Below are 72,089 nucleotides of genomic sequence, written 5' to 3'. Positions count from 1 at the left end.
GGATACAACCTTTCCAAGATCAACTAACTCCCCAAGTTAGTTGGGTTGGCTGTAGCAAGGGTTCCGATGTTTGGTTCTACGCGCATTAATCCGTGTGGACCCTGGTCTAATCATAGGAATTTTTGACACATTAAGCATTTCTTATCTTATCTGTTTTTAGGGTTGTTACATTATCCCCCCACCTAATTTAGGAACATTCGTCCCTGAATGACACTACTCTTTACTAACAATAAGTAAGTCATCTATAGAACGAACGCATGCATAGGTAATCCAATACTCACCATTGGTGAATATCTGATTCACATATTAACATGATAGTGAACATCCTTGAAACCTTCTAGTAGTTTCACATTAATAGACTAAGGAACTCTTTCCTAAACTAGTCTCATCAAAGCATACAACATAAGTAAACATATAAATCATACAAATCAGCAACCAACTTGATGACTCAAACATATTAACCTTAGAGTAGTGCATACACACCATACACATTCAAATACATGAATGAATGAGGACACCCTCAAATAATGCACATAATGAAACGAATGATACCAAAGGTGTTAGGATAGGATAATCAAGAGGTGAGTTATATTCAAGTAATGACATTAGGTCATTCTTGGTCATTGCACAACGAACCCGATGAAAATCTTAAACTACATCCTAGGTATAGCTGGTGTTTACACAGGCCCATGAATTAAATGAAATTAAGTACGTATCAATGAATAAAGCAGACTCTGTGTTTGCTAAAGAAAACTCCCTAGTTGAGGTTCCATATGTTGAGCCCTCATTTTTGGGAAGTATTAATGTCAAGTCCATGATTCCAAGGTCTCATTGCATACTAATGAACGATATGAACATCGTTATGTGTTATATGAATTATTATATGTGCTATGTGTACGCTATTGTGTGTTATGTGCAAAATGTTAAGTATGATGATGTATGTTAATCTCATAGAATAACTTTCCTAATCCAAATTTTGAAAGCTCATAAACTTTCCTAATTCAAATTTGGAAAGTTCGCTCACTTTCCTAATCTCAATTTGGCAAGTCCCCTGACTTGACCTACTATAATCATGTTGCTAGGAAAAAGCTATTCTTACACATGCATGTCCTTGGTTTGTTGTTGCATATACCAATACTTAGTACAAGTGTGTACTAACCCTATACAACTTTAAACTTATAGGCGCAGGCACAGGTGGATGCTACAGCTACAGGATCAACGCAGCAAGTATCCGGACGTCAAGCATTCATGAGGACTTGGTAGACTCTCATGATTTATAGGATGCTTGCCCATTTACAATCTAGCTTAGTTTTAGGATTTAGATAGTGGAGTATGTTCCACTAGCGTTTTTTTCTGGTTTTTGTTCAGACATTGTATTGGTGCAATTTTGGCAAGTAAATCTTCATCGTTATAATACACTGCTTCTTTCATTTGATGATCTTAATATTAGATGGTTGATGGTGAACAATTATATATGTAATACAATGTTTAGAAAGAATAATAGGAACCAACAAGTTTCAAATTTTTCGCTAAAATTAATCTAGATGAAGTAAAAAATACGTATGTAGGCTTGTCTGCGACCTCTTAGAGGTCAACGACGCCGTCCTCGTCTTGGGTCTAGAATCCAGTCATGAAAATTCTAACAACCCTAATTAATTAATTAATTAATATGGTTAAGGGGCAATTTGGGTAGAGGTGGCCGAAATTGACCCTTTAAGCAAAATCTTACTCAACCCAGGTTCGAGCCTTGGTGCAAGCAATGATTTAATTAATTTATTTTATTTAGTGAATTAGTTAAATTAATTAATATTTAATTTTCTAATTTAATTAAAGTAAAATCAGATTTTTAATAAAATAATAATAATAATATTCTAATCCTCTCATTCTCACGTCTCTCACTCTCTTTCTCACGTTTTTCATCAGCAAAAGAACTAAAAATAATAGTTCTTCACTCTTGAAGATCTTACATACAAATACTTAAAACGAAAGCTAAGCTAAAAATGAAAATCAACAACATTCTTCTCGGGGGATTGGGTTTTGCATTTTGATGGTGAGGCAGTGGTGTCATGGCAATAGGAAGCATTAAAACAAGTGTTGAACGACATTAAGGTATGGGTTTTCTTCTCTCTTGGTCCCTTTCCCAAGAGACCCCTAAGTTCAGTTTTAATTCCAATCGAGAAACTAAGGTTGTCCCCGTTGCATGCCCCTGTCATTAGATCCTTTTAAAGATTCAAAGTATGCATTGGTATGTCTTCTGGTAGATAATTTTAGGTCTGGTTGTGATTATGTGTTGAATGTGTATTTGGAAATTATGTAAGGAATGAAAGATGTATTTTGGAAAAGTGTATTATGTTAATTGTTTTAGCATGTATGTGCGCTAAATTAACTATGTTGCTGCCTGAAACTCGCATGTTAAAATGTTGTGTTTTTGTGTATGTAAATGTTAAACGTGTGATGTTCATACAAGGGTAATGTTTCTGACAAAATATCACCTGAATTACTTCAAGAATCAACATAAACACTTGAGAGAAAGATGTTTTGAAAGAGACCAAATTTCTAGCTTGCTTAAAATGTTGGTCTGTGCCAAAAATTTGAAAATTTATCTATGTTTCAAAAAAATTAATAATTATGAGGCCATTGGGAATTGAACCCAAGACCTCACCAAATACAAATTACATAAAAAGTTCATGAGAAAAAACGAAAAGAAAATTAAATGTGGTGAGTGGGGATTGAACCCACAAACTCTTGAATAGATGAGAGAGTTGGGATAAAAATTAAGGAGAAAAATAAAATGTGGTGAGTGAGGATTGAACGCACAACCTCTTGAATACAGGAGAAAATTAGGAGAAAAAATGGAAGAAAATAAATGAGGTGACTGGGGATCGAACCCACAACCTCTTGAATAGATGATTTTCCTAAGGAGAAATATAAAAGAGAAAAATAAAATGAGGTGAGTGGGGATTGAACCCACAACCTCTTGGATATAGTTAAGAGAAAAATTAGGAGAAAAAGAACGAGTTTGTGAGGTATTGATCCCACAATCTCTTTGCCTTAAACGAGAAAGAGAAAATGGAAAAGAAAGAAAATATTATGGGGGTGATGGGGATCGACCTAGGGTCCCCCAAATCTTAAAAATGCATGTACCAAGTTCAATATAATACTAAGTGTTGATCAAGGGATTTGAAATCGGGTTCCCTTGCCCAATTTTGTATTGACACATAAGTTGTAAGTGAACAAATATTTAATGCATGCTGCCTCTAAGAGTTGAAATCAAGATCATGCATACTAACAAGATATATAAGTCTTGTACCACATAATCTTGGGTAAGTATGAGTCACTTAGACGAATTATGAATGAAGCCTCACGGATTGTACATATGGATCCATAAGTCTAGCATACATTTAAAAATAAGCGAACCTAAAATGGATGTGAAATGATGTGAACCTAGGTGGTTTATGTAAGAGTGTGAAACATACTAAAAGGCCAAGTGCATTCGCATATGACAAAATGAACATTCACGTAAAGGTAGTGTAGAATGATGTAAAGTCAAATCTCAAGCATACTCCAAAAAAAAGTGTTAAAAATGAATTCATAGTTAATATGTAAAGAAAAGAGTGACTACACTCTGGATTCATCACAATATACCACAAAACCCTTCGTACCCTCCGGTAAAGTCAACACCGCGGAGGAGGTAAGTCTATCCTTCAAAATTTGGAAGCTTCTTTCACATGCCTCTGAACACCCAAATTTCACATGTTTTTGGGTCAAGGTAGTCAAAGGAGAAGAAATAGAAGCAAAACTATCCACAAACCTCCTGTAGTACCCTGCTAAACCCAAGAAAATTCTAATGTCGGTTGCAATCAATGGTCTAGGCCAATTATTAATCGACCCGGTTTTCTTTGGATCAACCTCAATACCCTCACTAGATATAATATGACCAAGAAACACGACCGATCTCAACCAAAACTCAAACTTGTTACACTTGGCAATAAGTTGGTTTCATTTAGGACTTGTAATATTACTCTCAAATGATCCATAGGATCAGCCTCATTCTTCGAATATACCAAGATATCGTTAATGAAGACCATCAAGGATAAATCTAGGTAATTTTGGAACTCTCTATTCATTAGATCCATAAAAGCATCTGAGGCATTTGTGAGGCCAAACGACATTACTAGGAACTCATAGTGAGCATACCTAGTTCGAAAAGTCGTTTAGGTATATCTTAACCTCTCACCCTAAGTTGGTGACACCCTGATCTCAAGCCAATATTATAAAGGTAGCTTGCCCCTTGGAGTTGACCAAATAAGTCGCCAATCTGAGGGAGAGGATCTTTTTCATAACGGTGACGTTATTGATTTGGCGATAATCAATGCACATCATAAGGGACCCATCTTTCTACTTAGAAAATAACATCGGAGCTCCCTATGGTGAAATACTATGTTGTTTAAACCCCTTATCAAACAAGTCTTTGAGTTGAAATTTTAACTCTTTCAATTCCACCCGGATCCATCCGGTAAAGATGGATTGAAATGGGATTCGTATCCGGTAGTAAGTCAACAGCATAGTTAATTTCCCGTTCGAGATAAATTTCAGGCAAGTCATCGAGAAATACTTCCGTAAAGTCTTTCACTAAGGGGACCGAATCAATAGGAGGGATGTCGAGCTCAAGATCTTTGACTCTTACAATATGGAAAAGACACCATTTAGATATCAATTTTCAAGCTTTTAAACAAAAGATGATACCCCCTCTAGGAATCGAATTACCACCTTCCATTCTATTAGGAAAATTGAAATTAATTACTCTTGTTCGATAATCAATGGAAGAAAAAACAAGCATGCAAAAAATCCATTCCAAAAATAACATCAAAATTTACCATATCAAGTTCTACCAAGTCAACCGAAGCAACTCTATTGGGCAATGATATAGGACAACTCCTAAGGACTCTTCTAGCCATAACGGAGTCACCCCCAAGGGTTGTGACCGAAAATGGTTCCATTAGGACATTGGGTAACACATTAAAATCTCTATCTACTAAAGGAGTTACAAATGATAAAGTAGCACTCGGATCTAGTAAAGCATAAACATTAATAAAAAACTATTGTAACATACTGGTGATGACATCGGGTGACTCCTCTTGTTCACCTTTAGAGCGAAGACCATAGAAGTGATTCTTCTTAGGAGCATCGGGATTGGGAGCACTTGCATGTGCCTTAGTATTTTCTCTCCCTTGATCCTTCATCATAGGAAAATCCCTCTTCATGTGACCACTCTTTCCATAACCATAGCAATTTTCTGTACCAACTAGACACTTGTCTTCATGTTTTCCACCATATTTTGCACAAGTAGACCTCTCAACATAAGGACCACCACCTTTCTCCTCCTTAGGGTTGGTTGTAAATCCTTTACCTTTGTTGACCCTTGGAATGGTAGAAGGACTTTGATTGGGAAACCTTTTCTTGAACCTTGGCTTATCTTCCACCTCAAATCTAGTTTTAGAAGAATTTCCTTCTTCGGCCCTTGTCCTCTTCAATTCTCTACAACTTGCTTAAGATTTTGTTTCTCAATTAGTTCGTCATGAACCATAAGACGAGTGATGTCCATGCTAGGAATCAACGTAGCCGACCTAATTTCATTCAACACAAGGTCGGATACCCTCATAACAAATTTGTTCATCTTGGCTCTAGAATCTGCCATACTAGTAAGAGCATACTTGGATAGTTGAGTGAACTTGAGACTATATTGTTTCATACTCATACCCCCTAGGCGTAAGTTGATGAATTCTTGCATTTTCCTCTCCCTTAGGTCCAAGAGAAAGAACTTATAAAATATGGCCGTCTTGAAAGCTCCCCAAGTAATGACCCTCTCATATTTCCATTGCTCATACCAAACTTGAGCTACATCTTTGAGTTGGTAGGTGGCTAGTTTTGCTTTTTCTTTGTAAGAAACCCCCATAGGATCAAGTACCTTGAACACTTCATCAATGAATCCTTGTGGGTCTTCCTCCACCTTGGAGCCAAAGAAAGTAGGCGGATTCATCCTTGTGAAATCCCTTATCCTTGATACGGTGGAGCTAGTATTAGGGTTCACTTGGACTCTAGCCACCCTAGCAACTTGAGAAGCCAACACTTGGGTCAAGCTATGAATGGACACCCTGATCTCAACATTAGACATAGATCCTTCTTCAATAGGACCTTGAGGGTTTCGAGGAGCCAGAGGAGGAACCACCTCATTCCCATTCTTCCCTTCGACCATTCAAGCGTTGTTCCTTATTGTATTCATTGCCTATAAGAAAGATTAAGATATTAGAAAATAAAGATAGGTAGAGTTGAGACTCTAGAGGCACGACTTCAAGAATACCAATAAAGTGAGACTTTCCTAAGGAGAAATATAAAAGAGAAAAATAAAATGAGGTGAGTGGGGATTGAACCCACAAACTCTTGAATATAGTTAAGAGAAAAATTAGGAGAAAATGAACGAGTTTGTGAGGTATTGATCCCTCAATCCCTTTGCCTTAAACGAGAAAGAGAAAAGGGAAAAGAAAGAAAATATTATGGGGGTGATGGGGATCGACCTAGGGTCCCCCAAATCTTAAAAATTCAAGTACCAAGTTTAATATAATACTATGTGTTGCTCAAGGGATTTGAAATCGGGTTCCCTTGGCCAATTTTGTTTTGACACATAAGTCGTAAGTGAACAAATATTTAATGCATGCTGCCTCTAAGAGTTGAAATCAAGATCATGCATACCAACAAGATATATAAGTCTTGTACCACATAATCTTGGGTAAGTATGAGTCACTTAGACGAATTATGAATGAAGCCTCACGGATTGTACATATGGATCCATAAGTCTAGCATACGTTTAAAAATAAGCGAACCTAAAAAAGATGTAATGAAATGATGTGAACCTAGGTGGTTTATGTAAGAGTTTGAAACATACTAAAAGGCCAAGTGCATTGGCATATGAAAAAATGCACATTCACGTAAAGGTAGTGTGGAATGATGTAAAGCCAAATCTCAAGCATACTAAAAAAAAAGTGTTAAAAATGAATTCATAGTTAATATGAAAAGAAAAGAGTGACAACACTCAGGATGCATCACAATATACCACAAAACCCTTCGTACCCTCCGGTAAAGTCAACACCGCGGAGGAGGTAAGTCTATCCTTCAAAATTTGGAAGCCTCTTTCACATGCCTCTGACCACTCAAATTTCACATGTTTTTGGGTCAAGGTAGTCAAAGGAGAAGAAATAGAAGCAAAACCATCCATAAACCTTCTGTAGTACCCGGCTAAACCCAAGAAAATTCTAATGTCGGGTGAAATCAATGGTGTAGGCCAATTATTAATCGACCCGGTTTTCTTTGGATCAACCTCAATACCCTCACTAGATATGATATGACCAAGAAACACGACCGATCTAAACAAAAACTCAACTTGTTACACTTGTCAATAAGTTGGTTTCATTTAGGACTTGTAATACTACTCTAAAATGACCCATAGGATCAGCCTCATTCTTCGAATATACCAAGATATCGTTAATGAAGACGATCAAGGATAAATCTAGGTAATTTAAGAACTCTCTATTCATTAGATCCATAAAAGCATCCGAGGCATTTGTGAGGCCAAACGACATTACTAGGAACTCATAGTGAGCATACCTAGTTCGAAAAGTCGTTTAGGTATATCTTAACCTCTCACCCTAAGTTGGTGACACCCTGATCTCAAGCCAATCTTATAAAGGTAGCTTGCCCCTTGGAGTTGACCAAATAAGTCGCCAATCTGAGGGAGAGGATCTTTTTCATAACGGTGACGTAATTGATTTGGCGAAAATCAATGCACATCATAAGGGACCCATCTTTCTACTTAGAAAATAACATCGGAGCTCTCTATGGTGAAATACTATGTTGTTTAAACCCCTTATCTAACAAGTCTTTGAGTGGAAATTTTAACTCTTTCAATTCCACCCGGATCCATCCGGTAAGGATGGATGGAAATGGGATTCGTATCCGGTAGTAAGTCAACAGCAAAGTTAATTTCCCGTTCGAGATAAATTTCAGGCAATTCATCGAGAAAGACTTTCGTAAAGTCTTTCACTAAGGGGACCGAATCAATAGGAGGGATGTCGAGCTCAAGATCTTTGACTCTTACAATATGGAAAAGACACCATTTAGATATCATTTTTCAAGCTTTAAAACAAAAGATGATACCACCTCTAGGAATTGAATTACCCCCTTCCATTCTATTAGGAAAATTGAAATTAATTACTCTTGTTCGATAATCAGTTGAAGAAAAAACAAGCATGCAAAAACTCCATTCCCAAAATAACATCAAAATATACCATATCAAGTTCTTACAAGTCAACCGAAGCAACTCTATTGGGCAATGATATAGGATAACTCCTAAGGACTCTTCTGGCCATAACGGAGTCACCCCCAAGGGTTGTGACCGAAAATGGTTCCATTAGGACATTGGGTAACACATTAAACTCTCTATCTACTAAAGGAGTTACAAATGATAAAGTATCACCCGGATCTAGTAAAGCATAAACATTAATAGAAAACAATTGTAACATGCTGGTGATGACATCGGGAGACTCCTCTTGTTCATCTTTAGAGCGAAGACCATAGAAGTGATTCTTCTTAGGAGCATCGGGATTGGGAGCACTTGCATGTGCTTGAGTATTTTCTCTCCCTTGATCCTTCATCATAGGAAAATCCATCTTCATGTGACCACTCTTTCCACAACCATAGCAATTTTCTGTACTAACTAGACACTTGTCTTCATGTTTTCCACCATATTTTGCACAAGTAGACCTCTCAACATAAGGACCACCACCTTTCTCCTCCTTAGGCTTGGTTTTAAATCCTTTACCTTTGTTTACCCTTGGAATGGTAGAAGGACTTCGATTGGGAAACCTTTTCTTGAACCTTGTCTTATCTTCCACCTCAAATCTAGTTTTAGAAGAATTTCCTTCTTCGGCCCTTGTCCTCTTCAATTCTCTACAACTTGCTTAAGATTTTGTTTCTCAATTAGTTCGTCATGAACCATAAGACGAGTGATGTCCATGCTAGGAATCAACATAGCCGACCTAATTTCATTCAACACAAGGTCGGATACCCTCGTAACAAATTTGTTCATCTTGGCTCTAGAATCTGCCATAATAGTAGGAGCATACTTGGATAGTTGAGTGAACTTGAGACTATATTGTTTCATACTAATACCCCCTTGGCGTAAGTTGATGAATTCTTGCATTTTCCTCTCCCTTAGGTCCAAGAGAAAGAACTTATAAAGTATGGCCGTCTTGAAAGCTCCCCAAGTAATGACCCTCTCATATTTCCATTGCTCATACCAAACTTGAGCCACATCTTTGAGTTGTAGGCGGCTAGTTTTGCTTTTTCATTATAAGAAACCCCCATAGGATCAAGTACCTTGAACACTTCATCAATGAATCCTTGTGGGTCTTCCTCCACCTTGGAGCCAAAGAAAGTAGGCGGATTCATCCTTGTGAAATCCCTTATCCTTGATATGGTGGAGCTAGTATTAGGGTTCACTTGGACTCTAGCGACCCTAGCAACTTGAGAAGCCAACACTTGGGTCATGCTATGAATGGCCACCCTGATCTCAACATTAGACATAGATCGTTCTTCAATAGGACCTTGAGGGTTTCGAGGAGCCAGAGGAGGAACCACCTCATTCCCATTCTTCCCTTTGACCATTCGAGCGTTGTTCCTTCTTGTATTCATTGCCTATAAGAAAGATTAAGATATTAGAAAATAAAGATATGTAGGGTTGAGACTCTAGAGGCACGACTTCAAGAATACCAATAAAGTGAGACTTTCCTAAGCATCATATAGCCTCTCATTCATAATTGGGGAGTGCTTCACAATTATGAAAAAGACTCCTCTTCACTTAGTTTAGTGAGACATCAATCCTAAGATTATTTAAAATCATTCTCTAATACCAAGTTTGTCACGATCGAAAGGCACAACCTAGATGTAACCAATATCGTCGTCCTCTTAATGGACTAAGACTAGCCTCTTAGCGTTCATCATTACATATCATAGGTCAAAATGCAGAAAAAATTTAAAATTTATATATGTTGAGGTATACATATACCTCTCATTTACTTTGATATATACATATGGAGTTTACTTAGACTCCTTTCATGGAAATCTCACATAGACTTCTCGTTTAGTCAAAAAAATCAACATAAAAAGAGTTAGTCTAATAATATTCTCTCACCTTAAACCAGCTAAACGAAGTACATTATTTGGGCATAGCCCCTACACAAGTACGTATTGGCACATAGGGCTTACAACAAATGTGTTGAACAATAAGGAATAAACGAATGTATTTTTAGACTATATCAATACTACCAGGGTAGATTAAAGGCTCCATCCTCGAACTCTGAGGACCCACTAACTACTTGGATGAAGAAGTCCAAGCATCCTTGCAAAGTGGGCTAGAAGCTCTTTAATGGAACGAACCTACAATGTTGGGTAAAAAAAGAAGAAATATGGGTTAGTACAAAACACATGTATTAAGTATGGTTCCTATGCATAAAATCATTAATGAATAATAAAAGGCACAATTTAGCAAAAACCATGCTTAATGTTCAATAACACGCCATATACATGTATAGAACATCGAAAGTCAACCCAACATGATATTAACTCAATACATAAGCAACATAAGGCAATATTTGTGCGATGCCAAGAATAGAACCCCATAACCCCATCCAAAGCTAAGCATCACATTAAGTCACTTACCACATGCATACACATAATCTCATACTTGATCATAACATGCTTGATTCATAATATGATATAAATCTTAACTTACATAGCATGTAACCAGCTTGACCATACAACCCACTACTAGAATCATACCTTAGGATCCCACCGGTGCAATGAGTAAGAGAAGTCTCATACCCTCCATCACCCTATGTAGTAACCTTTAAGACAACCCTAATAATTCTTTACATAATTTGACTTATTCATTAACCTTATTACATTAGGGAAAATAGTGCAATAACTGACGTGAGACCATGTGAGCTACATGGAATCCGGTGTTCTCCACCCACACCGAAAAGAGAGGGTTAACACATGCCTAAGGTGTAACCAATGAACATAGATATCTAGGTAGATCTACTAAGCTATAGTTATATGTGGGCACACAGTTAAGGCTCATGGAGATTGTTGCGGAAACCTCAACCTACTAATGTGGAGGTTTCTATCTCATGAGACACATATCTTGAGAATCCGGACATACTAAATGTGAGACCTCCATCACATTTACATACCCTTACGGTACTATATATTCCCTTTTGTAGTCACCATACCTTTAATACTATATCATAAGTGAGAACTATCCTTTTACTTCAGAAGACCACATACAAGTGAGTAAACCTTTTACTCAACACTTTATCATAATCATGAGAAGTTACTTTCAATCATATAACAATAACATATTGTCATACTTTTATACTTCATAGACAATTCAATAGTCTAGGGTCAAGTATGAGGAATAATGTTTATCAACATCACAACCAAACATTAGACATAGAAGCATTATAATCCAAAATAACTCATAATTCATAATTGAATTCAAGAAGAATCAATCTTCATACCCTATTCTCTTTTCATTGCCTTTATACTTCAATTACAAAGAATTTCATAGAAAATCCATAAACAAGGTAAATTCAAGAAGTAATGCATAGCAATTACTATTCTACACATTATATAATCATCATCTTTCACAGTTACTATAGAATTACAAGGCATATTGAGTATAGGAAATAACAAGGGTTCAAAGGGGCAATCTTGATTTACTAACAATTATTGACAATTAATACTTAGTTAAACAATGATAAAAGACTTTAATCCATCACAACTGATCAACAATTTTGTTTTGAAAAGAGAACCCATGTCCAATTGAAACCCTAGTTTTGGGTAAGATGAAAATTATCTTTGGAAGGGCCTCTTGGGGAAAGGAATACCAAGAGTGAAAAAAACCATACCTTAATGATGATCTTGCCACGAATTTGTGATGAAAACCTTGGTGAATTAGTCCTTGAATTAGAGCTCTAGTATTCTTATGGAGGTTGAAGTTTGGGGAAGAGACAGACAACAGAGAAGTTAGAGAGTTATGGGTTTGGGAATTTTGGGTGTTGGGTGAGTTAAATAAGGGTTATGTCAGATATAATACCTTGAATAACATAATTAACCTTCCCCTAACCCCTAATTAACCACCTAAGAAACTAATAATTGATTGACTTACTTAAAATTGGAAAGCCTAAGCCAGACCTGACCTACGAGACCCCGACCTACTGTTTGTAGGTCAGTCGATGTCTTCTTATGCCCACTGTACTGCACGTTCGTCGATAAGTTCAAAGACATGATTTTTGGCCATTTTTGGAAAATGTGTAAGTGTTGGATGACGGAGACATCAACGCCCTGTCCACCAGGCAATGCCCCATTGTTTGGCTTATCAATAGCTACTGTCAATTGACACCATTTGGTCATTTTGGAAGGGTCCTCCTCAAGGAACCCTAGGGTGGTCCTTGGGGAGTCATACCTAGATGTTTTGACCCTAAACATATTCTAATACATGTTTAGCACCTTCTTACAAAATTTCATTGAATTCCAACTCTTAAAATCCCCATGAAACATGGCAAGGCACACTAACCTCTATCTCACAATTCATCGGACGTCATGGATGTGCCTTGATGTTTCGACTCTAAAACTTCCTAAATAATATATATATATATACATAATTTTTGGCCTTAAAATAGTGTTAATCCGCTTTGTTCAACATGTGATGCTATAGATTAGGTCTAAGACTTCAAGAGTGTTATAGTTATAGGCATTTTTTAACCTTAATGTATAATGTGTTCAAAATATATTTTCAAAACCACAAAGTTAAAAAAGTTAAAAATATTTTCAAACTCGAGCCTTGTGAATGCACAATGTGTTATTAAGAAAAGATTTCTCCTCAAATACTCGAGGATGTGGATGGTATTCTCCCATTAGAGAAAGATCTTACTCACCCATATATTGATACCTTAAACCGTGGTATCAACGAACTACTCAACGGGAGTAAGGTATACTTTAACTTATTGATACAGAATAAGAAGAGGTTCTGGAAATCCGCTATTCAAATAATGAGATGAAACCCTCTACTTATATACAACAAATGATAGTATGAACATGTGCTTATTGTGACTTATGAGAAAGGTCACAATCCTTTGAAAAATTCACAACTTTTTAGAAAAGTCACAACCTTTTCGAAAAGTCGCAACTCTTCCTAAAAGTTAGAACCTATCAATTAAGTCACAACTCTTTGAAAAGATACAATTCTTTTATTTTCCATTCACAACTTTTAAAACTCAAAAGTAATCTCACAATGTTATACTTTTATGCCTATTAAAAACTAAATTTAATTCTTCATTAATGGAAAAAAATGATAAGTTAGACTTTGATATCTTGAAATAATGAAAAAACTTATTATGATGGATTTCAAGATCTTTACATTTTGCACAGTTTAAGTCCTAAATTCTCAATCACATGTACATATATCATATTTAGAGATTTTATAATTTAATTTAATCAATTATATCCTTTATTATGTGTTAAGCATGTGGATTTTTCTTCTGATATATCTGGTGGTGAAATTTGAACGCATGACCTTTTCCTGTCATAATCTCATCTTAAAGCTTAACAAATTAGAGAGAATATACAAGTATTTAGGGAAAATGCACAAGTACCTCCTCATACTATACTAAGGTCCTAGTACTCCCCTGAACTTATTTTATAAGTAATTTTCTACCCCTTTTCGGCCTACGTGGCACTAGCTTAAAAAAAGTCAACCAGCATTGGGCCCACAAGATAGTGTCACGTAGGCCAAAAAGGGGTAGAAAATTATTAATAAAATAAGTTCAAGGGGGTAATAGGACCTTAGTATAGTATAAGTGAGTCTCTGAGATGTCGAACATAGGTTGAGAAGGAACTTGTGCATTATCCCCAAGTATTTACTTAATTATATTTTCAATAGTCAGTGATGAAAATCCAATCCTTCAGACTAACTAAATAAAATAGGAAACTGAAGACAAAAACCTATGATTGGAATATTATTGATCAAAATTGAATACAAACATTGTATGACATTATAACCAAGAAAGATCTAGAATTTCAATTAGATGAGTTTGGTCTATAAATTTCTTAGTGTTTAACTCATTACACTTCAAAATTGTGTGTTCAGATCAAATTTTGTTGACATTTTGATAGACTTGTACACACCACACATACATATATATAGTCCGGATGAACACATTGCCGATGGCTTCTTCCACCACTAATTTCAAGTACATTGGTGCAAGATCTAGGGGATGGCCTTTTTGGATTTGAGGTTTAAGAGAATGTCAAAGGTTGGGAGGTGATATGTTACTGTAAAAATTAATTTGTGACTATATTTGTCATTTTGTTTTTCTTTTGTTTCTACGTTGTGGAACATAAAATTGAAGGAAAATTGCGGCTCTTTGAGATTTTTGACTATATGAATGTTGTTGAATTTGTTGATACCATTTGCCTGAACTATACATCTGACCTTTTAGAAAAGGTATTCCATTTTTCCTCTTTTCGGTTGATAGATCAACCATAATAGTTTTAGATTATTATAAAATTCATGAGTTATAGGCGCGCTATAAGAACATATTCCATATGGATATAAAATATCACCAGCTTTCTCCATAATTGTTGCCCAAAATATAGCAAAATTTTCCCCTATACATATTTCTTAGATCTCATGTTGATAAAGAATGGTGAAAGACCATCTAACTTGGTTGGATATTCCCGCTTAGTCAATCTTCCCAGTCATAGGATATAATGATGTATTATGGTTAGCTACCTTGGAGTCATACTTACCTTAAAATGATGTGCTAAAGTCTTTTAAGCCAATGCATTATGTCCAATCATTTGTCGGAGTTGCAAAACTATGTGTGGATCTTTTTATATTTGGTGGGGGTGATGGTGGTGCTCTTGGAGCAAGAAGCTTGTAGTGAAACACAGGAACACCCGGAATAGTCATTGTTCCTTTATGCTACTCTTTCTAGGGTCTTAAGTTGCTCATATTGATGTTATGTTTCTCTTGTGAAGTTGTATAATATAGAATAATTGATAACAAGTAGATTCCACGTTTCCCTTTGAATACGAAAATGATTCTTTAACTTGTGCTACTTGGAAGGACAAAATTTTTTCAATTAGCAGTGGAAATGTGATTGACTAAATGGTTATTGAACTAACCAGACTAGGGGAACGGGATACAAAGGTACTAGAAGAGATTCTTCCGAAAAAGTTGATGAATCATATTCTAGAAAATATTCATCCCCAAAGAATGAAGCAGTGGTCGATTAACCTTGTTGAATGATAAAGAGCACAAGGGGAAGCTTATTAATTAAATTTGCTTGGCACTATATCAGACATGAGGAAGATGAAATAAACATTTACGTGGACAAAGGGTGTATCTTTTGAAATACATGTTGATGATAGAATGAGAAGGTGAGGTGTAGAGGGCCCATCCAAATGTTGGTGTTGTGAAAGACCTCAACAAGAGAATACACTAGCTCATGTGTTTCTAAAATCTTATTTATCTAACAAGACTTGGTCCAACTTCAGCTCTTTTGCAAGTCTAAACATTGATGGACTTCAATTAAGAGAAGTTATAATGTAGTGGTGGGGGACATATGTTGGAAGAATATGAGACATTTTTACGAAGCTCTACCAAACTTTTTAATATGAGAATTATGGATAAAAAGAACAAAATAAAGCATGAAAGGAATAAGACATCAGTAACACAAATCGTTTGCAATGTCACTAGGAACATGTATATGTTGGTAAGACTAAGGCAGCCTCATAGGTCTTGTCTTATTAATTGGTCTGATATGCTGATAGAATAGACAAGTTATAGAAATAAAATGAAGGTGAAGAGAGTCTTATGGAAATCCCCACCGTATGGGTGGGTGAAATATAATACAGATGAAGCATCTCGAGGAAATTCGGGTATCAGTTCTTATGCTTTTTGCTTAAGGAATGATAAGGGAGATATTAAATAGGCGGAAGGAGCAAGAATAGAGAAAACTACTAATACAGTTGCAGAAACTAAAGCCATACTAGAGGTATGCAAGCATTGAAAACATTTTACAACATAGAAAAATTATAATTTAGACTGACTCAATGCAAATGTACAAGGTATTATCTAGAATGGAAGTAAGCATGTCCATGGATAATTGGATCAATAGTAACGGAAATACAAGCATGTTTATAGGAGAAACAATTTATTTTTCAACACATTCTAAGAGAAGGAAATAAATTAGCAGATCATATGGCAAACATAACTATTGACAATGGAAGTTGCAAATTCACAAGTTTTAATGGCATGGAGACTAACAGGAGGAGAATCAATAACAACGACAAACTACAATGCCCGTACTTAAGAGTATCACCTTTAAAAGGATAGGAGGCAAGGATAGGATACAACATAAAGTTTTTTAAAAGAAGAATATTTACAAAGGTCTTGGAGGCAACAAAATAGGGGAATTGATATCTAGCATATACTATTTAAGCCAGTAAAAAGGACTCGACAAAATAGGGTATCTGGAATAAGAAATTAAACAATTGAACCTGGAGAAAGCCATCAACACTAGTAAAGGGCGGCAGAGTAGAGCTTCCCATGCACTTTGTCATATGACCACCTGCAGAAAGATAGTGAGAGGACACCAGAGGAAAAGGATATGGAGGAAAATAAGTGACAAGACTTACCAAGTGAAGATGATTTCCTACTTTAGACAAGATCTGACAGTGAAAAAAATAACAAGCACAACCTATGGTACTTGAGAATGCAATTGGAAAAAAACTATGAAGTTAGTAGCAAACAAGGAGGACATACTCAGGAACCACGATACTCACTCTTGTAGTTAGTTCTTCAACAATCAGGAAGAACATCAGCATCATGTTGATATTCCATAGCAAGAGAAAGCAGAGAGATGGATTAGTCCAAGGAGGCAACATTCGCATGTGAAGAAATTAAATCAAAGGAAGAGAGGAGAAAGTGGCAAAGGGATAGGATTTATGAAGGGGGTCTCATTATGAAACCCAACTATAGAATAGATATACTTCACTATCTTGTTTGGGTTGGGCCTGGGTATATTTCTTTCCTTTTTTATTATTTGTTTTGATTTTCAGTGATGGGCTAGTTAGGTTTCGGATTTTCCCGTGGAGGTGTAACTTTGTTTTTTGTTTTCTCCAAAGGCATGAATAAAATACCAAATTTTTCTAACAAATATTCCTTTTATAAACTAAATTTAATTCTCAATAAAATGATCAAATGCCCCTTCAATCTGTCACTGGATTTTCAACTACACGCTTAAGCTTCACAGGAGTCCTATCCCCCTGAAGAGTTTTAAAATGGAATAAATAAATCATTAATGTTGAGTTGGCTGAGAAAGATGAAAATAGAGTAAATAGGATGCTTTTATGTTTATTTCATATTTTTATTTTTCTTTCTCTTATTCTAACTAAATTAAAACAATCTCTCCACTCCACCCCACAATTATTCTTAACACTCACCCTATACTCTTCACATATTAATCGTTTCCTATCATAATCAAACAACCTTTAAATAGATTTAGTTATTACTCCCAAATCAAAGTAATAACATAAAGAACTTAAAATTCAAAAAATATTTACCGGAACCCATTTCAAGAAAACACAAAATTCAATATCCAACACGTTCACAAACTCTTCGCTCAAACAATAATTCTAATTTCACATTCTTGAATGTAACCACAAATCGGGGTATTTTTTAATTGAGGCATAAAAATTCAATTGAGTCATAATTTTTTTGTTAGATTGCTTTCAATGTTTTAATTTGGTTTGCTACTTTCATCAACATTAAGAAAAGAAAGAAATTGAACTAAAAATTTACGGCATGCTAATATACTACTTTGGTAAATCCCTTCATAAGCCCTAATATGAGTAAAATGTGAAGCAATTAACTTTGAATGAAATTGTGATGAATAGGATGAAGATATTGGTCATAAAAACTTTTACTCATCCAGAAAAATAATTACCGTCTTTTCTCTTGCCGAAATGTCAATGAATGGGAAGTGGGTTTGATAATGATGATGTTCTTAATGATAATGAATGTTTCTAATGGGGAATATAAATAAAGTAGGAAAAATAATTCATTTACTATATTTATTAGGTGGCATTGACATGGTGTTGACATGACATGTGTGTGTCACACCACAATACACATGAGTGTATGAGTGTGTAGTTGAAAATCTGACCATAGATGTGGGGGATTTTGATTATTTTCTCTTTAATTCTTCATCAATAGTAAAAAAAAATAATCATAAACAATAAAGCTTGACTTTGTTATGTTGTAAAATTAAAATAACTTGATATGATGTATTACAAGATCTTCACATTTTAAACAATTTAACTCCTAAATTCTTAATTACAATTCACATGTACGTATATCGTACATAGAGAGCGTACAATTTTATTCACTTCATTACATTTTGAATATGTCCCACATGTGTGGAGTACTAATTCTTTTTTATGCGTCAAGAACGTGATTTTCTATATTACTAGCAATGAAACTCAAATACAGACTTCTGTGCGTGGTCATTTCATCTAAAATCTTAAAGTGTTAGAGAGAATATAGAATATTTACATAATTATGTTTTCATCCTTTAGCGGTAGTAAGTCGATCCATTGGACTAATTAATCCAAATAAAAAATTGAAGATGTTTCTTTTATTAAAGCCTATGATTGGACTTGCTGATTGTAACATCTTGTAAATCGAGATAGCCAGGAAGAAGTTTAGAAGTTGAAATAGTAAATTTTGCGAAGAATTAAAATCTGGAAATTTTCTTAAGTTAGGAAAAAGTGAGTTTTTGGTCAACTTCAAACGGTCATAACTTCTAGCTCAAGATGAGTTAGAGGTAGTTCTTAATATGGTTGAAAATCCCTTGGAGAGATCTTTCCAACATCGCCGAGTTTGCGCGATTTTAATTTCGTATGAGTAAGGTATATCTTTTAGAAGTTGGGTTATTGGAATAAGGATAGTCCAATGCGGATTTGGGAAGGTCAAAGTTGTTTTTTCCTTACCCAATTATTTTATTTCAGTTTTTGGATAATTAATTGGGGTCTAAATTGATTTTATTCAGTTCACTCTATTAGAAAGCAAGTTAGGGTTTTTAGAGAGAAGAGAGAAGAAGAGGAGAAAAGAGGAGAAAGGAGAAAGGAGAAAAGAAAATAAGAACGTTCAAGATCGTCGAAGTTCGGCTTGTGGAATTTGTTAGGGTTGATCCCTAAAAAGGAATGTGAGATCTTTCTGTGTTTGGTTCGTTCAATCACACACCAACAAGTTTAATTCAGCGAGTTTTAAATAGATTGGTTGATGAATATTTAAGTTGTTGATGAACAATCATTGAATTCTTGTTGGTTGAGTTGTAGCATGTTCTACTTGATTGGATTCGTGTTTGCGGGTTGTTCTTTTCGGTCTAATCTATTGTGTATTGAGTTTATTAGTGATTGGTTGATATTCATGGAAGTTTAGAAGGTTTAGAGGTGAAAATGAAGAAGAAAAGTATAAACACTAGTCCGTAGGGCCTTAGGGCGCCGCGCCTCTCATAGCCTCATAGGACAGTCTCTCTCCGTACGGCCTTGCATCGGCGCGCCAGCCAAAGCGCCCCAACTTGGCCGCTGAAGTTTGGGGCCTGGATTCCCACACCTCTCAGAGCGCCAAGGACGCTAGTTCACCCCATTCATTCCCCATCTTTTCGTACTAGTTCCTAAGTGATGTACCCACATTTCCTAGTTGATTTTAGCACTCTAAAGTACGTCTAAATATCATGAAATCATCTATAAACATGATATCATGAACCTTGAATCCATAATCCAATTCAAGAAAAGTTAAGATCAAAGTCAAAGAAGTAAAGAGTCAAGTCTAAAAGTTAAGAACCAAGTCAAAGTTAGTTCTTAAAGTCTTCAAGAATCTTAAACAAACATTCTAACTTTGTTTTAAGGATCAAGCCACAAGTTGTGAAAAAAGTAAAGAGTTGAGTTCAATTCTTACAAGTTATTAGGGAACTAGGTATTCTCTAAGAGTTAAGATTCAAGTTAAGTAAAGATTAAAGAGTTGAAGTTCATCCTTTAAAGAAATACAAGGGAACTACGTATTTTCCGAAGAGTCATTTCAAAACTCAAGTTTCAAGATAAGTAAAGAGTAAAGAGTTAAGTTGAAATTCTTTTCTTCAAAAGTATAGAGGGACCAAATATCCCCCAAAGAGATTTTGAAATGTTTTCACATTTAAACAAGGAAGCTAAGTTTTCCAAAGAGACTTCGGTCTAGTTTTCATAAAAGAGTTATAGCTTTATAAAATGAAGCAAGCAGGGGAACTATGATTTCCAAGATAGCTTTTAATGTTAAGTTTTGAGCACTAATCTCAAACCACAAAATCAATATGTTTTAAAAACATAAGTAGTATTGAGCACTGATGTGGGGATGCGAGTTTCACTTCAACTCAGTCTCAATGAAAACCATGTAGCTATTATGGGTAGAAAAAGGGTCATACTTTTTAGATGAATCATTTTCACAGTTTACTAGTGGATCCATTAGGCAGTTCAGGTCTTATACTCCAGCAGGTTTAGGATGGTCCTTGGCGGTGTGAGGTAAAATGTTGTATCATCACTATAACTATTAAATGATGGTTGTCGGTTAGAGAAACTCCACAACAGTAATTGCATGTTTCCTTAAGAGGTTCTGCTTAGTATGAATGGGGGTATGGGACTTCATCCATGGCACGATCGGAGTGTAGACCCCATACGAGACCGGCATCGTTAACCTCTCAGACGTTGCAGACAAGCCTACATGCGTTATTCATACTTCACCTACGTTAATTTTAGCGCAAAATTAAAAACTTTTTGTTCTTTAACATACTTGCTAAAAATTCTTATCATTTAATAATCGTTCATAATCAACCATCTAACATTAAGAGATAAACAACTGAGAGAAATAGTTCAATAACTATTAATTGTATAATTGCCAAAATGGCACCAATACAAAGTCTGAATCAAACAGGAAAGAAACGCTAGTAGAACATGCTCCACTAGCTCAACTCTAAAACTAAGCTGGAATGTAAAAGAGTAGCATCCTCGAAAGCATGAGGACCTACCAAACTCCAGAAGAATGCTGACGTTCGGATAGCTGCAACAATGATCCTGTAGCTCTATTGCCCACCTGTGCCTGCACATAAAATAGTATAGATGTATAGGGTTGGTACACACTTGTACTAAGTATGGGTATACGCAAGCACACACCAAGGACATGCATGAGAAAGGATAGCTCTTTCCTAATGACATGATTTTTGGAGGTCAAGTCAGTAGACTTGCCAAATCGAGATTAGGAAACTTAGTGAACTTTCCAAATTTTATTAGGAAGGTCGTGCCATGAGAGTAACATGCATCATTAAAAATATCATATTGCACACACCACGTAACATCTACATATAGTACATACCATAGCACATAACATATAACACATAGCTTCTTTCATATCATTCATTCATATTCCATGAGACCTTAGAATCATGGACTTGACATTAAGACTTTCCAAAATGAGGGCTCAACATATGGGGCCTAAACTAGGGAGTCTTCATTAGAAAACACAAAGTCTTTTTCATTTATTCATACGTACTTCATTTTATTTCATTCATAGGCCAGTGTGAACACCAGCTATACCTAGGGTGTAGTTTAAGACTTTCATCCGGTTTGATGCGCAATGATCAGGAATAACCTAATGTCATTACCTGAGTCTAGCTCACTCTTGATTATCCAATCCTAACACCCTTGGTATTATTCATTTCATTATGTGCTATATTTGAGGTTGGCCTCATTCATTCATCAGGAACTTTAACTTTAACTGACATAGATCATGTGAGCATCATGAAATTCAGTGTCTCCCCCACACCGAAAAGAGATGGAATCACCAGACAAAGTGACCCAAAACATGCTAGCGTACAGGGGAATTGAACCCCGTTAGATCCTTATATTGACAGTATAGGTTTAAAGACTAGGATTATAAGGAGACCCATACCCGGTATACCGGACAGTCTCATCTAATGAGAGTTACGTGAACCTCCGCCCTTCTCAAAAGAAGGCATCACCTCTCATAGCTAGCCTATTGGTGCTCAGTATAAAGTTCCATTACATTCATCTCATACGTCATGGAAGATGGACTAAGTGTGTTAAGCTCAATACTTTCTTTAGAGTGTTCATAGAGACTGATCTCTTCATTATTTTATACTCTCATTGGTGAGTACGTATTGGTGACATTTACTTAGGCTCATTTGAGATTGCTCTCATCATTTACATTACCCTCATGTCATGTTGTCACCACATTCTTCATCATTAGCACCTTTACTTTTCATTGTTATCACCTCTTATTGCGTGAATGTTTATTACATCATTTCATAGTTCGTCTCATCATATGCTAATGCACTTGGCCACTTACTGTATCTTATACTCATACTTAACCCTTATAGGGTTCATCATTTCAGTACATACATCTTAGGTTCACTTACTTTTGAACGTATGTAAGACTTATGTGTCTATACACACAAACCATGGGGCTTCATTCATAGTTCGTTAAGTGATTCTTACTTTCCTAAGATTATGTAGTACAAGACTTATGTATCTTGTATATATGACTAGATCTTGATTTTGATCTAACTAGGTGGCATTATTCTTGGATATTTTATTCACGTATGACTTATGTATCAATACGAAACATTGGGCAAGGAAATCCATGTTTGAGTCACTTGGATATCATTTTTATTTTTCATTGATTTTTTTCCTAATATTCATAACATTATAACTCTAAATTAAATCTCAACATTAACATCGAAGGATTAATTGTCTACTTACTTTTGTTTTTAGGTTGGCCGAATGGTTGTAATTTCGAACCCCCACAACCCCTTTTTAATTTTCATTAGCCTCATGTTGCCCATTCTCTCCTAAACAAAAAGGTTGTGGGATTAAACCCCCACAGCCTCTTGTGTTTTTGTTTTAATTTCGCTTGCATAGGGAGGTTGTGGGTTCGAACCCCCACAACCTCCTTATTTAAATTTTAATTTCACAGAGGCTGTGAGGTGGTGGGATTGAACCCGCACAGCCTCTCTAACTTTATTTTAATTAAATTGGGCGTGTGGCAGTGAAGTTGTGGGATCGAACCCCCAGAACCTCCTTATTTTATTCTTAGTTAATTTCGCCTCTTCTTTTCAGTCTTGAGGTTGTGGGTTAGATTCACACGCCTTCCTTTGCCTTTTCTTTAAATCTTTTACCTTCACTCGCTGCCTGGAGGTCGTGGGTTCGAATCCCACGCCTCCCGCTTATGTGTTTGATTTATTTTTCTCCTCCTTCTTCCCCCAGCTCGCGAGTTCTATTTCCCCCAGGCTCGCGAAATCAATAGCTAAGGGGTTTGATTCCCCTTGGCCCCTTCACGTCTTTTTCTTTCTTTTTCAGCCTTCTGAACATGTGAGGTCTTGGGTTCAATTCCAATTGACCTCACTTATTTTATTTTCCCCTTTAAAACCCAGATTTTAGCCTCATTGTAGAGTGCAAAAATCTGGAAAATTTTTGTCATTCTTCAACTCATCTTTAGTCACATCTTTCATATGTTTATTTGGATAAAAGATTGTTGTTCAACCAACCATATTTCATTACAATGAGCATCACATTGTATACACATTTCACACATAAAATACTCAAGAAATACATGTCTTAAACGACCCGAAAACAGTGGCCAAGCACACTTCCAACGTGCCTACACACACAAACTTTTTTTTATCACACTTTGATTATCATCTTTGTAATTTCCCTTACATAAACATATTCACATTTAATATAATCACATCATTCATGCCTAAATCTACCAGCACAACATACCCATCCTACGAATTCTTTTAGGAGCTAGGGACAAGGACATACAAGGGGAACAACCTTAGTTTCGAAGTGAATAGTTTGAATCGTAAGGGGCCTCTTGGGAAAGGGACCAGGAGAGAAGAAACCCATTCCTTTTGACGTTGTTCAAGCTTGAAGTTTCTTCCCAAAATTGTCTACAAAACCACGCCCAATTCACCTAAAGTTCCACCACCAACTCGACGAAAATCTCCCTTCGATTAACTTGCTTTCGTACACTTTTTAGTGAGTTCTTCAAGTGTGAAGAATTTTTTTTTCAAAGTTTCTGTTTCTTCACGTTAATTGGCAGAGAGAACAAGAGAGTTTTTTTTATTTTTTGAATGTGGAGAGGTGATAAACGTGATATGGAGAGTTTTAGCAAGGTTTAGGAGTCTTAATTCAAGACATAGTCAAAATAGGATTTAATTAAATTACTACAAATCTGCTTTATTTCAACTCATACGTGAAAGGATCATTTTACCCTTAATGAATCAGATTTTAATTGATGATTAAATCATCAATTCATTGCTTCTAGTGGGGCTCGAACCCGAGTGGCACCCTATTTGCGAAAGGGTCACTTCGAGTCGCCCCAACCCGAATTAATCTTTTAATTAAATTCATTAATTAATTTATTAATTCATCAGGATAATTACAATATTACCCTTGGCTTGGAAAATACCATTTTACCCCTGGACCCTCAAAACTTAAAATTTCTTCTTTTAAGTCCGGTAAAGACTCTTTAGATTAAATCTTTGTTTTCGAGAGCCTCATATGGTTGTTTCCAACCTTTCCAAGCTCAACTAACTCCCCAAGTTAGTTGACTTGGTCGTAGTAAGGGTTTTGAGGTCTGGTTCTACGCGTATCAATCCATGTGAACCTTGGTCTAATCGCAAGCATTCTTGACACCTTAAGTATTTATCCTATTCATTTTTAGGGTTGTTACAATCCATGCATTGCACGAGTAGACTTTGAGAGGAAGCATGATATGTTTACTTTATTATTAAAATTATGCGTTTACATCAGATTATTTTGTATTTTTACATATATCTCAGAGCCAATTGTATTTTTGCATACACAGAGTTGAAAACCATGTTTTAAACAACTTTCTTCATATTGCTCATGTTTTAAACTATTATATAATGAAACGAGTTAGTTTTAATGAGTTAGTTATTCATGAGTTGAGTAGAGCTAAGGTAACTGTTCCTTTTTGCTCCTTTTCAAGCTTAAGTTGTTGTTTAGCATTCCAACTCGCATAATTGTACTTTCAATATAGTGATGCCAGTTGTCCTGCATCGTAACATGATGCAGACGCAGGTAACTAGGATCGACATTTGGCGCATCGTTGATCCAGTGAGCAAATCAGAGTTAGTTAGTAAGTCTCCTTTCATTCCGAAAGACATTTTTACCGTTCAGTTATTTTCTTTCAGTTTTCAGTTGTTAGAATGATTGGGGTTCTATCCCAACATTCATCTTTAAATTAGAGACCTTATAGACAGAGAGAGTTAGTTTATTTAGTCTTTTCATATCTCTTGTAAACGATAAGACTTAAGTTGTCATTTTAGCTAAGAATTATTTAAAGGTATTGTCTTTGAGTTATATCTCTAGTGTTTAAATCTTCCACTGAGTTAAGAAAGTCAGGTCAAGGATTCGCTTGGGGCCAGCAATGGTCTTCGAGTGTCGGCCATATCCAGGGTGTAGGCTTGGGGTGTGACCAGTAATCCGATTTGAGACTTAACATAGTTTGACACTACAAGTAGAGGCAGATCTAAAATTCAAATTTGATGAGTTTGATCTTTAAACTTTTTGGATTTGTGCTCATTCTATTTACAATTATGTGATCAATTAATATAATATATGTTGTGACATTTGGATGGATCTGTATATAAGGAACACACAAACAAATGCACATGCACGCATGCGCCCGCACACACATGAACACGTGTTGCACATTGATCTCTAATTTTTACTTAAAGTTTGTATTATAAAATAGTGAATCGAAAAAATGTTTTAGTCGAAAATTATTATCACTTGAGAAAATATTTGTCATTACCAAAACAAAGAAAGTTTATCACCTGTTTCTTCTAAGTAATTTTGAATTAGTTTCATTAGTTAAATTTAGTTTATTTATCATGTTGAGTGAATTTTCTACTTTATAATTAATAATAAACTAATTGCATGTAAATAGATTTAATAATTATTAACCAAATGTAAAAGAATATATATATAAAGAAAGAGTTAGAGAGGGAGAAAATTCAAATAAATATATTATGAAAAAATTACAATAGGTATTTCCCCAAACATAGGCATGGTGGTCACATCAAAGTTCCTAAGTTTCCATAGCCAGGGTGTATTATAGTTCAAACAATAATATATTACGATTGAGCACATAAAAAATTATTCTTGTAAACCATTTCTAACAAAATTTAAAAAGGCTTATGCACGTACTTTAAAGTTCACTCTCTCATTTGAATATACACAATATATAATACTCTTAATAAACCTTAAACCACATGCACATTTCAATTAATATTGATGTGTATGATTAAATTATATGATTTTATGTGAATTCATAATGGGTGCTTGAGAACACGTAAAACAAATTTCAAACTCTTAAATAGAAATACCTAGTAGAAACACTTTTTAAGCATCTATCGTTGGTGTATTAAACCTTTAGTTTATTCATTTAATTTCTAGAGAGATTATGTATACATAGTTTTAATTTCCTTTTGCATGACAATATTGACATTTATCTCATAATTTAGATTACTAATGTTCTCTTTCATTGTTTGTTTACTTTTATTTTAAGGTGAGTCTTCGGGTCTATGAACCTAAAATTAAAAGGGTAGCTTGTGCAAATTACATGTCACCTATTAATTTTTTTAATTGAATTATATTATTATATAATTTGTAAGGTTAGCGATAAATGTTTATTATAGAGAATTTTTTATTATCACATTATAAGCAATGTGATCATTTTATTATCACGTCATAAGTAATGTGATCATGTAAAATAATTTTACACCGTCTATCTATAATGTTTGCACCTTTTCTCCATAAGATGATCTCGATTTGATTCCTTTTACAGATAGATGTTATAAGTACTCAATGTAAAAAGGAGGTTGATTGGTTAAGTTATATGCATTAATGCAGATTTTTTAAGTTTAGTGGTAAATGTTCATTACAATGAATAACTTATTATAACATTATAAGCAATGTGATCGTGTAAATTTATTTACACGGTCTATTTTTTTTGTCCCAATATATTTTGATACTTTCTTTATAAAATCTCATATCTCAAAATGAAGAAAATCCTAGTTTTTAGAAACAGGTGCGAGTAGCAACGAAACCACCCATGAACCGTAGTGGGACCACAGACCGTCGGTGAGTTTCTGTCGTTAATGCCCAACTCCTTATAGTATCCGATCCCACCCATGATCTCCATTAAGGTCTGTGGTTAGACCTACGGACCGTAGGTGAGGGTCAGCAGCCACTTAGAGGATAATTGTTGTTGGGACCACTTTAAATGGTCATAACCCTCAGCACAAAAGGAATTAGGTATTCCATAACCTACCGAATGATAGATAATTTAATCCACTTTCCAATGCTACCAATTATGCTCATTTTAGTGAAGCCATGTCGGAGAGACTTGACCAACGACCCCACCTACGATTGATCTAATGACAGTAGGTCCCTACGTTGGTGGACTTCACAAATTTAAAGTTAGGGTCATTTAGGTTTTTTCCATGCGTTGGGCACTTAAACATCGTCGTTTATGCCTAAACTACATAGTTTTAGTCAGTCTAAGCCTACTAAATTTACCAGAATTTATCCAAAGAGATTAATTCACCAAAAATTCATCAAACTTAAAGCAAAAAAAGAGAAAAGAGGTGATCCAAACCCTTCCAGGAATGCAACAAATTTTCTTCAATTCCAGCCCCAAAATTGAAGGATTTCTCCATTTGTTTCATAAATAGGTATGTGGGATTTCACTAAATGGTTTTTTTCATCCACTAGGCCCCTGGTTTAGAATTCAGTGGGATTCTTGATTCTCGATATCATGTTTAGACCTAGGATTTCTCAAACCTTGCAGAATTTTTGTGAATTAGTTGTTATAGTACTCCTAATCTTATTATCATGTATTTTTGAAACCGTTGCTTAGTACTTTGCATGAATTTCTAAACTCTAGTAGTATAGATTATTTTAGTTCATGATTTACACTTGCTAGGTCAGTTTCAACAGATATACATTCTCCAGTTAAGAATGTTTCATTATTAGTATTTAAATGTTTCATTCTTAGAGTTTCATGTCAGAATATTGGGCTATCTAGTATTTTAATTTTGTTGTGTCATGCACATTCCAGTAAGGAGTAGGCTTAGACCAAGTTGGACTAGGGTTCGGCGTACCCTCATAGTCCTAGAACTACGTGTCTTAGTAGGCTTATTGGTCTCCAATGTTGGGCATCAACTTTAATGATAACGATAGTCATGACTTTATATATACTTCTAACAAGGTATATTGGGTCATCTCGATGGGGCGTATACATCGAATAGTCATACCTTTATACCCTTCACAAGGTATATTGGGTCCTTTCGATGGTGCATATACATCGGACTACACGTTATGCTCACGTGGTTGTATGTCAGTTATTAGTAGCTCTCACAGTCAGACTTCAGTCCATTTAACAAGGTTTTTAGTTATATTTCAACATGTAGTCTCAAAATGTCATGTTTAGAGTTAGTACTTAGTCATTGCATTTAGTTCAATCTTCATTATATTACATCATTTACATTGAGTTCTGATTATGTTATTGCTTACTATTCTTTATTTTGTTATGTATTTATTCAGTTATAAGATATATCTTGTATGCTTAGTACATTCCAAGTATTGAAACATACTTTGTGTTACATCCTTTCATGATGTAGGTTCAGGTACTCAGCATCCAGATGATGCATAGATTTGTTCCCGATCTCCAATTCGGCAACTTCAATGGTGAGTTCTCATACTTTAAGAACAACATATATGTTTTATACTTTAGTCTTCTTATTTAGTTTCCAATTTTGCTAGAGTTAGTTGGGGGCATATCCCAACAACTTTAGTCAGATAGGGTTTTTTTTTCAAGGCATAGTAGTAGATTAAGTGTTAGTTTTGAGTTTGATCCTCCAGTTGTTATAAAACTTAAAGTTTTTTTGTATATTTAGATTAATATTAGGTATTCCCCACTTTTAGTTATCATTGTTTAAAGCTTTCGTATAGTATAGTTTATTCAATAATACTCAAGTATGCTTATGATATGCCAACTCAGGGTTAACTTGGTATCACTTGTGGTCCTAGGTCCCATGCATTTACATCTAGGGGTAGCCTTGGAGCTTGACAAACTTGGTGTCAAAGCATTAGGTTCAAGAGTCCTGGGATGTTTGAAAAGTTGCACTAAGTAGAGTCCTTCTCAAAGGTATGAAGTGCATTACATCTAATGAGAAAGAATCTACGAAGTGTTTTAGGAAAAAACTTTATGTTCTTGTTATTCTAATCGTACGTGGGTATGATCTCATTTCTAATCCATCGATATGTGTTTCTAATCATGCTTCTCATAGAGCTTACCCACGAAATGCTAATACACGCAATGCTAACATAGTCCCTCCAGTTCTAGACCATGATATTTCGAATGCAAAGTTTTGAAATGTGATTCAAGTTAGCTGAAAGTATAACTGACCATGATAGCCAGCAGGTTCCAGTTCCTACTAATAAAAATAGTGGATAAGTGGTAGCTAGAGTTTGAGATTTTATTAGGATGAATCTGACTGAGTTTCTAGGGTTGCAAGTTGGTAAGACCTACAGACTTTCATCAATGAGGTTAAGAAAATTGTTGTAGTGATGCAAGTAATTGGTAATGATAGGGTAGAGTTGACGTCCTATTAGCTTAAGGATGTAGCTCACATTTGTTTCACTCAGTGGAAAGAAAACAGGGATACTGACGTAGTTCCTATGACTTTGGAGTGTTTTTCTTAGAGCTATTATGGATAGGTTCTTCCCTCAGGAGTTAAAGAAAGGCTAAAGCTTAGGAGTTCATGAATTTGAGGCACGGTAATATGTCATTCCAATAATAAGGAATTAATTTCATCTAACTCTCAAGGTATGATCCACATATAATTGTCGATCCAACGGCACAAATGAATAAGTTTCTTTGGGGTATCCAACTTAGTGAAGACAAAGTGCAGGAATGTGATGTTGTTAGAGGATATGAATATCTCTAGGCTCATGACCCATGCTCAGTGGGATGAGCAGCTTAGGAAAATAACTAAGGTCAACAAGAAAGCTAGAATGGACTACTATGAGTACTCTCACCAGAAATTAGGTAATAGAAATCCCTCATAATTCTGAGAAGATCATAATAGTAGGGCACCAGGATCTAAGTCTCAGGGAAGTGTTTTAGGAAATATGACCTACCTAACTTGTTCGAAATGTTAAGAACCATTCAGGCGAGTGCTTCTAAACAGGAAAGGATGTTATAAATGTGGTCATCTGGTCATAGGGTGAAGCATTGCCCTACTGTCGGGCAGGGGCAAAGAGGTAACGATAGTAGAGCTCATTCTACAGCCCCAACAACACCAGGAGGTCACCAAAATCAGCAGGGTGTGTCATCTGGTACTAGTGTAAGTCAGTGCCAAGGCAGGTTCAATGCTCTCCAGACTCGCCAGGATTATGAAGATTCTCCTGATGTGGTCACTATTATGTTTCGAGTTTTTCCTTAGATGTTTATGCATTGTTAAATCTAGGAGCTACTCTTACATTTGTTACTATACTTATAGCAGTAATTTTATGTGTCAATCGAGAAACTCTTTCAAGACCTCTCTTAGTCTCTACTTCAGTTGGTGATCCAGCTATAGCTAGACGGGTACACAAAAATTACTCTATCACAGTCTCTTAATTAGTCACCTCAGTAGATCTTGTAGAGTTAGAAGTGCTATATTTTTATATCATTCTAGGCAGATTTTGGTTACATTACTATTATACCTTAGTCTATTATAGAACTAGGATCTTTCGGTTTCAATTTCCAACAAGATAGTATTAAAATGGAAAGGTAGTAACTCAGTGCATATAAGTTGAATTATATCTTACCTTAAGGCCATAAAAGGTGATCTAGAGGTTGGTGTAGCACATGTTGAGGAAAAAAGGAAAGGAATTCGTAAAAGATGTTCATCATCTTACTCACTTAGGAGTTAGTCTTACAGACACATCAGATGAGTGATGTGATAGTCCAGAATAAATCATAACCTTCATTGGTAGTGGAGGTTAAGGAAAAAAATTGTGATCCAATATTATTCGAGTGGGAAGGTGCAGTTCATCAGCAAATAGTAGAGGTTTTCTCCAAAGGGGGAGATGGTCGCTTATGTGTCCCTAAGGTGGATGGCTTGCTCACTTAGGAGTTAGTCTTACAGACACATCAGATTGAGTGATGTGATAGTCTAGAATAAATCATAACCTTCATTGGTAGTGGAGGTTAATGAAAAAAATTGTGATCCAACCACCCGCGGACCGTAGGAAGGGTTCTGTCGTTAAGGTTCAAATATTTATAGTCTTTGATTCCACCCACGATATACCAATACAGTCCGTGGTTGTACCTATGAACCTTAGGTGAGGGTCTCAGTCAGTTAGAGGGAATTATAGTTGGGTCAACTTTAAATGGTCATAACCCTTAACACAAAAGGAATTAGGTGGACCATAACCTATCAAATGATGGATAATTAAATCTTCTTTCTTACGCCACTGAGTTTGTTAAAATCCCATCTTCGAGTAAAAGTTATGCTCATTTTAGTGAAGCTATGTCGGACAGACTTGACCGACTACCCCACCTACGGTTTGTAGGTCGACCTACGTCTAGTAGTTCTATTCGTGGGTGGCCTTCGACCACATTTACATTTAGGTCTTTTTCTCATACGCTGGGAAATTAAAATTCGTCGTTTTATGCCTAAACTATGTAGTTGTAGTTAGTTTAAGCCTAGTGACTTATTCAAAACTTAACTAGAGCGATTCATTCACCAAATTCATCAAACTTAGAGCAAAGAAGGAGAAAAGAGGTGACCCAAACCCTTCCTAAAATGCAACAAGTTTTATTCAGTTCCATCCCCAAAATAAAGGATTTCTCCATAAATTTGGTCACCAGGTATGTGAGATTTCACTAGTGGGTTTCTTTTATCCACTAAGTCCCTAGAATTTAGTCAGATTTTTGATTCTCTATATCATGTTTAGACCTAGAGTTTCTCAAACATTGTAGAATTGTTGTGAATTACCTGTTTTAGTATTCCTAATCATATTATCATGTATTCGTGAAATAGTTGCTTAGTCTTTGCATGAATTTCAGAACCTTAGTTGTGTAGATTCCTTTAGTTCATGAATTATATTTGCTAAGTCAGTTCAAAGAAATATACATAAGAATGTTTCATTATCAATATTTGAATGTTGCATCCTCATATTTGCATTTTAGAACATTGAGCTATCTAGTATTTCAATTTTGTTGTGTCATACACATTCTATGTGGGAGTAGGATTAGAGCGAGTTGGACTAGGCGTACCCTCATGGTCCTAGAACTACGTACCACCATAGATTTATCAGTTCCATCTGTTGTGCATCAATTTAGTGATCAGGCTCATGTATTTATACCTTTGGCAAGGTATACTAGGTCCTCTCGATGGGGCGTATACATCGAAAAGTCATGCCTTTCTACCCTTAGCAAGATATATTGTGCCCTCTCGATGGGGCTTATACGTCGGACTCCACATTTAGCTCACGTGATTTTACGTTGGTTATTAGTAACTCCCACAGACAGACTTCTGTGCATTTGACCAGGTTTCCAATTATATTTCATTATTTATCTTAGTATGTCATGTTCAGAATACTTGGTTATTGCATTTAGTTCAGTCTTCAGTATATTCCAACATTTACATTCAGGTCAGATTATGTTATTGCTTAGTATGTTTTATTCATTTATGTATTTACTCAGCTATACTCTATATCTTGCATGCTCGGTACATTCAAGTACTAACGCGTACTCTGCTCTACATCCTTTCATGATGTAGGTTCAGGTACTCAGGATCCAAATCTCACAAGGCTGATTTCCGATCACCAGTTCAGCAGCTTTAGTGGTGAGTCTTCATACTTCGAGGACAATAGACATGCTTTACACTTTAGTATTTTTATTCAGTTTTCAAAATTGCTAGAGTTAGCTAGTGGCATGTCCCAACAAATTTTAGTCATTTAGAGGCCTTTTCAGACAAAGTACTAGATTAAGTTTTAGTTTTGAGTTTGATCTTCCAATTGTTATTAAACTCATAGTCTTTTATATATTCATATCAATATTGTGTATTCCCCACTCTTAGTTATCATTGTTTAAAGCTTGCGCATAATACATTGTTGACACCCAATTTTGACCGACCTTTAACCATTTTTAGGAATGCTATTCGATTAAATACGTATTTTAAAATTTATTTGAAGTTAGAATTTTAGTCGATTTTTGCTTGAAAATTATATATTTTCATATGTTTTACTTTATAAAACTATCGTAAATATTATTAAAATATTTTAAAATTATTAATGAATTTCAAATGTTTTAAAATCTAAATGATTTTTCAATTATAAAAAAAATTCTAATATATGTAGTATTTTAATTAAATAGTAATTCCTACACTTTCCTTGAGATTATTTAAATTCTAGCCTATTTTATTCTAATTTCTTTCAATTCTAGCCTATCCAATTTCAATTTTATTTCAATTGTAACCACCATTTCATTTCAATTCTAGCCAATTTCTATTGCAATTTTGGTCATTCCATATCTTTTCCAATTTCAAGACCTCATCTATTAATCTCATCCGTCCGTTTAAATAACTAAATCCTAGATCGAATCCTAATCCTTCATCTCGTATTAAATTAATGGTCCATATTTAATCCACCTATCCTAACCTAAAGTAGAGCCTAATCCCTAAAAATCATTCATTCTTCTCCCTCCCTCTCCCTTTCTCCCATAGCTCCTCTTCTTCTTCTCCCTTCCCCACCTCTTTCTCTTCTCCGGCGACCCCTCTTTCCTCTCCTTGACTCCTCTTCTCCGTCCATCTCTTCCTCTATTCCTTTCTTCTCCGCTTTCCTTTTCCCATCACTGGCAGCACTCAGGCGAGCTGCCAGGCACCAGCGAAGGAAGACGGACAGAAGCTCCAGCCACCAGCCGCCTCCCTCTCCCCTTCTCCCATCACTCCTCTTCTTCTTCTCCCTTTCTCCGCCTCCCTCTCCCCCCCCCCCCCCCCTTCCCCTCCCATTTCCCCTTCTGTCTTCCCCTTCTTTTTCTCCTTTCTTTTCTTCTCTTTTTGCAGCCAGCAACTAGCGAGACAACAGCTCGCTCTTCCTCTCTATTTTCAGGCGAAGGAAGCCGCTCAGACGTACCAGCAGCTCCAATCAGCCCCAACAGTGACAGGTTTGGCCATATTCCGGCAAGAACGACATTGAAATCTGGCGAAACTGAAAGACGGATCTTAACAGATCCGTCCAGGTTCGATTTCTCTATTTAGTTTATTACTCAATCTCCTAATGTTATTATTTTGTCAATATATAAAATTTTCAGCATGTTTAATTTGGAAAAAATAAGTGGCTTCAGCTTGAGTATTTTCGTTTAGCTTCCTTACTTGTCATTTAATCTTAGAGTAGGTTCATTGTGATTATGTCATTTGGTCTACCAAAATAATTATCGTTGGAATGAGCTGCCCATATGATTTGATTATCATATATTCCCTCTTGATGTAATGTAAAAAAGAAATTGGTGCTTCATTTTACCTCCCTATTTTCACTCCGTAATTGATTGTAAACCTTTTGAAATTAGAATAATTGGTTGGCTAGCTTAACTACGGCATACAATGCATTGGGTAATTGGTTATGAAATGTTGTTATAATTGTTTCTTTGTAATTCAATTTTTGTTAGTACATTATCTGTGATTGACTTCTTTTCATCTATCATAACCTATGGAGTTAGAGTAACTTTGTAACTTCGTATTTGAATCACTTGATTGTCTTATCAGAAATGGTATAATAGTTTGAGTTATAACTTAATTTCAATCCAATTTAATTTATTTAGTTGAGCTCATTAAGCTTAGGATTTGCTTATGGTAAGTATATATTGATCCAATTGTGATTTGTTACGGTGTCTTTTAAATGGTATTTGTTGATTTCTTGTATCCCTTAAAATATTATATTCATCTTTAGTTGATTATTTATTACCTTGATTAACTTTAATATTCTTACATGTTGTATTTTTAGAAAAGTGATATTTAATTAAGTTAAGAGAATTGCATTGATTTCTTACTTGCTTATTTATGGTAAAATAATATTTTCTGATTTTGGCTTCTCTTTAAGGAAAATATATATTACTCTTCTTATTTTATTACTTGCTTATATTTGGTAAAAAATATTTACATAATTTGGCTGATTTGACTTCCTTCAAAATAAGGAAATAGTATTATAATTGATTCCTTAATTTATTTATTTCCCTTATTAAGTGCACCTCTCTTTGCTATATAAAATAAGACCCCTTTTATTCATTTGAAAAATCAACTCATACAATCATTCACTCTCAATCACAAGTTCTCTCATTACTCTTCATTCTCTCATTGCTCTCTTGCTACTCTAAATACATTAAGATTTTGGTAAACATTCAAGTGCTCTTCTTCGCTACTTTGCTATTTTGTTTTTTTTTTTTGAGTAAAGGTTGGATCAACTCGTTTTCCATTGCTACCTTTCCTAATCTACTTAACCGGTTAGTATTCGGAATTAGAATTTACATTATTTTTTTGTATTCTTACATTTGTGTGAACTCTTTGTTCTATTCTTTTGTTATGTATAAGTTGTTAAACAATTGCATATTGTCTCACCTTGACTAATAAATGTGATTACTTGTGTAGTTATTTGATTGCTTTGACAGGTTTCAAACTTGAAGTTCAAGTTGAAGACTAGCCATGAAGAAAGATTTTTTTGTTTATTTGAATCTATATTTTTTCTTATTTTATTTATTGGAATGTTGTAACATTTGTATAAGTCTAAAGCTCATATATATAAATTTATTTGGGAGATCGTCTAGGGGGAGGGGGATTTACATGCCTACTTGTTCATTGTATATTTTTAAAAAAAATTAGAAATCATGCCTATAGGTTTATCTTTAACCACCTAGAATTGTTGTTTGTAGGTGTTACAATCTAACCAATTTTCAATTTGCTTGACGCTTTTGTTAATAAGTCTTAAAAAATAACTAGATTCCATTAATTTTTGAATGTTAAAATCAAATCATAATAATTTAGTAGGCTGATTAGGTGTTTAAAAATGTTATAACTTTTTTAGCATTGTCTTGTCACGTAGAAACCATGCCTAAGGTTTATCTTTAACCACCTAGATTGTTGTTTGTAGGTGTTACAATCTATCCAATTTTCAATTTGCTTGACACTTTTATTAATAAGTCTTAAAAAATAACTAGATTCCATTAATTTTTGAATGTTAAAATCAAATCATAATAATTTAGTAGGCTGATTAGGTGTTTTAAAAATGTTATAACTTTTTTAGTATTGTCTTGTCACGTAGAAACCATGCCTAAGGATTAAACTGTTCATATCATTTAGATTACAAAATCATGCATATATGTGTTACTCTGTTTTCTTTTTTGAACACCTAGAAATCATGTCTATAGGCTTAAACTTTTAGCATATTCATAATAAAAAATAAAATTTGTTGTGCATATTTGTGCCCTCCCCCTAAAATTAGTTAATATTATTTAATTAGTAATCTCATTTTTCCCTTGAAAATTTCCGCATTTATGATGCAATATGTTTGTTTCTTAAAATAATAGTGATAATAAATTAAAATCATTTCATGCATTTAACAAACTACTTGGCTTTTGAATATTTCATATCAAAATCTTTGCACTTAATAAATTTACCACCTTAATGTTCTACTAGTTTATTTTCTTACTTACAAAGTTTTGCAACATAATTTTCTTAAGAGTCATTATTCAATCATCCTTTAAAACTTTGGATTGATTATGACATTGTTTATTTTGAAAATAAATTCTAGGCACTATCTCCTAACCTATCGTTAGTGGGAAAGTCAAAGGAACTACGAGGTCTAGTTCCAATTTTTAAACCCGACGCGTCCCCGGAAGTACCACCTACCCATGAATTTCAAAAGGTTATGTGTATTTATATGTAAATGTTTTTGTGCCTATATGCAAACTAAATCTTTTAAATCATTTTCAAAAATATAAACTATTTTATTTTTTTAAAGACCGACCTCAAATCAAAATTGTTTCTACGGTGGAGGAGCGCGATCAACAATATCGTGGCATCATCCCTATAAAGAAACAAACATTTTTTTAAAATAAAAATTCCTATTCAAAACTTGCTCAATTTTCAAAATTTTACTTTCGCACATATTAATTGCTTAATATTTGTCAATTTTATTTATAACAGTCTCTATGTTAAAATAAATAAATCTGATTGTTTATTTATTGCTATCACCTAGCTTGCATGTTTAAATTAATAAAATAAAAATAGGCCTAATTGTATATATTTGTTATTACTTAGCAAGCTTAAATAAATTAATAAATGAAGTGACCTTAATTGCTACTTGTAACCCCCACATACATTGCATGAGATACGGCCGGGACTCACACTTGTGGACCTCGAGGGATGCCTAACACCTTCCCCTCGAGGTAATTTGAACCCTTACCCTAATCTCTGGCTCGTTGACCTTAGTTAGACTTAATTAGGATTAGATAGGTGCCCTAACGCACCTTAATTCGTTAGGTGGCGACTCCAAACTCGAAATCCCAAAAGAGTTGTTAGGTCGTGCACACAACCCGTTTTCTGTGAAAATGGGGCGCGACATACATCTTATTTAGTAATCTTCTAGTATGCTTATGATATGTCATTTCAGGGTTAGCTTGTGGTCACTCGTGATTTCTATGTCCCGTGTTTACATCCAGGGGGTAGACTCAAGGCGTGACATTCTCTGCAGACAATTGGAGTTGTTACATGAAGATGGTTCAACATCTTGTCTTCTATATTTTTCTATCATTTTGTTGAAGTATGGTATTATGCAATTTTTCTAAGCCGTCTAACTCAAATATATCATTTCCAGTATTTTTTTAAAAATATTCACAATACTCTATTTTTTATTCGCTAAGATGATTAAGGCATTAACATGTTTGCATTACACTATTAGTATAAATAATCTTAGATTCTGATTTCATCGATAACACAACTCATACTTATTTTTGTAATTTTATCTTTATGTGTATTTTTGTAATTTTATCTTTATGTCTTTATTAAAGTAGTTTGTCGTGAAGTGTCGGCCAGAAGATAAGATGACCATATGTAAAGTTATGTCGGCTAGTTATAAAGTAAAGTGCCAATAGTAGTTTGTCGTTTTGTGTCGGCCGAATTAATATAGGCCAAGTGTAAAGTTAGTGTCGGCCATTTCCAATGGCCTAATGTATAAAAATGTTGTATAAATAGAGGGCTTCTCCCTCAGTAATAAACAAGCTGAAAAAGCTACTTACTCTCTACTCTCTCTCTTATTCTCTCTTCTCTTAAAAAATCGCTTCCACCCATAATTAAATATGTATTCCTCAATTATTTCACATACTTCATATATATTGGAAGAAAAAATAAGTAGATAATGTGCACATGCAGTATCCATATATTCATACTATTTTTGTAACTGCATGTCACTTGTAATATTACAGGTAGGGTTGTACATGATCGGGTTGGTTCAAGTTTTTCAAATATCAAACCAAATCATTCGTGTAAATTATATAAATTTATAAATCAAACTAAACTAATAAAATTCAGATTTTTTTTGGAATTTTCAACCTCGGTTTGTTCGGGTTTTTCAACTACCAAACCACACCATTGTCGAATTTTTAAATTTATAAATCAAACCAAACTAATAAACTTCAATTTTTTCTAGATTTTTGAATTTTTCCGATAAATTTCGGATACAAACATATAACTAATTTGTGCTTCAAATATATGTTTAGTCCAACCAAAATACAATTATCTAAGGAGATGAGTATTGATGACACAAAAATATTCAATAAAAAAATAATAATGAAATCATCATATAAAATAAATATTGTAAAGTCATAGCTAAAATAATCATAATTCAAAATATTAAATCATGCTAAAATAAGTTTAATAATTATTAGTTACATTACTAAATATTTAAAGAAAGTTAAAATTAATTATGTATTTTAATTGTGTAAACCAATGTAAAACTAAAAGATAAAAACTATGAAATAGTATAAGAAATATTTTTAAATGATACCAAAGTAAATATTTTTATGTAAAATAAAATTTTAAAATTACGTATATAATGTTGAGTTGGGTTGGTCTAGGGTTATTTTTTTTTAGTTAAAATCAAACCAGTCCACATATAGTCGTGTTCACTAGTCGTTTTTTTTTTTTTCAATTTGACTCGATTGACGGTTTGGTTCGATTTTCGATTTGACTTTGTACACCCTTAATTACAGGATTAAACTCATCAAATTAGATCATCCGTAAATTATGCATTTTTGTTCCATATTAGATACTTGATTAGCACAATAATTCTTGTGTTTCAATAGAACATTAGAACATGTCCTAGATCCTTTGAAAAACTTTTTCTCAAATATGTTATGAATCTTATGAGTGTAGATTGCAAAATTTGTGTTAAAGTTGGACTATATTTAACAACAAAAATAGACTTACATTATTAATTACACTTGAAATAATTTTGTTCTTCATTCAACTGGTACTTACTAAATACATTTTTCTCATAATCAATCATAAAAATATGTAATCAAGTGTTTGAATGTCCAAATCTATTTAGAACATGGTATGTACTTTGAGATGTCACTTTTCATCTAGCACTAAACACATGATTATTAAAAATTATTGAACATATGGTTGAGTATTATAAAAATTATTCAACCATCATGTTCTTCTACATTTTAAGTTGTTACCATAATCTTTTCTAAAAAAAACATTTTTCAACTTTAGTTTTTTATTTTTTTACCCACCCTCACCCCTACCCCCTCCTGCCAACCCCTAACCCCCCCTCTCCCCCCGCCCCCCAAAAAAATTAAATAATGCTTATTCTTAAAACATATTTCAATTTTAGAATTTTATTTCATCCCACCCCTACCTTCGCCCCTAACCCCTCCCCCCCCCCCCCAATAATAATAAATTTAAAGTTTGTTTCATAAAAAATAGGGAAAAAGATCAGAAAAATATTTCAACTTTGGCTTAAATTGTTACGATAGCAAACTTTATGAAAAACTTTTTACCCTAAACTATTTAATATTGTATTTTAAAGGTATATATGTGCCCACATGGACACAATACTATTTATAATTATGCAATATATTTTATGTTCACGTGGACACTTATATACCTTTAAAATACACTATTAAATAGTGCATGAGGGTTAAAGGCCCTTTCCAAAATTTGGTATCGTAACAATAATTTCGGTCAAAATTCGAATATATTTCAAAGCCTTTTTCCTAAAAAATACTTTCAATTCCAAATTTTTATTTTTCACCCTAACCCCATCCCTACCTGACCCCCCTCCCCCAACTACCCCAGCCAGCACCACTATCCCCACCCCACCCTCTAAAAAATTTAATTAAAATTTGTTTTTAAGAAATAGTTCAATTTTCAATATTTATTTTTTCATCCCAATCCCCACTACATCCCCCCTCCCCTCAAAGAAAAGTTATTTTTAAGAAATACTTTTTATTTCAAATATTTATTGTTTTACTCCATCTCATCCCTATCCCAAAAAAAATTATTTTTAAAAAATATTTTCAATTAATTCAAAAATTATTTTTTTTCTCTTTATTAAAAAAAGAGATATTTCTAAAAAATAATTTTCATTCATAAATCAGACACTAAATTTTTTTTTTCCAGAAAATATTTGTTACTCACTAATCAAATATAAGAAAATAAATTAAAAATCGAGAAAAACATTTTTGTTGTTACCAAACAAAAAACTTTTCGTAATTTGTGTGTAATAAAACATATTATCTGTTGGAGGCTTCGGATAAAACTAAAAAGGAAAAATCCCCATCATCGTACACCAAACCCTAGTCCCCCTCACCCTTTCCTCCATTTCTGAAGGTTAGATCTAAGCTTTAGTTTTCTGTTTATGCACTTGTATTCTACTGTTAATTCAGTTACACTGCCTTTTCTAACTGTCTATTATAGTGCCAGTGAAGTTCTTGATGTGTGTTTAAATTATTAATCTTTTTTCCTGGGTAGCGAATTTGATCAATATAGTTTGGCTAGTAACACCTTAAAAATTGAATCTTGTTTTTGTTTTTTCTTGCTAGAAAGCTTTGTCTTTTATTTTACTTTTTTTAAGTGTGAATTCATGTTGCAACTACATTTGATTCTTTAGATGTGAAAAAAATTTGAGAGAACTACTATAAACAAATTAGCCTTTTTGCTAAAGGAATTAGGAGTAAGAGGAGAGTAGTCATGTCTACACTTAATTTCATATTGTTGATACGAAATGTCTTTTTTGTTGTTTTCGTAGTTGGAATTTCATATATATGATGCCTCTTTGACATGCCATTACTAACAAAATAAGATACAAAAGTTTGGTTGTTTGCTGCAAGTTCTGGGTTTTTTCTTTTTCTTGAAGCCTTTTTACCCACAGTATTTGTATCTTGTATGTGCTTAATAATTTATCAGCACACTCTGTGATATGTTTTAGTATTTTATGTATTTCAATTCTTTTTTAATTGTTTTGTTGTGATTCAGGTATAAATGTCTGATCCTTCAAAGGTCGTTCATGTTCGCAATGTGGGGCATGAGATCTCGGAGGTAGATTTGTAGGATCTTTATTACTGACTAGTTATGCCCCTTATTATTGTCTGATATTTTGATGTGTGATCAGTAAACTCCAATTTTTCATAAACAAGTTGTTTATTTTGTTGCTTAATGCCTTTGTTATTAAGAATTGAGTATTTTTAGTTTTTGACATCTTTTTCTTACATCATCGTAAGCTTAAGTTCCTATGTATTATTAGTATAAATGAAAATACTTTCTATATTTTTTTTAATAAGGGATGTACATTCTCTAATAAAAAAGCAAGGTATCTTTTGTAATGGTGTTTGAAAAAAAACTTAATACAGTGAAACAGATGCAGAAAGAAAGTCGCATTGTCCATTGTTGCAATTCAGTCTGTATGTTTCATACCCCTCTCTGAACTTCTTGAAAAGGTGAATCAGTCAAAATATATTTTGTGGGGCGTGTCCGGGTGTGTGTGTGTGTGTGTGTGAGTGGGGTGGGAAGTTGAAGTGTCTATAGATCTCTTGAAGATCAAGTTACTGCTATTTTTTTACCTCTCACCTCTTAGTTTATGGTGTAGAGCGAGTTTGAAAGAGAATCAGTTTGGAGTGATCCGTCTGTAGTGATATTAATTATTCATTTCTTCTGAAAGAGCGGCACTATTTTTGCTTTAGTTATAGTAAATATTAGATCTGAAAATGGAGAGCATTACTTCCTTTCTGTTCATTAATTTGGGATCAATTAAATCTTCCTCCAACTCCATATACCCAGAAACTACTGATATGATGGAAAATAATTGATTTGTACAGTAATTTGGTTTTTGGTTCTTTTCCAGAATGACTTGCTTCAACTATTCCAACCATTTGGCGTCATTACAAAACTTGTAATGCTCAGGGCGAAAAATCAGGTGCTTTTTTCATACTTGCGCACTGAATGACACATAAATTTATTAATTTACTGGTTCTAATTTTTTTAATAACTTGTACTAGGCCCTCTTGCAAATGCAAGATGTCCCTTCAGCTGTAAAGGCATTGCAGTTCTACTTGAATGTTCAACCCAGCATAAGGTACCTTGTAAGAGAGAAACTAGTTTTCTGTTTGGAGAACTCTATATGAAACTTTTTGAATCTTGTATTTTCCAAGCTTTAAGCTGCACAATTCTTATCAGAATCTTCTGTAGGACCTTGATTTGTGACTCATTTTCTTGTCCTATAGGGGGAGGAATGTTTACGTTCAATTCTCATCTCACCAAGAATTGACAACTATGGATCAAAATGTACAAGGCCGTGGAGATGAGGTAAGGGATGTTCCTTTTTGTATGTTGATTCTTGGATCACTGATATTGAACTCGGTCCTTTAAAGGACTGGGTGATATGTTGACAATTTCTTCTGTCCTCCGTAAGACTAGAATTTGAGCCAACTGTATTTGCATTATTGTTCTTTGTTAATCCCGATGTGCATTTATCAGCTTCATGGTAAATTGAATTAGTTTTTTTTTTGTTTTTGATAAGAAGAGAGTTTCTACTATGATTTGCTCATTCTACAAAAGATCTAAGTAGAAGTTTTCACTCTATGCGACCATGCCTGTGGTATTTGAGAATTTAACGCTAATTTTGTAACTTGACAAATAATTAATGAAGTTCATTGGGATGAGAAATGACTATCTCTGTGCATGTGTTGACTATAATGAAAACATACCCAAATCTTAAGTAGCATACTCAACAATTTTACGAAAGAAAACTAGAATTATGTGATGGCTAACACAAGTTACGCAAAATCAATGGAAAAATAATTGAGATTTAATGATTACACTAATTTGATGGACTAATTAGCTTTGACTTGCCACATTTCACTACATTAAGCTGCTTGAGTGGTTCTTCTCTTGCAAATGTCTTTTAATAGAAATTATGCAATGCGGATAAAGGTGTTCAAGTTTTGCCAACTAGGCAGACAGGCATAATAGTGGAATGGCTTGTTACTTGCATTGTGCCAAATCTTTGTTTTTTTGGGGTGGGTGTTTCCTGCAGTACAATGTTGCCAAAAGCTGTTCAGTGCAGAACTCCAGTATAGGTCTTTAAAAACTTTAGGCTTCCTACAGGCAATGTATATACCTCTTGATGACTTGTACATGCTATCCATAAGGTAACTGTAATCAGAAGGGGATAAGGGAAGGATCAGATGACTCTGCTCTATTAAATCACATGACTGTGCTCTATTAAAGTATGTGATAGCCCACCGTAGTCACCAGTTTTCATACTTCCCAGCATTCTCTACAATCATCATAGTAATCTGACTGAACATATCCAAAAGCAGGAAGAATCAGCATTGCTCTTCTAAAAATAATCTGTTTGTTTCTTTCAGTTTTACGTGATGCAAAACTTTCCCAGTAATGCTCAAAAGACTTTCAGGAAGTGTCACTTTGTATGAAATAATTAGGAGACATGACACTGATGAAAAGGATCATGCACTGGGCTAACATCTTAAAGTCAAATACTTAATAACTTTCTGTATTCTCTTGCTAACTGTCTTTGCTCTTTTGTCATTATCTCTTGCTTCGTATCTGTCTTTATGCCTTTCTTTAGTGCTGAACCAAGATGAAGCATTTCTTTTGTGTTCTTTTCTCCTTTCTGTCATCTATTTCTCTCTATTCATTTCTTCTCTTCTCTCTATGCTGCTTTGCTGTTCGGCTCTCTCTGGATTCTCAGCCTAATCGAATTCTCTTAGTCACAATACATCACATGCTATACCCTATAACCGTGGATGTGCTGCATCAAGTGTTTTCTCCACATGGATTTGTAGAGAAGATTGTCACATTTCAGAAGTCGGCTGGTCAGCACCTTCAAGTTTCTCTCTCTCTCTCTCTCTCTCTCTCTCTCTCTCTCTCTATCTCTATCTCTATCTCTATGTTCTGTTCATGATTTTTATCTTGTTTTGGATTTAAGACTATCTGGAAGGTATGGAACGAATGGATCAAGAGAGGAAAAAGGATCTCTTTCTTGTATCATTGGACTTCAATTTATGGATTTAAATCATTTGTTTTTGGTTCTTATTTTAATGTTTCATGGAGGATATTTGAGCTTGAGATAATCATTGTTTGCATTCTTGGCCATATCTCACGTAACTCTTGTTTCTTATGATATTTCTAAACGTAGGTTTTCAAGCTTTGATCCAGTATCAAGTACAACAGAGTTCTGTTTCTGCAAGGAACTCACTTCAGGTGTGTTTATGATATATTTAGATCACTTAATTTATATGGACCCTTTCAGGTTGTTTTATCATTTGAGATAAAATAAGCTTTAGTGCATACAATTTTCTTGTAGGGGCGTAATATATATGATGGCTGCTGTCAGCTTGACATACAGTTCTCTAAGTAGGTTTCAGCTCAATATGAAAGTTATAGTACTCTCATCTCTGCATGCAAATATTTCCATATTTTCACTCATTTACTGTGATGGATGTCTTAACCATAAACTTGTATATGTTTCAGTCTAGATGAATTGCAAGTGAACTACAATAATGAACGTTCAAGGGACTTCACTAACCCAAATCTACCATCAGAACAGAAGGGCAAATCCTCTCAAGTAGTTTATCTTGTCCTATTATTACTAGGGAAATGTGTTCCCAACATGAGTTTGACTTCATATTTTTCATTTGTGTGACAGCAAGGATATGGAGACATGTATTCCTTCCAAGGTTCTGGAGTTCATCCAGGTGCTTACTGCTTATCGCATTATCATATTATAGTCAATGCCAAATATCATTCTAGTTTGCTTACTGTAATTTTTCTTCTTGGTTTTCCAGGTGGATTTCCTCAGGTGCACATCTATCTTATCATCGTTAAAGTATTTGAAAATACTAGTTTCATTTTGGGTTGATGTACCTGATTATCATGTTGTTCCATTTGAATCCTCTCATGTTTATGTGTAGATATTTTGGATTCTCTTGCACCAACAATTTTCAACTGGCTTTACATCTCTCACAAGAGTTCAAGACTCCTAACAAACATTTGTAAACATACTCACATTATTAAAGTTCAATCCAACTAATTAGTCTTGCCTATGACTTTGTTTCTTCTATTGTCCTCTATTTTTTGCTATGTCTACATAGATTCCAGGAGATCGTAGGTCTACTGAGACAGTTTGCATGGTCTACCTTATCCTAGTTTAACATCATCAATGACCATGGTTCATAGTTAATTATCTGTGCATCTGGAGATCAACAGAAAACGTGGGGAATCATCTTTAGAAACTTTCTCCTGCCTTTTCCATCATATGTGCTACTTGCATCTTCTGTCAAATGTGATAGTTTTCAGTCTTGCTATATCTTGCAAGGCCACACATCTATTCTTTACATTCATATTTTTGTATATGTTGGATCTTGGAGTCAAACAGTATCTCATATTAAATTGTCGATCTTTACAACCGTTCTATTTACTTTTTTCTCCATTAGGTATTCCCTTGTCATGTAACACTCTAGTAACATTTATATCAATATTTTGATTTAATGTGTAATAACTTTATTAACTTACCATTCTACCGGAACATTGAGCCTAGATATCTGAATTAAATTTGTTTGTACACCGCAATCCTATCAAATTTCACGTCTAGTCATTCTTCTTATGTTGTCTAAATTTGCAATATATATATATTTGTTATTTCCTTTGCTAATCTTAAATCCTTACTCTTTAGAGTAACTCTTAATAGTTCAAGCTTTTGGTTGATTCCCTTACCGGTATATTCAATTATAATGCAATAAATAGCTAGTTTAGTCAATTATAATACAATAAATGACATCTACTATTGGACCTCATCCTTTATTACTATTGAAAAACTTGTCTATTGACTAGGGTAAATGAAGTGCCCATCTCTGGTGTAAATATACGATTGTAAGAAACTTATTTATGTCTCCTACCATTGTCGACAGCTTATTCATGCATTTATGGAATATATATGTTTAATATGAGAATTTCTTTTCTTTTAGAGCACCACTAAAGGACTTCTTATGGCACTATCATAATTCATGTTCCTTCACTAGGTCAACGAACACTGTTGTAAATCTTAGTCTTGCTATATATTTTCATTAATTTGCTTAGCAAGAAAACAATCTCCATTGCAAATGTACACTTCCAAATTTCCAGCACAACATATCCTCAGATATTTTGGTAAATCATACTTATACATCTCCAAGATGATTCAAAACTTCTATCAAGATACCATCTTGTCCACAAACTTTTCTAATCCTCAATACTTTTCTTGGCATACTTTACCATCTAATTCTATGTTATAGCTTAAGTTTCTATCAAGCATAGATGTAGATATTTGAAGTCATCCTCGTGATTCAAGTTTTGAAGAACTGATTAAAATAACCTTCGATATCTCCTTGATCTCATATCTCTTTAAGACACTTCATCTTGCTCAAGTTCTTGCTCTTCTTTCTTAGGTGCGCTAATTTGTACGGGTCTTTTTTTCCCTTCTGGCATCCCTAGCTTTAGGTAAAAGCCGTGAGGGCTTCTCCTTGCGCTATGCTAACCTTCTTAACTTCTCTCTTAACTCTCTGATATTTGGTAATTTCCTTGGTATAAGCTATGAAGCACTTCTAAGTTTGTTTCACATTGTTCAAGTAGATGGGAAATGCAGAAGCAATTGCAGCTGCGTTTGCTGGTGGTCTGCCACCTGGAATTAGCGGGACAAATGACAGATGCACTATTCTTGTTTCAAATTTAAATTCAGATGTAAGCTTCTGTTCTTTTTCCTAGTATATGAGTACCATAAGATTGTTGTCTAGTATCTTGACATTTTCTTCTGATTCTTTTTCCTAATCGCAGAGAATAAATGAGGACAAACTTTTTAATCTGTGCTCTCTTTATGGAAATATTGTCAGCATTAAGATTCTGCGCAATAAACCAGATCATGCCTTAGTTCAGCTGGGTGATGGGTTCCAGGCGGAGCTGGCTGTTCACTTTTTGAAGGTCTGGTTGATATTCTCTTCAGGATCTGTTTTGTTTGGACATAGGAGGTTATTTTGATTTGTTCCACCTGGTATCAGCTATCTAGATACCTTTTGAAGCATCCAATAACCTCTCTGCTGCCACTTTTCCTTTGCATGAACATCTGAATAATGTTCATGGTTAACTATTCTCAATTGCCTCACTTAACAATAGCCCTTATCTTTGCTTCCTTTTAGTCTCAATGATTATGCATTATACTGAAGCTTCTATCAATTTTCCTCCCTTGGATTTGGATACAGGGTGCCGTGTTATTTGAAAAGCGTCTGGAAGTCAACTTCTCAAAGTATCCCAATATTACTACAGGACCTGACACACATGACTACTCAAATTCAAATCTAAACCGCTTTAACCGTAATGCTGCTAAAAACTATCGGTACTGCTGCTCCCCTACCAAGATGATCCACCTATCCTCCTTACCCCAGGATGTAACGGAGGCAGAGATTATCGCACATTTGGAGGAGCATGGTCCCATAGTCAATAGTAAGCTTTTTGAGATGAACGGCAAACAGCAGGCTCTTGTTCTTTTTGAAAAGGAGGAGCAGGCAACTGAGGCACTCGTATGCAAAAATGCTACATCTCTTGGTAGCTCAACCATCCGGATTTCGTTTTCTCAGTTACAGAGCATCTGAGAAGTCTTCTGTGATTGGATTGGTAACAAGTCAATGCCATTGTATAACACAATAATTACAGCTATGTAATGTGCTTTCTCTGATTTGTGGTTTTAGTTTCTGCTTTCCTTATGTACCCTTTTTTCTCTACTAGTGATTGTACTTGTTTTTTTCTTTTTGCATTGAGCGTGTCGGTAGAGAGCATATTACTCTTCCTCTATCTCTGATTATTGTAATTCAACCTTACTATGTTCTGCTCTGAAGATGAAAGTATCAGAAATGAGAATGTGAATGTATGGGAGGTGAGGATAAGATGATTCGGAAATGGGAAGAGATGAACAAACCTCCTAGTTTGAGATATGAGGTTTGATGTGGTGTCATAGGTGTGGCAAGTTGATTCGACCAGACCTGTAACTTATTAACGGCTTGATTAAGGTAGCAGTTTGGTGGGTAGTTGAAAGTTCCCGAGTTTTTCCTTATCAGTATTATTAATAGTGCTACTATTTTATTCTATGTGGTTTTCTCTACTTCATTGTTATGTTTTTTTTCAAGTAGCGAGTGGGTTAAAAAAAAATGAAAAAATTATATATAATAGTAAATTAATAACCTAAAAATAAATGGAGTAGCTAGGGTTTGATTTAATAATGTTCCTTAGCAAACGTTTGCAAAAAATTGTCAGGCGTCTCTCTCCCAAACATCTTGCTCGCCACTCTCCAATCTTTCGCTTGCTTTCTCATTTTTTTATACAAAAACAAGTGTATAAAAATTGTTTCTAATTGTATAAAGCAGAAAAAATTGTATAAATATATATATTTTTGTTCTCCTTTCTCCCCTCTTCTAGATCTCGCTCGCCACTCTCCCAAATCTCGCTCGTCACCCTTCCCTTTCTCACTTATACAAACGGAAGCGAAATGTATAAATTGTGTTTCTGTTTATATAAAGCGTGAGAAAATTGTATATACACATGCAAATACATATATTTTTGTCCTATACACTTTTAATTATACAATAAAAATACTCCCCTGCCCAGTTTCTTTTGTCTTTCTCTCTTTTCTCGTTTTATACAATTTTCAAATTGTATCTAATTTCTCTCTTTCTCGTTTTATACAATTCGATTCAATTATATATTACTTGTCAAGTCTCTTTTGTTTTTCTCTATTTCTCATTTTATACAAATTCAAATTGTATATAATCGTTTTATACATTTATAATAATACAATTCATTTTATACACTTCGTTTTTTATACAGTTCTCTGCCCAAGTGTCTTTTTCTTTCTTGTTTTATACACTCCATTTTACACAATTTGCTTCAACTGTATATGTCTAGTGAATTATACAGTTTCTATGTTTGCTATGGAGCGCAATTATGCAAACTTGCTATTGTATACAAATATGAATTTTTTATTTGCTATACGTGAAAGTTGTCCAATAAAAATCGGTTGGGTTGCAATTTGCCCATATTAATACAGGTAAATATTAGGTTGAATGGAAGACGGGTTTGACCCACTTTACATGCTCAAGAGTGTGAGCTAAATTTTTGTATTGCATTCATGCGTATGTCCTTAACGTCTTTTATTTGTTAAAAGCAATGTTAAATAGAGCAGAAAATATCATTATGGATTGTGGTGCACTGGTATTGGGAGCGCCATCCCCGCATAGCACAATCCAAATTTAGTCAGAGTTATAATGTGGGCTTCAAACACCGAATGGGAAATTAAAAAAAAATGGCGCACAAAAGTAATAGAAATTCTCTGTATATGTTTTGGGTTTATAAAAAGGTTAAGAGAATTAACGAAACAGATTTTAAAATTTATAAATAAGAATACATAAAAAAGCTTAAGCTATGGATGATCATTTAAAGTTGTCCGTATATTTTATTTAGATATTTTAACGTATCTTTGTAAGTTGTACCTATTGAACATCTAGTTCAAAAGTCATTCATTTTGGACATAGAATGCTCAAATGAGAAAAAATGTGTTCACCCTCTATAAGCGCATAAAATATTTAGAAATAGGGGGGGGGGGGAAATCTGAAATATATCTAAATTTTGATTGAAATTATTGTAAGGATACCAAATTTTATGGAGGATCTTTTACCCCATGCCCTATTTAATAGTGTATTTTAAAGATGTATATGCGACCAAGCGGACAAACAACAATTTCTGCCAAAGTTGAGTATGTTTCAGACCCTTTTCTCTTAGAAATAGTACTCAATTTGTCCCCATTTATGTGACATATTATTTTGCGATAGTCAAGCAATTTAAGTTTCATCGAGAATTTGATCATCCATTTTTCAATTTTTTAAAATTAAATTTATATATTTATAAGCTACGTAAAAAAGTATTATAAGTTACAATAATTGATAATTTAAAAGGGTATATGAAAAATTCACAGTCATAAATAAACTTGTTTCAATATCAAAATCTGAAATGTGTTGCATGAATTTAGGAGGAAGTAATATCTTTTTCTCTCTAATTTAAACATCTAAATTAATAATTAAAAAATTAGTAAAAATATAAAAAGAATGTAGTCTTCTTTTGTAACACCCCGAAAACTAGTAAGTTAAACTAGAGAGTTCTAGAGCTTTTCAAAAGAGTTTTGAAGGATGGTAGAAGGATTAAGGGCCCGTTTGGATGGGCTTAATAAAAGCAACTTTAAAAAAGTACTTTTGAAAGTGGTGAAACTTATTTTTAAAATAAGCAGTTATGCGTTTGGATAAAAGTGCTGAAGTTAAAAAAAGTTATTGATGTGTTTGGCAAATAAGTGCTGATAAATAGCTTTTTAAATCAAAATGTCTGAAATACCCTTAAAAGTTGTTAACATAATAAAAAGTTAATTAATTTATATTTTACAGCCATAAATAATCATATTTTGCTATCATTCACATATTTCTTTCTCATCACAAATTATTTATACGAGGAATATAAAGTAATTATAGATTTTAAAGATATATAATTTGAATAGATTAAAGAACGATTTAAGATTTTATTTTAGTTTCATCCATAGGTAATAATAATTGTCTATCATTCACATATTTCTTTATTATAACAAATTATTTATAAGAGGAATATAAATTTTTATTTAAGTTATATGTGCAACTTATTTTACATTTTACTAATATAAAATATAAATAGATCACTTGAAAGATTTAAGATTTATTTTATTTTCATTCATTAGTAATAGTAATTGTCTATCATCCACACGTGAAAAGGGAAAAATAAAAGAAAGAGATGTTAGGGTTATGTGGGTAATTTGGAGATTGTATAAAAATATTAAAAAAGGGTAAAATTGTGGTCAACTTAAAACATCTTCTAAGCTGGAAAAAAAAAAAGCACCCCTACCCCAGCTTTTAACTTTTGGCTTAAAATAAGTTTTTTTTTAACTTAAAATAAGTTATTTTGAGTATTGCCAAACAACTAAATAAGTCAAAAACCAACTTTTAAGTCACTTTGACCAGCTTTTAAGCTGAGCCAAACAAGCTCTAAAACTCATAGAAGCTTTCCCATACTTAGAACAACTAGTTTAGGGTTACAACCTCAAGGTAAGACTCCCCAAGATCCACCCAAAAGTCCATGAGAAGGACCCTCAAGACAGCCCAAAAGTTGTCAAATTTGGCAGCCCTCACGATTGCCACCTACTGGCCGTGAGTGGATCCACGCCCCGTGAGTTGGAGTCGTGGATCAAGGCCTGAGTTGGCCTGTCTTTCCTAGACTCACTATCTCACTTACGACTTGCCAATACGGGTAGTAGACCCATCCACGATCTGTGGATGGGTGAGTCGTAGGTCATAGACAATTTTTAAGTTTTAGTTTTAAGTTAGGGGTTCGGGAATTAATTAATAACTAATTAGGGGTTAAGAGAGGTTTTTTGTTAGTTTTTTAACCACATATATAAGCTAATAGGCACCTAAAATAAGTCATTAATTCTTTCATCAAAGAACCCCAAATTCTATCCAAATAATTCTCTGTCCAGAAGTGAAGAAGAAAAAGAGGAGAAAGAAGAGGGGCATATTTCCTCTATGGTTTCAACTTTTATCAGGACTTTAAATTGAGGTAAACTAGCTTATTCATATATGGGTTCTTCCACCCATAAAATCCCTAGGTTTCCCCCAATTGTGAAGTCAAAAACTCAATCTGGCTAGGGTTTCTTCTACATTGTGGGTAGGGCTTAGTTATGATTCCAATCTATTGAATAATATCTAATTATGATTGTATTAGCATTGAATTATGATATTGTAGTGAATTCAAGTGATTTCCATGGTAAACCCTAATCTATTTGATGAATGTGATATTTTGTGAGTTTATGCCATTAGAGGTGAAATTGTAGGTTCATAGGTTATCTTCTTAAATCAATGTATGCATAGTAATTGTTCAAGGCTAGGAACATATAGTCATGAATCGAACTAGACTTTATTGAATATGATTGAGTAATGAAGGATGTGAATAGAATATATACCTTGGAATTTAGGTATAATGAATCTAAAGAAGTAAAGCTTTGTGTATAAAGCTTGTAGTTATGAATGATGATCACTAGGTTTTAAGAGTAAAGCCAATGTGATGATCTAGATGCACTATGTCTTTGAGGGTAAAGACTAAATGAAAATATAAGCTTAAAGTATAGAGTTATGGTAGAAGATCTTTTCCTACCTAATCTACCTAATAAATGCTTATGTGAAGTAATAGATTCACTTGAATCATGAGGATACCAATGTCTAATGTAGAATTCTAGATATGCTATTATGCATGAATATAGCATGATATGGTAGTATGCATGAATATAGCATGACATGAAAGGTTCTCTCACATAGAATAATCATAGGTTGAAAGATTTTCTCACCTAAAATGAATTTAAGTTGTAGGACTATAAAGTGTGATAAGGCTTGTGGTGATTCCCATAAATGACCTTTACATGATACGAATGTGTGGTGAGTTTCCTTATTCCTAAGTAGTTAGCCAAGGAGAGTGTGAGGTGACTGCCCTTTATATATGTGTGACTCCCAAGGCAAGTGGTGAATACCCATTATCCTTTAGTTTGATTATGAAGGCGATTACCTATGATTCTTATGTGATAATGTGAAGGTGAATACCTACATTACACATTAAAAATGATATGGCGGTGAATACCCATATTACCTTAAAATGGACATGGAGACGAATACCTATGATCCATTAACTTGTATGACTTGTGGAGACTCCCCTTGTCTTTATGATTTATTAGTAAGTGTGGCTAGAGGTGATTATCCTTATTTGTATGATTCCATGATATATATGGCTTGAGGTGATTCTCCTTCTTCATCATGGTGAACTAAAAATGTATGCCTTGAGGCGGTTCCCCTTGCACTTGTGAACATGTGCATGACTACTTTGGATTGTAATTCTAGATAATTCACCAATACATGCATGACTAAGAGTTGATTACCCTTGTCTTTATGATGTTAAGAGATGATAAACATGAATGATTAATTTTCTGCTCTATTTTGTAAGGAAACAGATCACATAAAAGACACAATTTCCTGCTCTATTTTATAAATATTATTTATGTTTTAAGATGAATGTAATTTTCTGTCTTGTTATTAATACAATAATATATCGTTTTTAAGTAAGTATTGATATGCATTTAATCTATCTTGTTGCATTTTGAATGTATTGATTAAATTGACCTTTCAAGTGAGTTAAAAAGTAAAAAAAAATAATTTAGTATTTTGTAATTGCAGCGTATTTATATTATCACTATATTATAAATAAGTGGTTTGACGTAAATTTAAAAGTAACTATTTGATGTACCTTAAAAAGTAGTGATTTGACTTAACTGGAAAGAAACAGATTGCAAATGTTAAAAATAAAAATAGAAGAATATAATACTTAAAAAAAAGAGTGGAGAATCTTACGGCACAAAACAACAGATTTCAAATTCTTTATTAAAATTGCACAAAACAACAAATCTCAACGCATATAAAAATTTTACTGCATAAAAATCTTTAATTTTCGAATAAAGATACATAAAATTATTCTTCTAAGTTTTTTAAATTTTCTATGTCTTCATATTTGGAATCATCCGAATCTTTCTCATTTTAACAGTGACTGCATGTTCCACATCTATTGATTTTTGTAGCCTGAATGTTATTCGACGTAGATTTTCTCTGTCAAAAATTAAATGTTATGAAGCTTCAATATTAAACATTGGATAATGAGAAATGGTTTCCTATAATATATTATAATATAATATAATCAAATAAATATGCACAAAAAATTAAGAAAAAACTATAAAATTTCAATTAAAATTATCATACTTACATTTGAAAAATTCAACATCCCACCAAATGGAGAATTATGTATAGGAAATTCACGCATACTGATATATCGTGGTTTCACGGCATAATTAATACTTTTTCCTTAAGTTTAGTGTGTCCGAAAGCCCTTTTTGTGCTAATTTTGATATAAGTTTCTCTTTGTTTTGCAGGAAATCTGTCCAAAGCTGAATGCGGAGATTTTGAGTGAAAAATGCAGAAGAGACCACCTACGGAGCTTATGACGGTCCGTCGTGCATGTGACGGTCCGTAGGTGGCAGCGTAGAGAAGCTGCTGAAAGAAGATGGGGAAGTCTGACCAAGTGTGGGATTACGAAGATTGTGACGGTCCGTCATGGCTATGACGGTCCATCCTGCAGGTTCGTCGTGAAGATCAGAGAAGTGATCCCAGTACCCAGATTCCAAGAGTTGAAATATTTTGAAACGAGACCCTCGACGGATCGTTGTTCCTATGACGGTCCGTCACACTTGCCGTCGAGGGGAATGAAGAAAGCAGTAGAAGAATTGCACCAAGTATGGGACGACGGAGTTCACGACGGTCCGTCATGACCACGACGGTCCGTCGCGTGGTCCGTCGACCCAGCCGCGTTTGGCAGATTTCCAGTAATTAGAATCCTTGTTTAATTAGGTTTTTTATTTTTTTTATAAATAGTTCGAAAAAATCTCCTTTTTGAGGTTAGACTCTGTGAGATTAAACATCATATTATTAGACTTTGTGTTTTAGTGTTTGATTTTTGGAGATTCTTACAAGTAATTTTTGGTGATTAATCAAGCAAATTTTCGGACTTTATTCTTTCTCATTGAAGTAAGTACATGAATTCTTGTTTAACATATTTGAATATTGTGTTTATGGCTATGAGGAACTAAACTCCATAACTAGGGTTGTGGGAACCATAGGCAAATAATGAGATAAACCCTAGCTAAAATAACAATTCTAGAATAGTGTCTTGCATGTATTAATAATTCTTTCGCTTAGAAGTCTTTTTAACAGATGATCAACATTAGAATGCCGGACCAAGGAGGTAGATAATAGGAAAAGAATTATTAACATAGATGTAGTGTATACTATCTAATAGGCTAGTATTGATTGGTTCGAGGTAATAACTTAGTCAAATATCAAATACGATGCTTAATATAAGGTAAAGATAAGGGTTAGGAAAGCAACACACGCAGCCGGACCAAGATGCGGAGTGAGATTTTCTAGATGCCGGACCAAGGATTTAGAAATACATAACTTATCACTTTGCATGCAAGATACTAGGAAAGAATTGTTATAGTTAGAATTATCAAGTTATGAACCTGTGGGGAACACGTAAACCCTAGTTACTTTGATTAATTGATTAAAATCCAAAATTAAAAGCTGTTAAGTGTCTCTGTCAAGTTCGTTAGTTATTTTTACTTATTAGGAAATACAAACCCCCCTTTTTATGCTTTTACTTTCTAAGGAAGTCATCAACCGAACAATAGTAATAACAAGTTGAAGTTAAGTCTAGACTATTTTCCTCGTGGGAACGATCCCAACCTCACTAGTTGGGTTATTTACTTGACGCGACCGCTTTACTTCTCATTTGAGAAGTAAGTTTGAGCGTATCAAATTTTGGCACTGTTGCCGGGGAATTTAGCTTTTAGATTAACTTGAACTTCTTACTATAGTTTAGTTGATATCTTCTTGATTTTACTTTGTTTTATTGTTTTTGATTTCTTTTCAGAACTATCCTCCTTGTATGCCAAATACATGGAGAGGAAGAGAACCGTTGTTTCCCTAAGATCACGAGCTAGAGCGTACACTGCGAAACATGAATCGTAATTTGGGAATCAATGATGAGGATCCAAACCAGAACATCCCAGCTCCGGCTGATGTTCATGGTCAGATGTTACCCGATGCTTCGGGTGAACATCAACAGAGGGGACAGAATCCCGCTCCACGACCCCAAGCATACTACAAAGGCTATGATAACATAGCAGATTCGGATGGGCCACTGGTCTTGCCTCCTCTACCCACAGGCCACACTTTTGTGGTAACTAGTAGTCTGATGCAAATGCTCACTGCCAGAGGTTTCTTTTCAGGGCTACCTTCTGAGGATTCACATGCCCATATAGCTAAGGTAAGGGCAGTGTGTAAAAGTTGTGTGGGGAGGCCTGATTTGGATCTAGATGTAATAGGTATCAGAGTGTTTCCTCTCTCACTGACGGGAGAGGCTGCTATGTTGTTTACTGAGCTCCCATACAACTCCATCTTCACTTGGAACCAACTACGGGATGGCTTCTTAGCACGCTACTATCCAGTTTCCAAGAAATTAAACCACAAAGACAGGGTGAATAACTTTGTGGCACTACCAGGAGAGTCAGTTAGTAGTTCTTGGGATAGATTCACCTCATTCTTGAGAAGTGTTGCAAATCACCATATTGATGATGAGTCACTGATGAAATACTTCTATCGGGGACAGGATGATAACAATAAAGCAGTGTTGGACACTATAGTAGGTGGATCTTATGGAGAATGCCCTTATGCTGAGATTGCTGAGAAATTAGAGAAAATCTCCCGTAACAACAAAGCTTGGAGTACTAGGAAGTTCGATACAGGGAGAAACACCTTCGCAGTGCAGTCCACTCACAACCCAGCCACAGATGATATTCGTGAAGAAATGGCTCAGATGAGAACTGAGATTGGGTTGGTACTAAAACATGTCAGTGGGGGTGCAGAAAAGATTAATGCAGTCAACTACTTGGCTAAACCACCACCTCCAATCGATGAGTGTTATTATGAGGAGGATTCCTATACAGTAAATGAACAAATGGGGGGTTTCCGACCAAGTGCCCAAGGCTCTAATCAGGAGAATTGGCGCCAAGGTCAAGGGAACCAAGGTCAAAACTATGGTAACTACAATCGTGAGGGTCATTATGTCCGAGATGGAAACTACAATCGCGACAACAACTTCAACAAGGGTAACTATGGTAATAGAAACGACAGGAATGGACCCTATGTTCCTTCTCAAAATCGTGAAGTTACTCCTAGGGATGGTGGAGGTAGTATGTCGCGAGTTGAGGATATGTTGCATAAAATGATGAGGAGGTTCGATGCTAGTGATAAGCACAATAAAGAGTTGAGGAATGATTTAGCGGGTATTGGGCAAAAAGTTGATACACATGCAATATCGATTAAGCAACTTGAGTTACAATTGGCCCAATTATCTGCAACTGTGAACACACGGCAACCGGGCACTCTTCCTAGCAACACTATCCAAAATCCGAAAAATGATGGACATTGTATGGCAATTACTACTCACGGTGGCAAGCAAACCATTGACCCACCTATGCCATCTAATGAGAATGGGGTGACAAAAGACACTGATAAAGTGGTAAATGTTGATGCTAATTTAGAGGATAACATTGCAGAAGATGCTGAAGTGCCTAAAAAGGTAACTCCCATGCCTAGGTCACCACCCCCATTTCCTCAAAGATTAGTGAAAAAGACTGAGGATGGCAAATATCGGCGTTTTATAACAATGTTGAAGCAACTTTCTATCAATGTCCCTTTGGTAGAAGCTTTAGAACAAATGCCCAGTTACGCCAAGTTTATGAAAGATTTGGTCACAAAGAAAAGATCGGTTACTTTTGAGGATGATGATAGAATGCAGCATTGTAGTGCTATTGCTACAAGATCTCTGGTCCAAAAGAAAGAAGATCCGGGTGCGTTCACTATTCCTTCTACAATCGGGCTATTACATTTTGCGAAAGCATTATGTGATCTGGGGGCAAACATAAATCTCATGCCCCTCTCGATTTACAAGAAGTTGGGTTTGGATGACCCAAAGCCCACTGCGATGCGGCTACTGATGGATGATTGAATAGTAAAACGGCCCATAGGGATACTTCATGATGTGCTAGTAAAAGTGGAGTCATTCATCTTTCCGGCCAATTTTGTTATTCTTGATTGTGAGGTTGATTTTGAAGTGCCTATTATCCTTGGGAGGCCATTCCTAGCTACGGGAAGAGCCTTAGTAGACATGGAAAAGGGGAAGATGAAATTTCGGTTGAACAGTGAGGAAGTGAGCTTTAATATTTATAGGTCCATAAGGCAGAGTGGTGAGCTCCAATCGGCATCTGCTATATCCTACAACATGGGTGAGACATTTGAGAGACAAATAGAAAAACGTCTAGGTGTCGAAGCATTAGCGGCAGTGATAATGAACTTTGATAGCGATTGCATTGAAGAGTATGAGTCATTAGTTGCGGCTCTTGACCGAGGTGATGTTCGGTTTAAACCGAAGAAATTTGAGCTTGATATGAAGAATCGCGAGTCCCCACCCGCTAAACCATCTATAGAGGAAGCTCCAAAAGTTGAATTAAAAGCTCTCCCACCTCATCTTAGGTATGAATTCTTAGGAAATGGTGACACTTTACCGGTAATCATTGCATCAGACCTAGATGAACAACAGGTTCAGAGTTTGGTGAAGGTACTAAAAAGGTTCAAAAGAGCTATTGGGTGGACCATTGCGTACATTATTGGGATCCCTCCTAGTATTTGCTCTCATAAAATCCAACTCATGCCTGATCATAAGCCGAGTATTGAGCACCAGAGACGCTTGAATCCTCCTATGCAAGAGGTTCAGAAGAAAATTATCAAGTGGTTGGATGCTGGAGTAATCTATCCAATCGCCGATAGTAGTTGGGTATGCCCGGTTCAGTGTGTACCTAAGAAAGGGGGAATGACTGTGGTCCCCGATGAAAAGAATGAACTTGTTCCAATGAGACCGGTTACTGGATGGAGGGTGTGTATGGATTACCGTAAACTGAACTCATGGACTGAAAAAGACCATTTTCCTATGCCCTTCATGGATCAGATGTTGTATAGACTTGCCGGAAAAGGGTGGTATTGTTTTCTTGATGGGTATTCGGGGTATAATCAGATTTCTATTGCACCAAAAGATCAAGAGAAAACCACTTTCACTTGTCCATATGGGACTTTTGCGTTCAGAAGAATGCCGTTTGGGTTGTGCATTGCACCCGCAACCTTTCAGAGATGTATGATGTCAATATTTTTTGACATGGTGGAGGATACTATAGAGGTTTTTATGGATGATTTTTCTGTGGTTGGTGATTCATTCGAGCGGTGCTTAACCAATTTATCTGAGGTTCTTAAGAGATGTGAAGACTGCAATTTGGTACTAAACTGGGAAAAGTGTCATTTCATGGTGAAAGAGGGTATTGTGTTAGGTCATCGCATTTCAGAAAAGGGCATAGTGGTTGATCGAGCTAAAGTTGAGGTAATAGAGAGACTTCCCCCGCCGATCTCTGTGAAAGGTGTGAGAAGCTTTCTTGGGCATGCAGGTTTTTATCGGAGATTCATCAGAGATTTTTCAAAGATTGCACACCCATTGTGCAAATTGCTGGAGAAAGAATGTAAATTTTGCTTTGATGAATCCTGTCTTAAAGCATTCGGTGAGCTAAAAGAAAATTTAGTGTCTGCGCCTATCATTATTTCTCCGGATTGGAACAATCCATTTGAGGTAATGTGCGATGCTAGTGGGGTGGCTATTGGTGTAGTATTGGGACAGAGAAGAAACAAAATCCTTCACCCAATTTACTATACTAGTAAAGCCCTAAATGAAGCCCAGAAGAACTACACAGTGACTGAGCAAGAACTCCTCGCAGTAGTCTTTGCTTTTGAGAAATTTCGCTCCTATTTGCTAGGTACTAGAGTTATAGTGCATACTGACCATTCAGCATTGAGATATTTGATGGAGAAAAAGGATGCGAAACCAAGGCTGATTCGTTGGGTATTACTGCTGCAAGAATTTGACTTCGAAGTGCTGGATAGAAAAGGGACTGAAAATCAAGTTGCTGATCATTTGTCTCGTCTAGAGGATGAAGCTATGAGAGAGTTAGGGGATAAGACTGACATTGATGATACTTTCCCCGATGAACATGTATTGGCTGCTTCACAAGACTTGATTCCATGGTTCGCAGATTTTGCGAACTATCTGGCTAGTGATATTGTTCCATCAGACTTGTCCTTTCATCAAAGGAAAAAGTTCATGTACGATGTGAAGAAGTTCTTTTGGGATGAACCATACTTGTATCAGAGTTGTGCCGATGGGCTTATTCGGCGTTGTGTGCCAGAATGTGAAATGTTGAGTGTGTTGGAGGCATGCCATTCTTCACCTGTTGGCGGACATCACAGTGGTATCCGAACCGCTCACAAGATATTGCAATGTGTTTACTATTGGCCAACTCTTCATCAAGATGCTCATGGGTTTGCTAAAGCATGTGACAAATGTCAACGAGATGGTGGTATTTCAAGAAAGCAAGAGCTCCCTCTAAACCCCATTCTTGTGATTGAGTTATTTGATGTGTGGGGTATTGACTTTATGGGCCCTTTCGTGAGTTCTCATGGGATGAAGTACATTCTTGTAGCAGTTGATTATGTATCTAAATTGGTCGAAGCCATAGCCCTCGCAAACAATGAAGGGAAGAGTGTCACTGCATTCTTGAAAAAGAATATATTCTCCCGTTTTGGCACTCCAAGGGCCATTATTAGTGATGGGGGATCCCACTTCTGCAATAGATTGTTCAAGGGGTTATTGGAGAAATACGGTGTTCGCCATAATGTGTCCACTCCTTACCACCCTCAAACTAGTGGGCAAGTTGAAGTATCGAATCGGGAAATCAAACAGATATTGTCCAAAATAGTGAATGCTAGTAGAACGGATTGGTCAAGGAGGCTTGATGATGCTCTTTGGGCCTACCGAACAGCTTATAAGACTCCCATAGGTATGTCTCCATACCAACTTGTATATGGGAAAGCTTGTCATCTTCCGGTTGAGTTAGAGCATAAAGCCATGTGGGCTATGAAGAAGTTAAAAATGGATTGGAGCGAAGCTGCAGAGCAACGGTTGAATGGGTTGAATGAACTTGATGAATTTCGCTTGAAAGCCTATGAAAGCTCAGCCTTATATAAAGAAAAGATGAAGAAGTATCATGACAACAAAATTGAAAAACGAGAGTTTATGGTCGGGGATTTAGTACTTCTATTCAATTCCAGATTGCGCTTGTTTTCAGGCAAACTCAAGTCCAAATGGACTGGTCCTTACACGGTTACCCAACTATTCCCTCATGGAGCAGTTGAGTTGGAAACTAAGGAGGGTGTGCGGTTCAAGGTGAATGGACAGCGCATAAAAATCTATCTTGGGCATGCTGAATCGGCAAATGAAGTGATCGAGGCATACCATCTTGATGAAGTCTGAGTAATCAAGTGGCCTCAGTCGTGCCGCGACATTAAATCAGGCGTTTGTTGGGAGGCAACCCAATACTTATCGTCTTTTTAATAATGGTAGCATTTTTTCTATTAATGGGTTTTAAATTTGCAGGCACATCACTAGGAAATTCTGTAGAAAACTACTCCGCAGTAGCCACTGACGGATACAACGACGGACCGTTACGAATGCAACGGACCGTCGTATGCATCCGTCACACAAGGTACGTATTTCTGTCATTTTAAATTAGGTCACACACGACGGAACCTACGACGGGACGTCGCAAGTGCGCCGGACCGTCGTCGAGGAACCTTCGCGCGATTAATGAAATCTACCCGACCCGACCCGGCTGGACCCTTTTCAAAATCTGACCGTTTATACTCCCCACCCCTCCATATTTCACCCCATTACTTCCTTATTCCCCTCATCTCCCCTCACTTTTCAACTTCCACACTCCCCATCACTCACTGATCATTGCTCCCAAAATCCTCCTAAGCCTTATACTTATCATCCACTAGTCGGTGCTGCTGCTGTAGGTGTCTACCTTGCCAGAATCATTCTCCGTTTGTTTTCTTCTCCATTTCCAAGGTATGTGTCTCTACATTTATACTTATTTATCTTGCATTTTGGTTTTGTAGTTAGTATTAGCTTAGTTCTTAGTTGTATACTATTTCCTCTATATGATTATGTCTAAACCTAGGCTCAAAATGTTCGTATGTGCCATGTGGATAACCCTAAGCATAGGTGATTTTGCTTTGGTAGTTTCCTAGGTCGTTGGGATAGACACATATAGGTCCACAACACTACAAGACCATGTGGGTTCATCGGGGATGCGTAGGGTACCCCCCAGTTCAAACACTGCTACTCAGAACGAGACACCGATGAAGGACCGTCGCACACATGACGGACCGTCGTAGGGTCCGTTGCACAAGCCCTAGCACCCCTCTGATAAGGGTCTCCCAACATTTTCTAAGTGTCCTACGACGGACTCTCACGATGGACCGTTATACCCACGACGGTCCATCCTGCACGACCGTCATGATGGTCAGAGACCCCTCTGATAAGGGTCTCCCAACATTTTCTAAGTGTCCTACGACGGACTCTTACGACGGACCGTTGTATCAACGATGGTTCGTCCTGCACGACCGTCATGATGGTCAGAGACTTCTCTGATAAGGGTCTCCCACCATTTTCTAAGTGTCCTACAACGGACTCTTACGACGGACCGTCGTAGACTCTTACGACGGACCGTCGTACCTACGACGGTGTGTCCTGCACGATCGTCATGATGGTCAGAGACCTCTCTTATAAAGGTCTCCCAACATTTTCTAAGTGTCCTACAACGGACCCTGCTTGACCGTCATGATGGTCAGAGACCCCTCCTTCAGAGTTCTTTCTATATACATAGACCAAGTACAACACGATGGACCTCATGACGGTCTGTCATATCCACGACGAGCCGTCATCTAGCCCGTCGTGTGATACAGTTTCACTATCACTAACACACTATTTTAAATGTTTTATGCTGTATGGGCTTGCCTATCTTGTTTGACATTACTCGTACTAATAGTGATCCTTTGCAGGTACGATCGACTATGGCACCCAAGCAAGACTGAGCCTACGCACGCGGGCGATCCAAGTCTGTTGCCCCGTCTGCACACTTGATCATCGGGTCTGATGATGAGCGGGACCCTGAATATGTGCCCCCAGGCACTTCCGCACCTTCCCATGCTGCACGTGCCCCCAGATCCACACCCAAGACGGCGGCGTCCGGCGTAGTCACTGCCTCCCAGTCTGATGAGGAGCGCACACTGACCGGCACACCCTCTGGGTAAGCCACAAATGAGGAAGGAGCGTCTGGCTCCTTAGGAGTATCTTGGTCCGAGGAAGCTTCAGGCTCTGCTGAGGTTCCCGCACCCGCCACTGCTGCAGCGTCGGCCTCGTCTGATGAGGCTGACAGTTCCGACTCTACATCCGGTGCACCAGCCCAGGTCCCCACCCCAGCCTCTGACCAGCCAAACCGGTGGTGCGTCGAAGGCCAGTTTCAAGTTTACTCCGACGCCAAATTCCTGACTGATAAAGGAGTAATGACTCGGACACTCACCTTGGAGCGGCGGGTACTTACAGGGAGTCTCCCATCGATGCCGGAGATCCACAACCTATTCACCAGGCATCGCTTAGAGTGGACAGCCCATCCGTTGGGACGATACAGCGAGGAAGTGGTCCGAGAGTTCTACGCATCCTATGTAGCGACTCTCCGATCACAGATCGATAGGCGGGCTGCTCCCGCTAAACAGGCCCCACTGGAGCAGGTTCGAGTCCGAGGCGTGCAGGTTGACATTTCCGTGTCAGCCATCCGCCGGTTCCTATACAGCGAGAGTGCAGATGCTACGCGGACTCCCCACACTGCCGAGTTTGACTACCGCTGGCAGATAGTGAAGGATGGCCAGTTCTTGCGCGAGCAGGCACTGAGAGAGACCACCAAGAGGTGGATGGCCCTGCACCTATCAGTCGACGGAGAGGGTGCAGATTGGGTCACTGAGCCGAAGGGGGCCATCAAGAAGGCCAACCTCACGTTCGTCGCGAAGTTCTTGTGGGTGCTCGTCCGTCACTGCCTTTCCCCCACAGCTGCTGATAACATCGTCACTTGGGATCGAGCAGTGTTGATAGCGGCGATGATAGCTGGATTCGAGGTCGACTTCACATGGCTTCTCCAGGCAGTCATACACGAGAGGAAATTCAAGGTCACTACTACCTTCCCGTGTATGATTTTTGCTCTTTGCAGTACCGCAGGTGTGCCCATATGGCACATAGATCAGTTGAAGACCCCTCAGGGCACCGTTGACGTCGGCCTCATCAGAGACGAGGCCAATGAGTTGGCCCCATGTCGAGGGTCCTATCCAGAGCTGCCACCACTTGCTGATGATCTTGCGGATACGGTGGCTCAGGCCCGCACCGCTACACAGGCGTCCACTGACACTACCCTGGTCGAGTCTATCCCGGGTAGTAGCCCAGCCCCGAGCTCCTCTCGCACAGCCCTTCTACCGTTACCGGCCCCGCTTGCTAAGGTCCAAAAACTGGAGGCACAAATGGCCACCCTTCTGCATCATATCCAGCCATGGATGCAGAAGTCTATTACTGAGTCTGAAGCGCGTATGGAGAGGAAGATGCAGCGGAAGATTGCTGAGGTTCACCAGCGCCTCGATGCATTTGAGTTGAGAGTGTTAGCCCGTCCAGCCCCTCCGGTAGATGTGTCGACTCTCCAGGTTGCAGTCGACAGTCTTTGTGCAGACATCGACACGATCCTAGAGGCGAGAGTGTCGGAGCCTGTCGAGCCTGTTGAGGACACTGTATTGGCGGATCTGTTTGCTACTTCAGAACTTCCCCCACATTCCCCTCGAGAGAGTGCCAAGAGGCGTAGGGGTCGATCAGAGGATGAGGCGCGAGCAAGGAAGAAGGAGCGCCGAGAGATGGAGGCCGCGAGGAGAGCCTCACTTGCTGAGGCGGAGGCACACCAAATCAGAGCATCGTAGATAGGGGCTGGGGCGTCTAGCTCCCGCACTGTAGAGACAGCAGGAGGCACTACTGATGGTGGGGTTGTTGCTGAGGACATCACTGAGGGTGTCCAGATTGCTGAGGACACCACTGAGGGTGTGCAGATTGCAGAGGATGTAGGTTCTGGGAAACCAGACCCACCAGCTTGTTGATTGACGGCGCTATGCGCCACAGGTTTGCTTCACCTACCCCTCTAATCTTTATTTTTTTTATGCATTGGGGACAATTGCATGCTTTTTTGTTGGGGGTGGGGTAAATGGAAAGTGAGTGTTAGGGTGAAGTCTGAGTAGCCCAACTCAATATCCTCTTTTGGGGTTTTCTTGCCTGTGTTCTTTTTCCCCAAAAGACTGATTACTTTTTCTGTTGAAGCGGCACGTTATATCTTTTGTACATAGTTTAACTCTGAAGCATGATGGCTAACATGATATCCCGATAAAACTGGAAAATGTTGCATGACTAGGCTTAGTAACTGATAATTGAGTGGCTCTAAACATGAAATAGAGTTACACCATTGCATTACCCTAAATCTTCAAGTCAAACTAGGTGTCTGATAATCTGGTATAGTGATGAGATGTCAAGTGAGCGTGAGGAAAGTTGAATAGTCCACGCCCCTACCCCAGCTTTTAACTTGTGGTCAACTTAAAACATCTTCTAAGCTGGAAAAAAAAAGCACCCCTACCCCAGCTTTTAACTTTTGGCTTAAAATAAGTTTTTTTTTAACTTAAAATAAGTTATTTTGAGTATTGCCAAACAACTAAATAAGTCAAAAACCAACTTTTAAGTCACTTTGACCAGCTTTTAAGCTGAGCCAAACAGGCTCTAAAACTCATAGAAGCTTTCCCATACTTAGAACAACTAGTTTAGGGTTACAACCTCAAGGTAAGACTCCCCAAGGTCCACCCAAAAGTCCATGATAAGGACCCTTAAGACAGCCCAAAAGTTGTCAAATTTGGCAGCCCTCACGATTGCCACCTACTGGCCGTGAGTGGATCCACGCCCCGTGAGTTGGAGTCGTGGATCAAGGCCTGAGTTGGCCTGTCTTTCCTAGCCTCACTATCTCACTTACGACTTGCCAATACGGGTAGTAGACCCATCCACGATTTGTGGATGGGTGAGTCGTAGGTCATAGACAATTTTTAAGTTTTAGTTTTAAGTTAGGGGTTTGGGAATTAATTAATAACTAATTAGGGGTTAAGAGAGGTTTTTTGTTAGTTTTTTAACCACATATATAAGCTAATAGGCACCTAAAATAAGTCATTAATTCATTCATCAAAGAACCCCAAATTCTATCCAAATAATTCTCTGTCCAGAAGTGAAGAAGAAAAAGAGGAGAAAGAAGAGGGGCATATTTCCTCTATGGTTTCAACTTTTATCAGGACTTTAAATTGAGGTAAACTAGCTTATTCATATATGGGTTCTTCCACCCATAAAATCCCTAGGTTTCCTCCAATTGTGAAGTCAAAAACTCAATCTGGCTAGGGTTTCTTGTACATTGTGGGTAGGGCTTAGTTATGATTCCAATCTATTGAATAATATCTAATTATGATTGTATTAGCATTGAATTATGATATTGTAGTGAATTCAAGTGATTTCCATGGTAAACCCTAATCTATTTGATGAATGTGATATTTTGTGAGTTTATGCCATTAGAGGTGAAATTGTAGGTTCATAGGTTATCTTCTTAAATCAATGTATGCATAGTAATTGTTCAAGGCTAGGAACATATAGTCATGAATTGAACTAGACTTTATTGAATATGATTGAGTAATGAAGGATGTGAATAGAATATATAAGTAAAGCTTTGTGTATAAAGCTTGTAGTTATGAATGATGATCACTAGGTTTTAAGAGTAAAGCCAATGTGATGATGTAGATGCACTATGTCTTTGAGGGTAAAGACTAAATGAAAATATAAGCTTAAAGTATAGAGTTATGGTAGAAGATCTTTTCCTACCTAATCTACCTAATAAATGCTTATGTGAAGTAATAGATTCACTTGAATCATGAGGATACCAATGTCTAATGTAGAATTCTAGATATGCTATTATGCATGAATATAGCATGATATGGTAGTATGCATGAATATAGCATGACATGAAAGGTTCTCTCACATAGAATAATCATAGGTTGAAAGATTTTCTCACCTAAAATGAATTTAAGTTGTAGGACTATAAAGTATGATAAGGCTTGTGGTGATTCCCATAAATGACCTTTACATGATACGAATGTGTGGTGAGTTTCCTTATTCCTAAGTAGTTAGCCAAGGAGAGTGTGAGGTGACTGCCCTTTATATATGTGTGACTCCCAAGGCAAGTGGTGAATACCCATTATCCTTTAGTTTGATTATGAATGCGATTACCTATGATTCTTATGTGATAATGTGAAGGTGAATACCTACATTACACATTAAAAATGATATGGCGGTGAATACCCATATTACCTTAAAATGTACATGGAGACGAATACCTATGATCCATTAACTTGTATGACTTGTGGAGACTCCCCTTGTCTTTATGATTTATTAGTAAGTGTGGCTAGAGGTGATTATCCTTATTTGTATGATTCCATGATATATATGGCTTGAGGTGATTCTCCTTCTTCATCATGGTGAACTAAAAATGTATGCCTTGAGGCGGTTCCCCTTGCACTTGTGAACATGTGCATGACTACTTTGGATTGTAATTCTAGATAACTCACCAATACATGCATGACTAAGAGTTGATTACCCTTGTCTTTATGATGTTAAGAGATGATAAACATGAATGATTAATTTTCTGCTCTATTTTGTAAGGAAACAGATCACATAAAAGACACAATTTCCTGCTCTATTTTATAAATATTATTTATGTTTTAAGATGAATGTAATTTTCTGTCTTGTTATTAATACAATAATATATCGTTTTTAAGTAAGTATTGATATGCATTTAATCTATCTTGTTGCATTTTGAATGTATTGATTAAATTGACCTTTCAAGTGAGTTAAAAAGTAAAAAAAAAATAATTTAGTATTTTGTAATTGCAGCGTATTTATATTATCACTATATTATAAATAAGTGGTTTGACGTAAATTTAAAAGTAACTATTTGATGTACCTTAAAAAGTAGTGATTTGACTTAACTGGAAAGAAACAGATTGCAAATGTTAAAAATAAAAATAGAAGAATATAATACTTAAAAAAAAGAGTGGAGAATCTTACGGCACAAAACAACAGATTTCAAATTCTTTATTAAAATTGCACAAAACAACAAATCTCAACGCATATAAAAATTTTACTGCATAAAAATCTTTAATTTTCGAATAAAGATACATAAAATTATTCTTCTAAGTTTTTTAAATTTTCTATGTCTTTATATTTGGAATCATCCGAATCTTTCTCATTTTAACAGTGACTGCATGTTCCACATCTATTGATTTTTGTAGCCTGAATGTTATTTGACGTAGATTTTCTTTTTAAAAAATTAAATGTTATGAAGCTTCAACATTAAACATTGGATAATGAGAAATGGTTTCCTATAATATATTATAATATAATATAATCAAATAAATATGCACAAAAAATTAAGAAAAAACTATAAAATTTCAATTAAAATTATCATACTTACATTTGAAAAATTCAACATCCCACCAAATGGAGAATTATGTATAGGAAATTCACGCATACTGATATACCGTGGTTTCACGGTATAATTAATACTTTTTCCTTAAGTTTAGTGTGTCCGAAAGCCCTTTTTGTGCTAATTTTGATATAAGTTTCTCTTTGTTTTGCAGGAAATCTGTCCAAAGCTGAATGCGGAGATTTTGAGTGAAAAATGCCGAAGAGACCACCTACGGAGCTTATGACGGTCCGTCGTGCATGTGACGGTCCGTAGGTGGCAGCGTAGAGAAGCTGCTGAAAGAAGATGGGGAAGTCTGACCAAGTGTGGGATTACGAAGATTATGACGATCCGTCATGGCTATGACGGTCCATCCTGCAGGTTCGTCGTGAAGATCAGAGAAGTGATCCCAGTACCCAGATTCCAAGAGTTGAAGTATTTTGAAACGAGACCCTCGACGGACCGTTGTGCCTATGACGGTCCGTCACACTTGTCGTCGAGGGGAATGAAGAAAGCAGTAGAAGAATTGCACCAAGTATGGGACGACGGAGTTCACGACGATCCGTCATGACCACGACGGTCCGTCGCGTGGTGCGTCGACCCAGCCGCGTTTTGGCAGATTTCCAGTAATTAGAATCCTTGTTTAATTAGGTTTTTATTTTTTTATAAATAGTTTGAAAAAATCTCGTTTTTGAGGTTAGACTCTGTGAGATTAAACATCATATTATTAGACTTTGTGTTTTAGTGTTTGATTTTTGGAGATTCTTACAAGTAATTTTTGGTGATTAATCAAGCAAATTTTTGGACTTTATTCTTTCTCATTGAAGTAAGTACATTAATTCTTGTTTAACTTATTTGAATATTGTGTTTATGGCTATGAGGAACTAAACTCCATAACTAGGGTTGTGGGAACCATAGGCAAATAATGAGATAAACCCTAGCTAAAATAATAATTCTAGAATAGTGTCTTGCATGTATTAATAATTCTTTCGCTTAGAAGTCTTTTTAACGGATGATCAACGTTAGAACTCGCCTTAATGCTACTTGCCGGACCAAGGAGGTAGATAATAGGAAAAGAATTATTAACATAGATGTAGTGTATACTATCTATAGGCTAGTATTGATTGGTACGAGGTAATAACTTAGTCAAATATCGAATACGATGCTTAATATGAGGTAAAGATAAGGGTTAGGAAAGCAACACACGCAGCCGGACCAAGGTGCGGAGTGACACTTTCTAGATGCCGGACCAAGGATTTAGAAATACATAACTTATCACTTTGCATGCAAGATACTAGGAAAGAATTGTTATAGTTAGAATTATCAAGTTATGAACCTGTGGGGAACACGTAAACCCTAGTTACTTTGATTAATTGATTAAAACCCAAAATTAAAAGCTGTTAAGTGTCTCTGTCAAGTTCGTTAGTTATTTTTACTTATTAGGAAATACAAACTCCCCTTTTTATGCTTTTACTTTCTAAGGAAGTCATCAACCGAACAATAGTAGAAGTCATCAACCGAACAATAGTAATAACAAGTTGAAGTTAAGTCTAGACTATTTTCCTCGTGGGAACGATCCCAACCTCACTAGTTGGGTTATTTACTTGACGCGACCGCTTTACTTCTCATTTGAGAAGTAAGTTTGAGCGTATCAAATTTTGCATACCATGTTAAATATCATACCGTGATCCACTGAATTGGACAATATCAGATATTGAAACATGTGAAGTTACAAAATTAACTATTTCTTGACTTGAAAAATTAGCATTAGTGTTAGAGGGGCCTACAGAAAAATCAAATGTGATAATAATGCTCGGGAGTAGCCACCAAATATATATTTTTATCTACCAATATTTCTTCATCAATCAAATGATGCTCCATAAGATTTCGATCACGACCTTCCCTAGCTTTCCTTCTACCTCCACATGCACCATCTCTAGGTGTTGTTTTTCACGATCGGTGGGATACCTGTATAGGTGGGGTTCCTCGTATTGAGTGGGAAAATTGTAATTAAGAGAAAATCTCTATCGCGTTTTCTACGAGACGTATTCATTGACTCCATTGAAATACGAGTGACTTCCTCTGAATATCATCTCATTTCATTAGATTTTCAACATTTGAGAACGAAATTTCATGATCCCTAGCCTATTTATAAATTATTAATAATAATTTTTTTAAAGTTCGATATAACAATTTAAATTTTTCATAATATACACACTAAAGCATCGTGTCTTTCTGTCATGTGTTGATACCCTCTTTGTACAACATGTTGTGGATTCTTAATGAACATGTGAGAATGCCTCATGTACCAATGAAATTAATCTACTTGATCACTTACAAATGAAGGTCATAATATACAATTTGATATTGCTCTCATAAATATTGTGTGTATTTAAACGTATCTATAACCTCTTATTTTTATTTTGGATCGTTTAACATACTTAAAATAATGCTCAGAAAATTGTATACACGAGCCAGAAAGATTTTTTAAATAATCAAACTGTCTCACACCATGATCAATCATATCCACAAATGAGTGGCACATGTGCCATCTGATATACCGTGGTTTTACAGTATTTTTAATACTTTTTCCTAAAGTTTAGTGTGTCCAAATGCCTTTTTATACTAATTTTTATGTAAGTTTCTCTTTATTTGCAGGAAATCTGTCTAAAAGATGAATACGGAGGTTTTTGAGCAAGAAATACAGAAAAGTACCACTTACGGAGCTTGTGACAGTTCATGGTGCTCGTGAAGGTCTGTAGGTGGCATCGTAGTGCAGCTGCTGAAGGAAGATGGAGAATTCTGACCAAGTGTGGGGTTACGGAGTGCGTGACGGACTGTCGTAGCCAGGTCCGTCTTGCTGGTTCGTCATGAAGATCAGAGAAGTA

At 35.9% G+C, this 72,089-nt stretch overlaps 1 protein-coding gene across 1 annotated transcript; it reads left to right on the top strand.

The window, feature by feature from the left end:
• Window positions 1-41,067: 41,067 nt before the first annotated feature.
• On the top strand, window positions 41,068-48,773 carry LOC101245436 (polypyrimidine tract-binding protein homolog 3). The gene is made up of 14 exons (XM_004251956.5): window positions 41,068-41,204; window positions 41,850-41,912; window positions 42,715-42,786; window positions 42,869-42,945; window positions 43,094-43,175; window positions 44,584-44,707; window positions 45,031-45,095; window positions 45,199-45,248; window positions 45,366-45,459; window positions 45,541-45,589; window positions 45,680-45,693; window positions 47,502-47,609; window positions 47,703-47,846; window positions 48,125-48,773. Exons 2-14 carry the CDS (start codon window positions 41,856-41,858, stop codon window positions 48,512-48,514), a joined length of 1,326 nt encoding a protein of 441 aa, XP_004252004.1. The 5' UTR covers window positions 41,068-41,204; window positions 41,850-41,855; the 3' UTR covers window positions 48,515-48,773.
• Window positions 48,774-72,089: the final 23,316 nt, after the last annotated feature.

This window comes from Solanum lycopersicum, chromosome 12, assembly GCF_036512215.1.
Source record: "Solanum lycopersicum chromosome 12, SLM_r2.1".
NCBI classification, from domain to species: Eukaryota; Viridiplantae; Streptophyta; class Magnoliopsida; order Solanales; family Solanaceae; genus Solanum; species Solanum lycopersicum.
The sequence above is the reverse complement of the archived record's forward strand: the minus strand, read 5'-3'. Positions and strand labels throughout refer to the sequence as shown.

Excerpts from the sequence above, each read along its gene's own strand:
- LOC101245436 (XM_004251956.5), top strand. The coding sequence starts at position 41,856 with ATGTCTGATCCTTCAAAGGTCGTTCATGTTCGCAATGTGGGGCATGAG. Across the intron at positions 42,787-42,868 it reads TGCTCAGGGCGAAAAATCAG|GCCCTCTTGCAAATGCAAGA; the intron begins GTGCTTTTTTCA and ends AACTTGTACTAG. Across the intron at positions 42,946-43,093 it reads AATGTTCAACCCAGCATAAG|GGGGAGGAATGTTTACGTTC; the intron begins GTACCTTGTAAG and ends CTTGTCCTATAG.